The sequence below is a fragment of the Megalops cyprinoides genome, chromosome 24 (genome assembly GCF_013368585.1).
Source record: "Megalops cyprinoides isolate fMegCyp1 chromosome 24, fMegCyp1.pri, whole genome shotgun sequence".
NCBI lineage: Eukaryota > Metazoa > Chordata > Actinopteri > Elopiformes > Megalopidae > Megalops > Megalops cyprinoides.
The window spans coordinates 2,601,863-2,673,951 of NC_050606.1; the positions used below are offsets into that span (position 1 = coordinate 2,601,863).

General features: G+C 43.6%; 3 protein-coding genes across 3 annotated transcripts; all 3 read left to right on the forward strand.

Annotated features, from left to right (window-relative positions):
- The first annotated feature begins 12,941 nt into the window (after positions 1 to 12,941).
- LOC118771332 (forkhead box protein Q1-like) lies at positions 12,942 to 14,265 on the forward strand. Its single transcript, XM_036519294.1, has one exon. The coding sequence runs from the start codon at positions 13,164 to 13,166 to the stop codon at positions 14,145 to 14,147; it is 984 nt and encodes a 327-aa protein (XP_036375187.1). The 5' UTR covers positions 12,942 to 13,163; the 3' UTR covers positions 14,148 to 14,265.
- Positions 14,266 to 19,985: 5,720 nt separating this feature from the next.
- Positions 19,986 to 24,374, forward strand: LOC118771348 (forkhead box protein F2-like). Its single transcript, XM_036519313.1, has 2 exons — positions 19,986 to 21,316; positions 23,863 to 24,374. The coding sequence occupies exons 1-2, from the start codon at positions 20,344 to 20,346 to the stop codon at positions 24,036 to 24,038; spliced, it is 1,149 nt and encodes a 382-aa protein (XP_036375206.1). The 5' UTR covers positions 19,986 to 20,343; the 3' UTR covers positions 24,039 to 24,374.
- An 11,374-nt stretch (positions 24,375 to 35,748) lies between these two features.
- Positions 35,749 to 37,631, forward strand: LOC118771278 (forkhead box C1-A-like). The gene has a single exon (XM_036519228.1). The coding sequence runs from the start codon at positions 35,968 to 35,970 to the stop codon at positions 37,375 to 37,377; it is 1,410 nt and encodes a 469-aa protein (XP_036375121.1). The 5' UTR covers positions 35,749 to 35,967; the 3' UTR covers positions 37,378 to 37,631.
- The last annotated feature ends 34,458 nt before the right edge of the window (positions 37,632 to 72,089 follow it).

The following is a 72,089-nucleotide window of genomic DNA, read 5'->3' on the forward strand; positions in this document are numbered from 1 at the left end:
GACCGGTGGCATGCACCAGTGTACCGCCTTTGGAATGGCGCTGCTCTTCTTCAGGCACAGAATGACTCACTGCCATGCTGATGTGCATGTGTGTGTAATACTCACGTACATAAATATAATATGGACTACACGCATATAATGTTCACGTACACTTATGCTCCCATACGCACATTAAAATACACAAATAAACCATCAAAAAAACACCTATGCACACTTGCATATGAGAATAACAAAACTGCTATAATAACTCACTCAGGCAAGTGCAGGCACACACACACACACATACACACACACACGCACACGCACACGCACACGCACATGCACACGCACACACACACACACACACGCACACACACATACACAGATACGGTTACAACAACTCACACACACACACACACACGCACACACACACACACACACACACACGCACACACACAGATACGATTACAACAACTCACACACACAATTGCACTCGCTCTCAGACACACACAGTACACACAAATGTACCAAATTATGCTCACTCACACACATACTGTCTGTCACTCTCAAACACGCGCACACTCTCAGACCAGGTGCACAGACACGCGCTGCTATGCAGCCCTGAGATCCTTCTGTGTGTCCCCCGGGTCAGAAAGTTAGGTGTATTAATAAACACTCAGTTGACATCACTACATTCCAGGGTTTACAGCGGATCACACCCTCATCCTGGTCCCCCAACAGGGAGAAGAGGGGAGTGGGGCGGGGGGGGGGGGGGTGTTAGGGGAGCCCCCACAGTGCCCTGAAAGGGTAAGATCTCCTTCTAGGGCTATGCGTGAGAAGAGTGACTGGCTCATGGTTCGAAAACAGAAAACCGGGGGAAAATACTGATGCACAGCCAGGGAAACAGTGATCTTCAGGTTCACCTGAGGAGGGAGGGGTCAGGCTGGCCTTCTCCTGCTTTGCCTTTGCTGAGGTGTTTCTGCTAACATTAAAACCTTTGACCCCTCTTCCACACAGAGGGCACTAATGTGGACGCAGCTTCAGCAGCTGCCAGCGTTTATGACTCTTGCCTTCTTACTTTACGGTCTTGCTGAGCTCCATAACGTTCAATTACATTTGACTGCCATAACGCTGCCCTGCCGGCTGCACCTCCCCGGTGTAAAAAGCAATCCTCCCTCCACGCGATCTGCAGGTTAAGTAACTGTAAATGACTTTAATGACTGTGTGCTTCAAACTGCCTGCTGTTTAAAGATTATATTATCAATGTACATGACTCATTTAAACCCTGGGTTGTTTCTCTCTCTCATTCTCTCAGTGTAAAATGGGTCTCTTCTGTTTCAGTTGTGCCGTGAATGTTTTCTTTACCTGAACTTCAGTTCATCTGCCACATTTTATGAAGTATGTAACTCACTCTGTATAAGAGCGCTAATTGAATGCAATGCCATATGATGTAAAGAAACGTAATGTAATGTAACCTTTGGTAACCTCGTTCTTGAAGGAATGAGGATCTCCCAGAGAACCCCAAACTGTGCTTCAGTAAACAGCCTGTCATTGTGTCTTAGTTTTCATTTCAGAAAAAGCACTGGACTGAAAACTCGTTGTTCATGGCATTCTCGTTTGTCACTCGTTCCCGTGACAGCAGAAGCTGTTGCCATCCCATTGTTCTGCTGTCTGATTCATGCAGAGGTGTGATTTCGACATTACCCTGAAAGGCGTCGGTGCCGGCAAAACAACCCCCTCGTCCCTGATTTGCGTAATGTCCAGGTGATTCACGGGCTGAGAATAACGGGAGGTGACGCAGGTCACGCCACGCAGCAGTGGGGCTGGAAGCGGCCCCACTCTTGGAGCAAGCAGTGCCATCAAAGCACAGCCACGCTGTTCCACCCTGCTGCTCAGCGCGGCTACGGCTCATGTAATACGGTCTCCTCTACACTAATCAGGTGTTGCTAGCACCATCCTCCTGAATATCCTTTAACACCCGACCAAAGATATGAGGATTGACTTATGCTATAATTATTACTGTACTAATTTCTAGATAGATTTAGTTTTCAGTTTGTTTCCAGGAACTTTGATATGCATTTTTGATGTTTTCATTGTTTTCATTCTGTGCACAGAGACACACACAGACCCGCGTACACACACATGTGCAAATACACGCCCAAACGTGCACATTCTAAAGCACACAAAAATAAGCAAACAGTACCACGCACACACATACACACACATTCACACGTACCCACACTTACGCACCCAAAGCACACCCTGCACAAATGCACACAAAACCCAACACACACGCACGCAAACGAGCACAGCACTGCAGTTTTCCTGGCCACGCCCAGGCAAAGCCAGCCCCCTCTGGCGCATATTTATACATCGTACATGCGTGCCGTTCGCCGTCACCTGCAGGTAACCTTCTTCACTCATTATTTTAATTGATGGTGCTGATACATTTTTTCCACTTGTTTGGCAGACTGTGCGCTGTGCTGTACTGGTTAAGACTCAACAAACCCAAATTAGAAACACCTCGAAGCCAAAGACGGGTACATACATGTAAGGTCACAAGCTGGTTTCTGTATGCTAAATCAAGTGTTAACCACCAAGGAAACTACTTCAGATTTAATCGTATCCATTTGAAAATAATTAAAATACACATATAAATGCGTGAATGCCTCTAAGAATCACTGGTAAGGGACTTGTATGTGTAATGACCAAAAACTTTTTAAATCACAATTGCAATTGCAAACCCGTGAAAAATGTTTCCGTTATAAAAATCAGGACTCTTTAGGCCAGGATTAATCCAGAGGACCATGGGACCCCAGGGTTCCTTCTAACCCGAACACATAAGAACTTCACTCACCTAATTACTGAAAACCTGTTGACTGACCTCCTTCCTGGGCCATGGCTGAGGACCTATGGCTTTGTAGGATCGTCACAGCGGACAAACAGGATTCCCATGTGGGGTGTGCAAAGCATGTAAAAAGGGTCAGTCGCAGTGAGCTCCCCTCACAGTTTTCTGACCGTCATTACATTATGACCGTTCTCCTCATGCTATGACCATTCTCTGACTGTTCACACACTGTGACCGCTCTCCCCACATTATGACCGTTCTCCTCATGCTATGACCATTCTCTGACTGTTCACACACTGTGACCGCTCTCCCCACATTATGACCGTTCTCCTCATGCTATGACCATTCTCTGACTGTTCACACACTGTGACCGCTCTCCCCATTCTATGACCGTTCTCCACATGCTATGACCATCCTCGTACCATGACCACTCTCCCCACGCGATGACCATTCTCCTGCTATGACCACTCTCCCAATGCTATGACCATTCGCTGACTGTTCACACACTGTGACCGCTCTCCCCACATTATGACTGTTCTCCACATGCTATGACCATCCTCGTACCATGACCACTCTCCCAATGCGATGACCATTCTCCTGCTATGACCACTCTCCCAATGCTATGACCATTCTCTGACTGTTCACACACTGTGACCGCTCTCCCCATTCTATGACCACTCTCCCAATGCTATGACCATTCTCTGCATGATAACCATCATGTTGTCACCATTCTTAAACTGTGACTGATCCACAGCCTGATTGGCTGTCTGGCTGCCCAAGCAGGCTGACACTGGCATTTTGAAATGGACGTGAGCTTTTTTGTAGTGAGAGAAGAGAGATCAGTAGGAGTGAGACTTGAGAAGGCTTAAGGATGTGGGCCATGATATAACCTTCCTCAAGCTTTAAGCATTTTCCTCGCGCTGTGACTCGTGGAAGCTGTTTGCACGGTGACTGTTGGACTTGGCATACAGGGTGGGTGCTATCTGTCTACACAGTGCGCTCGTAAAATCAACTGAGGACTTTCTCACAGCAATGCACATCACAATTTTTACAATCCAGTTTTTTTTCTTTTCATCGTAAATACTTCAGCGCTATGATTAGGCTATATAGCGGTGACGCATTTTCTTTCGAAACTTCAAGCTAAAACTGGGCAGCGAGGCATGGAAAAGTGTTTAAAAGAGACGCATCCCTGGATAATGACCGTAATTACTGTCTGTGGGGGTGTAAGTCTAATGGAACGTATTCTACTGCATAGGTGAACGCAGCCTTCTTATTGTGAGTGACGCAAAAAAATGTCTGGTATTAGCGAGGAATGCCTGAGCCTTGTATTTCCAACGTTTGAGACAGTCCGCACTCCGCGGTCGGTGGAGCATGTCCATTATCAGGGTGTTTTCAAAGGCGAATTCTACGGCAGAAAATGCAAAACATCTGGGACGTTATCAGCGCGGCTCTACGCACGCATATTTTTGTGTTTATTTAGAGTGAGAGGGGTGCAGCTTTCCCTGCTTTTGAGTGACTAGCACCAACAGACTCTACGTCGCACACAGACACGCAGACATGCCGCTCGGCGCGTCACTCAACAGATCCGAAGGAGTCGATATTTTTAGAGAGCGCGGGCAATTAAATGCAACAGTTTACATTATTCAAATACTTCACAAGTCAACACGTATTTTTTCTCTCTATTTCTTTCTCCCTCTCTCCCGTTTCACAATAGGCATTTCTAGATTGAACCGTTTTGAAAAACAGAGAGAGAGAGAGAGAGAGAGAGAAAACGGTGCAAATTAAAATCCTGCAAGTGTTTGTCATCTTGTATTTCAGTCAACAAAGCATACTTCTGTCTTTATTCACTTTCTGAGAAAACACGCTTAATGGAGGGTAAACTCGCGTGGTTTATATTTCCATCTTTATCACCTTACACAGCAGTATATTCACCGAAGTAATTCAGGTTAAGCACAAGAGCAGTGCCCCTGGATCTGAACCTGCAAGTCTCACGTTACAAGTACCTTTGGCCAACTACTATTGTACGTCACACTTCAATAATAATTTCGAATAATAATAATAATTTCAAAGCAAACTATCATACTGCCCATTCCAGTTCATGCAAAATATTTGAAAGATGCTAATGAGAGAGGCTATAGCCTGATGCACTGTATATTGATGATTTTGGATTCTGTATGGGACTGCATATGGTATGAGGCTGAAAAACTCGCTCATACTTTGCCACAACAGGCTTTCCAGGCTGTCCTCATATCTGGGGCAGGGTGAGTGTGATGTGAACTACAGTACCCATGGGCCTGTGGGTCTGCACATCACAGCCAGTGTGGGGTGTGCTTGTGTGTGTGTGTGTGTGTGTGTGTGTGTCAGTGTCCCAGACAAAAAGGCAATACTGTGAGCCATGTACTTGATTCCCAAAAAATGTAAACACTTTTTCACTGTTTGCATTATTGCAGTGTATCTTTGTTTCAAGAAGACATGCAGATCTCGTGAAAGACACACTAAAGTTAAGATTAAAAAAACAGATCACACTTCTGTAAAAGATACAACATGCAATGCTTACATGACTGCTGCCGATATCATCTAACAGATATCCGTCCTTTAACCAGGAAAAAATGTACTGTCACTGGCAAGACAAATGAATTCCTTTGAAGACAATCGGCCCAAAAGAATGAAAGCATTCTGTTCAGATTATTCACTCCCAGTTCAGCGATTAAACCTTTTTTTTGGTGAACTTCCTTTTGTCGACTGTGCTGTTTCTTGAAGCTTTATAAGGATTATATTGACCAGGAAACTGAGTATGGTGTATCTTTAAATGAACTACCTTACTACTACCTTACTGGACCAAAGGGCAACACACATCAACACGTTTCCCATAGATAAATTGCCGCATACACTTCTCTATAGTCGACAGCTGCTTTGGTCTAAGTCACACATGCCAGGTACAGCTGTCCAGCACAAGTGCACCTGTGCGAAACCGGCCAGGTGCACATATGTTCAGGCTGATGCTGTCGCCTGTGAGAGACCGAAGCACTGCGTCAGCCGCATGTTCTCCCGTACATCACGGCGGCGCTGCATCGCAGAGAAATACTGAAAAACCCTTATCAGATTAGCTGGCTGAGAGAGCACCAGGCATTCGCAGAATGATAATCTCGCCAAGCGCCCCACAGACAGAGCCCGGTAGGCCTGCTGACGTCTGGGTGTGTCTGTGGGGGGGGGGTTGGACCTGAGCCATGTTACCTGTTTATGTAAAAGCACGGAGTCTGTTCCAGCCAGGCCCGTTTACACCACCCCTGGCTCATTCCGGCTGTCACCAAGGGAACACCGTGTATGAGCCAGGACTCGCGAGTCACAACATCACATCATCGCAAGCTCTGACTCCAGCCTCCAGCCTCCAGCCTCCAGCGTCCAGCCTCCAGCCTCCAGCGTCCAGCCTCCAGCCTCCAGCGTCCAGCCTCCAGCGTCCAGCCTCCAGCGTCGCTGCGGCCTGTCCTGATGGTTCAGCTCACCCTTGGAGCTCTTCACTCAAGAAACAACTTTTTCCTCCTACCTCATTAAAACACCCTTAAACAAGACTCGCAGAGTCACATTTCCAGCGGGTGATATTGTTATACTGTTATGGGGGGTGCGGGGACATCGAGTGTAATGATTTGCTCTTAACTTTAGGTCAACATTTGGGACCTCCCAGCCACCACAGCTGTTGGACTGAATGCCCTCCCCCCCCCACCTTTATTCTGTGTCACTTTACAGTGTAAGCATGTCATACGATATTTCATTAAACTGCCTTGGAACATAATATACCGTTACTTTAATTGACGTGGTTTACTTTATTAGCTAATTACTTCAATGAACAAAATCCTTCGGCGTACGTGTCGCCTGAAGGAGCCGCTGAAGTGAGACGTCAGGTATGGTTTTCGGCGCTACGTGATGTACCCTGGCTCCGCTGTTTGTCTCCCATGTGCGTGATCCTGCCTTCTCTCGTTAAGAAGGGGGCGCTCTGGGACTTTTGCCTGAGGCGTGGAGCAGAATGTAATCTAACGTCTCCATAAATCTCAGCTGCCGGGTACGGCACAGGCAGGGGACATCAGACTGCTGTTGTCTCATGGGAAAGAGGCTTGGCGCAGCCCATAGATCTGTTTTTATTGCCACTCAAAGGCTGGGTGAGGCTGCAAAGTGCCTGACAGCACTAGTGCTACGGCGACCTACACCGGTTGACCTTTGACCCCATTTCTGACAGCTCCTTCTCATGCACTGTTTTTTACTGATGAACACCATACATGTACACAAGTGCGCACATACATGTATGCATGTACACATACACAGGCAGGCACGCACACGTTGCACAGACACACGTTCCATCACAAGTGATGCTAAAGTACTCTCATCTGTTCAGAGAAACAAAACACAAATATGATATCGCACTGCTTAGCTGGAATAAACATGTAGGGGGTCTGTAAACTTCAACAGCTTTAAGCATTAAACAGCAGGGTGTACTTGTGTTGGTGGGCTGAGAAGCATCATTTAAAACTACATGGTGTATGTAACACAACAAAGATCTCCTTTATGAATATATATTTGTTTGTTAGTTTTTTTGTGAATATGCTTTCTACATTTTTTAGTTTCAAGCTGAACGAGTCTCTGAAAGAGCCTCTGGTTTGAGGCTTAAAACACTTCCTCGAAAAACCTGCGAAATCCCCTTTGGGAGGGGTGAAGCCGCAGGAGGGTGGGGGTTCACAGCCTCGCCCCTCTTACCACACAGAGAGCAGAGCCCAGCCTGCACGGAGACGTTACCCCACACCTCAACCTGCCGTGTCAGCAGAGAGAGCAACAACACGGCCCCGAGTGTCGACATCCACCGCACGCATACGCAGCCTGCAGAAACCTCTCTGCCCTCAGCCGAACACCCCGCTCAACCCCACTGAACCTTCCGGAAGGATCACTGCGGTCATTCTGCCTCTTACCAGAGTCTGAAATGAGGCTGTCAGAAAGTGTTAAATAATTTGGTATTGATACTTTTTTCCCCCATTTTTGGATTAATACAAAGAGTGACAACAGTCTTTCCTTTACCTGGGTTCTGTGAAAAAAAAAAAAAGATTTGCAATGAGACAGCTTCATGGATATTAGTGATTAGAACAACCTTTGACCTTAGAGTGGGCTTTATGTAGTGACATTTCTCCATGGGAGGGGGCTGTGACCTCACACTCCTGGTTTAAGCGCAAAAACTAACAGTTCTGGCCTGAGTCCCAACCAAAACACGGATGTGGACAGGAAATGACAGAAATGACATTCAGCAGGAAGGGGATATTTAGCAGGACTCAGGCAGGATAAGGATGCTACAGAGAGTGAATACCATCTAACAATACTGCCCTTCAACACTAGAGCATAATCAACACTGCAATAATTTGCACAGAATAAAATGAATGGAAAAAGAGTAATAAAATCATAACAGGCCTTATCTCAGTCCGAATTTTCCCACCCCACACAGGTCTTCATCCAAAATGTGAGGTCAAAACATAAACCGTCAGAACAAACACACGAGTGAAATAAATCGGATCTTCACGGACCCCCAACAGTAAATATGCCCGTTTAATTCAGAGATAGCGGAGATATACATATTTCATGCTACCAGAGTGCATACACCTGTTGCCACTTAAAATCTTTTTTTTTTTTTTACGAATTCTAATTAAGGGATCTGTGAAGATTATATGTAAAAAACGTTTGCATTAACAGACATAACCATATACATTTTATGGGAATGTCTCGTCCACATATGTTGCCCAGCACAGCAATAAAAAAAAAAAAAAAAAACACAAAGCAAACAATATTTCGCCTTAACACCTGCAGTGGCGGGGCTTCCAACAGGCCAGACGCGTGGGGTATTAACAGATCAGCACACACAAGCCCCCGCACGCAGGGCAAGGCAGTACACGAATCATTTAAGCCTTAGCCATTGTGGAGCGGCATTACAGGGGATCGTCAGTAAACAGAGAGCACTCCTCAACACTGACCTCACCTGCAAGCCAGCGTGTCATACGTGTAAACAGATTACAGCACACGTCAAAGAGCCCCGTCTGCCCAAACACAACCGGGCACGAGCGGGCCTGCGTCCCTGCCTCCGAAGAACAGAGACAGCGTATGACGCACGTCCATTTAATATGACAGAATTATGTTATATATTTTAATATAATAAGTTACAAAATCTACACTGGCAGCAGTATGGTGTGGTTGGAAAGGGGAGGGTTTCTAACTGAAAGGTCGCTGGTTCGATTCCCCTCTGAGGCACTGCTGTTGTACCCTTGGGCAAGGTATTTATCCCACAATTGCCTCAGTAAATATCCAGACGGATAAAGGGAGAAAGGTTTACTCTGGATAAGAGTACCTGCTAAATGACAATAATTTAATGTAATAATTCTACTCCTTCTTTGAGAATGTGGCCTGCTGTTCATAAAACAACAACATCGTTTTTTAAAGGGGACATGTACCTCGTGCATGGAAAAGGTCATCATTCCTGTGTTCTTGTGCCGTTGCCAATCTTGAGACTTTAAGGCGACCAAGAGGTGTGTTTACATAGAGGCATTAATTTTCATTATTGACGCGCAGGTACATGTTATGCACCATTATGCATCAATCCAGAGGGCAACAGTATGCAAGCAACACGCCAAAGCAAGCAGACGACGTTCGGCATGCGTCTCACGCCGAATCCACCGTGTGTTCACCGCTCTCGTCACCGTGGGAACCGAGCCTTCGGCGAAGCGCTCCTCGGTGAGCGGGCGCGCAGGTGGTCTCCGGCATTGCCGTCACAATCGCGGTGTTCCAGGAAACGCGACGCTCGGCCCGGGCCAAGCCCCGCCGGTGCCAAGGTGATAATTACTACGGTCATGTTTACTCGTGTGAGGGGCAGAGCGGAGCTCGGCTAACGCGAGGGAAAAAATGCCGCGGGCCCGAAGGTGGAATGCGGACTGCCTGCCCAGGGAGAGCAGGTGTTTGCCGTAACAATGGGGACCGAATTCCTCCTGCATTAATTACACCTCACAGTCAGAGGCCACCGCAAGGTCACCCCTCTCTCAGGGAACAGAGGAGCGTAGGTCAGCTTGGGGCACACCCTCTCCCTCACTTTCGAGTACACCGGTGAAACTGAACTCAATGAATCCTAAAGAACTGCACCGTACACGGCAGCAATAAAGAACTGCAGAGCACCATGAAAAAACATTTAAACCTACATGTACATCAGTCACGCTCATAAATGTAAGAATTTGCTTTGGGACACTAGGCCTGCTAGGCCTCTCAGACCTGTCACAGACATGAATGAGTGTGTAGTGACTGCCATGAGGGTAGACAGCAGGTATGAGCGGTTAGATAGACTGCAGGTATAAGTGGTTAGACAGAGAGGGTTATGTAGGTAGACAGCAAGTATGAGTGGTAATATACAGAGGGTTATGGGGACAGGTAGCAGGTATGAGTGGCTATATAAAGAGGGTTATGGGGACAGGTAGCAGGTATGAGTGGCTATATACAGAGGGTTATGGGGACAGGTAGCAGGTATGCGTGGTTATATACAGAGGGTTATGGGGACAGGTAGCAGGTACGCGTGGTTATATACAGAGGGTTATGGGGACAGGTAGCAGGTATGCGTGGTTATATACAGAGGGTTATGGGGACAGGTAGCAGTTACGCGTGGTTATATACAGAACGGCAGCGGGATGCAGTCACTTGCGGGGAACATCGTGTTTGCGTGCCTGTTCTGTGAACCCGGCAGCACATGGCAGATGGGAATATTTCAAATTCATGTGAAGTCAGCAGGGCCTGGAGGCTGTGCTTAGGCGTGGTGTGAACAGACAGGTTACCGATTACCATTAGCACCAGGAACGGCTTGTAACTCGCGACCTCTCAGACCTCTGGCTTCTCTTCTCTCTCTCTCTCTCTGTATGTGTGTGTGTGTGTGTGTGTGTGTCTTTCTGAGGAGGCAGAGAGGACCTGATAGAAACTGTGGAGTCCCCTTGTTAACTTCTTAAAACAAATACCATGTAAAGTACATGTAATTTATTCAACTTTATGGAATTATTGCATGTGATGTGCATGTTCACTAACACATATAAATATTATAATGTCATCAGACATCACACTTATTAATGACAAAAATAACACGAAGAGGAGGATTATTAAGAGGGATTATTAAGAAGTGTATTCCCTCTCATAACTAACCTCACTACGCATTCATGTGTTTCTCCTAAATTGCTTTGACAGGTGAAAGCTTTCAGCTGAGCTACATTCATGAATGTGGAGTCAGTTGGAAGGAAGAAAATAAAAAAGAAAAAAAAGAAAGACGATTCATTAGCAAAGCCCTCCACAGTTATGGGAATGCCCAAAGCACATTGGTGGCCTACCCAGCGTTTCTGAAAAACCAAAAAAAGATTGCTTAATATGAACATATCACCAGAGCAATAAGAGTTACACATTAAATTAAAAGGTGTTATGGAAAAACTGTATAAATATTTAAAAAAATAACCCAGGGGGGAGTATATACAATACATAGACATGCCAAGCACCCCGTGAGTCTACTGTACTTACAATGAAGATTTATACATGCTTGTCTGACCAGACACTCTCTGGAGTTTATTCACTATAGAACAGGGGCTGTAAAGACTGTCAGAGGAATCAGCATTAGCAAAACGCACACAGGCCGTTGCTTACATATCCCATAAGAAAAACGAGGACGGGAGACACTACACACTCATCCGAAAGCAACTGGCTTCAGAGGCAAGCAATCAAAAAGTGAGGCAGGTGTTTGAATTGAAAAGAAACATTTGAGTTATTGAGGGCCATACACAGAACATGCATCATTCTGTCAGATGTTTGTTTATACACAAACATTCCAGGGCTCGGAATCCACCCGTTAGTGATGGAATGAGCTCTGAACTGCGTGCAGCCTCTCCTGCGGTCTGTAGGTAAGCAGGTCTCACTCCAGGAACACGCTAACGCAGCTGAGAGATACTCAGCCTCAATCTAACCGCAAAGCACCTTGTCGTTTTGAGTACCGCTCACATAAAACTATGTTTTATTTATTACAGTTTATTTAAAACAGCGAATTCGACGGAGGCTGAAATTAACGTGTCGAGTAAGGACCGCAAAAATGTGACGCCTGCTTAAATTTATTACGCGAATTATGGAAATACGCGTTGCCTAAAGAGTGAACCTGGGATTCGGTCTGTGTTTAACACCATGTAAGTGATGCCCCACATCCTTTAGATCTAAACCCATAACAGGACTAAGGTAAAGACTTTCATTCCTGGCAGGACTTTGACAGTTAGCATTACAAGTGGATTGGGGTGCGTGATTTGCAGCGCAAATTTATTAGAATCAGATTAGAATTATTAGAGGCAGATTAGAATACAAACGTTAACACTGACAGCTAAACGATGTGACCAAATGTATGAGCACAGACAAGCTTTTTGTCCGGGTATGAAATAGACAGAGCTCTGGATGAAACGAAGCACACTCATTTTAAGAACATAAACTGTGTATAGTTTTGTAAATACGGCAAATGTTAATAATAATAATAATAATAATTTAAAATAGTGTTGTTATTATTATACCGATATCGTAAATGACATCAACACTTTAAATAATTTTACTCATTTTTTCCAACAGGTTGAAATGATTTGCTCTAGAACGAAATGAGTAAATGCAGAGTGTCACTGAAAAAGATGTTTTTGAAATCATTTGACAGCGTTATGTGGCGTGGACGCATCCGTGCCTAGTGAAAACGCGCCACCTGGTTGCCTTCAGCGGGTGGAGCGTCTATCCTGCTCCGGTGTCTCAGGTGAGACGGCTAGTTTTTACACAGGTGAGCGGAGAGCGACACGGGGAAAGTCATACGATAGCTGTAAGTGTTATGTAAATACAAAGCATTCCCAAGCACCTCACGACGGTGTTTTTTTTTTTTTTTTTTTTTTTGCTGCTTCTGCTGTTTAGTGATAAAAACAATCACGCAACCCGCCTGTTGCTTCAGCGAATTTGATACAGCTGGGAGGTGAAGTCCCGCCTCCGTGGGCAGGTCTTCCGAAGTGATGATATTTTAAAAGGGCTCCGGGCACTCTCGAAAGACAGTTTGGGAATTAGCTTCACCGTAGACGTGACTGCTCCGGCTGGATGCTCTGCAGGACTTAAAGCGCTCTCCGCTTGCGTCGGTCATTAACCTTGACAACGTTGCCCGGTTATTCTGGCCTTGTTCACAGGGAAAACAAATAATCGCGCAAAAGCTGTTCTAACGACTGGGCTGCAGGAGCAGGAACTCCAACATCCCTTGACTTTGAGCGGTGGAAAAAAATAAGACACCAAAAACATGAAACTGGAAGTATTCTGCGGGAGTCACTTTGCAGTTAAACCCCTCGAGGTGTGCAGCGACGGCGAGGGCAGCGTCCTTTCGCCGCTCTCGGGCGAGGATGAACTGGGCTCGGATGGAGACTGTGTGGCCAACAGTCCGGCACCTGCCACGCCGTTGTCTGACGGGAAAGGCAAACCCTACACCCGGAGACCAAAGCCACCGTACTCCTACATCGCCCTGATCGCCATGGCTATCCGTGACTCTCCAACGGGGCGGCTCACTTTAGCGGAGATCAATGACTACCTGATGAAAAAATTCCCCTTTTTTAGGGGCAGCTACACCGGCTGGAGGAACTCGGTGCGTCACAACCTGTCGCTGAATGACTGCTTTCTAAAAGTTCTGCGGGACCCGTCCAGACCGTGGGGGAAAGACAACTACTGGATGCTGAACCCTCACAGCGAGTACACTTTTGCCGACGGGGTGTTCCGTCGCCGGAGGAAGCGCATCATCAAAAAGGCTATCAAAGAGACCGACGCCCCAGAGCAGGTTGCCAGCAAGGATGCGCCGGCCTCGCTCACCTCCACGTCGCCCAAAGAAGACGGACAAAGCGCCAAGTTCTCCAGCTCGTTCGCCATTGACAGCATCCTCAGCAAACCATTCCTTAGAAACGAGGATGGCCAGCGCGAGGCGGACGGCATCCCCTCCGGTTACCGCGTGAGGTGGCCCGGCGTCACCCACGCGGTGCCTTACGCAATGCGGTATCCTCCTGCAGCGATGGCCTACTCACAGCCGGCTTTCCAGGGTTGTCCCGGCGGCACGCATTTGCTGCAAGCGTACACATGCGGCTACCCAGATCCGGTCCAAGCAGGGGGCGTTTTTACCGCTGTTCACCTGCCTTCAGAGAGTTCGCCAGCCTCTGGGACATTTTCTCCTGTTCAGGTGGCTACCACGACGAAAGGCGGCAGCTACCACCCGTTCAAAATAGACTATTTGCTTTCCTAACACAGGAGGCAAAGCGGGGTTGATTAATTTGTTATCGCAAGCACTTTTACATGCACTGTGTAAATATAAGAGCTAAATGCATCTCTCTGCATTGAGCTAGGAGTTGGCAACCAGTTGCTGCAGATGTATGCAGATATATGTTTCGTGGTATCGGAAACTACGTGGTACGACGATTATTATATTTTTGGTCAAAGACCAAAGACAAGAACAAGGAGTTGTAAAGAAAATAATAATTGCAATAATTTACTTATGTGTAAAATTATTCCTAGGTTACTTCTCGTGCAAACGATGGCATCCATGTGCCAAAAGTGGACACTTGTTGAAAATGTTCTTAGCATTTTTTTTTTTTTGGGAATGTTAAGGTGTCAAATGTTGACTGGTTTTGTTTGTGACAATGCTCGAATCGAGCTGTACCAGAAACTGAATTTACAGTTCACGAAATTGGAAGGCAGTAACTGCATATTTTCTTAAAAAACGTGGACAAATGCATGGATATTATTTTGTAATAAATAATGCTAAACTATAGGTATTGACTTGATTTCTTTAAATCACCTGCAAATGGTGAGCGTCAGAAGATGTTGCACATACAAATACGCACAGGCTGACGCCGTGGTTTCTTGCATATGATGTCACATTCCTTTCAATAATTAACTTCAATTTGTTTAAACTGTTTCCAAGTGTTTAAAGGGCACAGAATCCATTTCCTTGTTGGGATCGTATCAAATGGATTACATCTAATGACACTTACACGCCAATTATGTTTTACTCTTCCACACAAGCGTATACATTTACTAATTAGCTCAAAACAAGACCTCATGGGGATACAGTTAAATACATTTTGCATGGTTCTCAAGTTTGCCTTCAACACATGCGTGCATCAAAGTCTCTCTCTCTCTCTCTCTCTCTCTCTCTCTCTCTCTCTCTCTCTCTCTCTCTCTCACACACACACACACACACACACACACACCTTTAGGCATGCTTTAGGCAAATGTAAACGATAGATAGATAGGCAGGCAATCAGTACAGACACACGCTGTGTACATTCCGTGAAATTTCTTTCTTCCGTCACAAAGTTCCAGGAATTTGTTATGCAGGTGTTCACATTTATTACGGGTATTTCACCCATGAAGCCGGTTAATTTCAACACACTTCCATGAAAAGTATCACGGATTGCTAAACTTCTACCCCTCTCAGCAGCGTTTCAGTCTCACACATGATACGATTGCTGGGGGCGTTCTTTTGCACGCGTTCTAGCGGAAATCTGAGCTAGTAGGAACGCCCGATTCTCCCGGGGGGCGGCGGTAAAGCATGGTCAAGCGCTCTTATCTAAAACAATACCAGAGGGATCTATCACGCATTCACACTAAATGCCATACCTCTTTCATAGCAGCAGACTAAATAAGTCTGGAAATTAATACGCGGTTTCGTAGCAAAAATAACCACATTAAAATACACTGATATCAGTCTTGTTGACACACTTATTCTGATGTAATTTTCTGTGGTTTAATTAAGAACAATCATGATGCTAAAATATTTTTATCAGAATAACTGAAGCAAGAATATTTAAAAAATGTTTCTCACTTTAAGATTGCAAGTATTCAAACATAAAGTTTATAAAAACACAGTTTTTACTCAGATATTTTCACTGTGATAGGACGCGATATATACCACTATAGAATTCAGTTCAGGCAGACACACATGACCAGTTCAGTGTGTGCTGGAATTAAGAACGTCAAAGAACGTTGAATCTGTGCGAAGAACGGAATCTATCTGTTTGATGTATGACGAAACTGAAGTCAAGAAGTGTCGACCTCCAGCATTACTCAGAATTACCAGGAGGCAGAGCCCCGAACACAGTTCGAAGGAACAGTTCAATGTAACCGAAAACTGATTTGAACTTTCAGTTAACTGACGAATTTAAAGGAGGCACTTGTGCCTGCACAGAATTTGCATTCTGTGGTATTCTGAACAAGGCGCGAATATTATCTGTGTTTTGTTGAAAGGCTCGGAGAATTCAGTAACGGAACTGATGGATACCGCTGGACAGGGCCGTCCCGTAAAACCGAGATCCGAAAGGTACGCGCCACTGTACTGTATTGGGGCAATATTGGTTCAGCAATATCTCAAGCCCCAATAAGTCAACATACAACCAGCCTATCCTTAAAGCAGTCACTTTAAAAATAGGTCCTGGCAGGGAAAAAAGCGGTGCCACGAGCTGTCCACGGTCCTGAAGCGTAAGAGTCGACGACTTCAACGTAAGGGTAGCTCATCCTCACATTTTCTTATCGATTGCGATATATCACGCTAACGGAAGCAACGGATATGGGATGATTAGAATTATCAGCTCAAAGGTGAAGCGGAAGAAATCGGATGAAAGCGCAAACAGTACAGTAAATGGTTCACTTAGTACGGTTCACAACATCCGATTTAAAGTTCAGTTTGCTTTATGTGTTTCAAAAGAGTAGACAGGCTTGTTTTATTAACAGAATAGTAACCAAACGATGCAACGTGTATTCTTTCATTGAAATACAAGGAATAGTATTAGATAGATCAAAACTATTCTGTCAGATGTAAACGTCTGTATAATTAACAGCATCTATGAACACAAACATGCATAATTGCATTGGTTTATTTTTATGTCTTAATAATATTGTACTGATTCTAATTTCAGTCATATTTTAAAGTAACGGTGAACTTATTTTTAAGACCAAAACAAAGAAGCTGTCATTAGAATATCTCATTTGTGAACTGGACTTAATGACAGACTACATACACTCATAGAGGTGCTGTTGTAATACAATTAAATCAGGTGGACGGCTGGACATAGACAGTTTACAGCATGTCTTTAAAGCTGTTGAAACAGCTTTGAACGGTCACTTTCTTGCTATTGGAAATTTACTGCAATTCCAACCTGTTAAAATGCAATTCTTACCTAATGAGCGCATGATCAGTATCACTCGGTTCACCCAATAAATCGCATTTTCGATCAGAATTGTCATTCAAATCACTTAGATCAAGATATAACACTGCGTATATTTAAACAATGGCATTGGAACAAAAGGGAAATTCGGTGACACCTGTCCCCCAGTTCAGCGAGTTTTATGTATATGTTTAGAGGAAATCCTTGTTGGTTTTCTACCCCCATTCTCACCCGTTCCGCGCTCAGCTTAAATCTAATTACAGGTATTTTTAAAAATTTAAACCTCCCCGGGAAAATGCTTGGAAGAATATATTTACAACGCCACATGTTATAGGTGGCTGCGCCGCAGAATTCTCCCCAGGTAACAATGGAGGATGAGCGAGAAGGAAAAAAACCGAACGTGATTTCAGGTGGAATGCTGCGACCTGCAGGTCGAGCAACAGAATGGAGCTTGACACCGTTGGAAAACCTCCCTCGGGCGTCCAGACCTGTAAATAATTTTATAACGAAGCATCATAACATATAAAAGTTACACGCATCACCTGTGCTTGTCGTTATTTGACCCGTTTTTTGCAGAGAACTGAATTTTGAATAAACGCACTGAACACGAAGCGGACAAACGTCGTGGGAAGACCTGCTTATCTGTACTGAAAGCGCAGCAATAAGCCTACTGCCGTTTAAACATTCTAGAGAACCAAATTTCCCCAAAAGCGTAGGCCTACATCAGAAACAGTTTAAAATAGAACTGAATACAGAATACTGACAGTAGATATCAAATTAGACAGCAATTAACTGACAACAATAACAGTATTACTACTACTACTACTACCAATAATAATAATAATAATAATAATAAATGGTCAATGTAATGTCCTGATTTTGAGAATATACATAAAACGTTCCGCAACGGTTGAAAAAGTTATGCAACACACGTCTCTGTTGAGAAAAAAGAGATCCCGCGGTTACAGACGTTTCCCAGAACTCCCAGGTGCTGTTCTTAATATCAGGTCCTGTGATCCGCTTTCTAGCGAGCTAACAGAACTCCATGGTGTTAAAGAAACAAGTCTTGAACAATGCCTTTAAACAGTGACCTCTGCTCTTTAAAAAATATGGGATGTATAGATAAAAACAATTTCCCTGCGAATCAACAGAAGTCAAAGAACACAGAATCAGCCGCTGCGTGAGCTGTAACACCCCCCGCTGGGCGCAGGATGCAGCGCGAGCTGAAAGGAAACTTTGCTCTGGCCACAACACTTTGAAGTCCTGGAAGATATTAATACTGTTGCTTACAAAGACAGGAATCCTGCTTTAAAGCAATGCCCCGTAATCATACGAGCGGGGCTGATTCCATGGAACACACTAAAAACCAACACAATTCTCGCGGTTTTTCTCATCAGCGCAAAATCCGATCCGTAGCTGCACACAAGCAGCGCTGAGCTGTACATGAATTCCGCTCACTCGCCCAGTGCAAGCGAGGGCTCCGCCATTTCCAGTTACAAACACAGAATCCAAACAGCCCGCAGATTGCACATCTGCTTGAAGCGTGTTTCGTGGAAAAAGGTAAGAATAAACCAGTCTCTGCGGAAACGGATAAACAATGAAATTCCTGTGTAAAAACATTTGTTGTGAAGAGACGGTCCGGTTTCCAACGGTCAACGCGCAAACAATACCATTATTCAATACCGTTTTATTTATAACGACAATAAAGCAATTATTATTATTATTATTATTATTAGCAGTGCTAGTAGTTTCATCATTATCATGGTTTTGAAAGTTCTTTGGGTGCGGGCAGGGCAAAGTCTGATACTTGCTGATTAATGATTGTTCAGCAACCGTAAATAATATTGACGTGCTTAAGACAACTGTGATTTATATAATAATAATAATAATAATAATAATAATAATATTAACAGAAGTAGCAGCAGTAGTATAAATAGTAGCCGATGTTTCCGTTCTAGTTGTATCCCAATGATCATAATTGTCACGGTTATTTTTAAAGGCGAAGATATTACATCATCTTGACCGAATCTTAAGACATGTCCATTTTAAGGGGGGAGGGGTTGACCCCGCGCGCCACAGTTAGGTTTGCTTTCCCGCAGTTAATGTGGAGCTGAGGGAATAGGACCCATGCTCTCGGCGGTAAGCTGACACTGGCGCGCTGTGTGTGGCACGCAGGCAGCGCCGGATGGAAAAAGCCTGCTTACACTCACGTCAAATCCATTTCCCCAGAACAACCCCCTCCGTGCACGCGCCTGCATGCCGCCGAGCACATCTTTTGCACCGTCCCGTGCGTGAGCCATCCCATTGTGGACTAACGCGCTCTTCGGTCCCCGTTTTAAGATTGTTGAGAGACATTTTACTTCACAATATCTGAAGTATTTTATTACTTATACCCTCATTGTCCCGTTATTTTTCAAAGCCCGTGTACCCACGTACCCCCGCGTCTAAATTTATACACACCATTTGTATATCAGATTGTTTCGTCTGCATGCACGGTACGCCCATCCCTCTGTTTTCATTTGATTTCCATTTATGCATTAGATTGTAGAACGAAACCCTGGTCTATGACACCCGAGCAAAAAGTGGAAAGCTTTACCTTGCGGCCATGTGGCGGTGTTCGGAGGGGGTTTGATTAATGTTCGATTTAGCGCACTAGCGATGCCTGTGGAAGGAGCTGTGCTGCCGCGCGCACTGGGTAGGAAGATAACTGGACACGGGCCAGACGTGGGAGGGAGAAGCGGGCCCCCGGTTGCTGCTGATTTCTTGCAGGGATTTAAGAGTGGATCTGAGGGAAAGGAAGATTTACGAACTGATAGGTGGTCGCGTTTTGTTTGGCTGAGTGGTCGTTCGTAAAAAAAAAAAAAAAGTCGAGGAGCTCTGTGTTTCCTCTACTTAAAGGATTAGGGCGAGTGATGGCCACCAGGTGGGGGGCAGAGCACCAGTTCCAGCTACACAGACCCATTGTCTTGGAGTAAACTTCACGGAAAATCAAAAACCGGGCTGACACGTTTCTTTAGACGGCGCGCGCGCTGACATTTTCCTCTCTTTCCCATAAATCCATAGCCACATTATCTCAATTTGCCAAAAGGGGATCACACGGGACGTTTTTTCACCCCTCGGTGCTTTTAGTCCGGCGGCCGAGAGAAGCTGAACAAGGCGTTCCTCCGCTCCTTCCTTCAGGGACCGTGGCTGTGTCTGGGACCCCCGCACCGCGCATCCGTCCACGCAGCCTCCTTCGCTCGAGCTCAGCTGTGGGTGTGATTTCGCCCGCACGGGATGACGACTGAAACACCGCAACAGCAACTCGACCCGCCGCCGCCTTTAAGATCAAGTCCGGCACCCGGTGTCTTACACTCCGCCTTGATGAACACACCGGCCGCTGCAGAGACTGTGGCGACAGCAGTCGCTGCCAAAGGAAAAAAGGCGAACTCGGGTCTGAGGCGACCCGAAAAGCCGCCCTATTCATACATAGCCCTCATAGTGATGGCTATCCAGAGCTCCCCGACAAAGAGGCTGACGCTGAGCGAGATTTATCAGTTTCTGCAAGCCAGGTTCCCGTTCTTTAGAGGGTCTTATCAGGGATGGAAGAATTCAGTGCGACACAATTTGTCTCTGAACGAATGCTTCATCAAGCTACCCAAAGGCCTCGGAAGACCAGGCAAAGGCCATTACTGGACCATTGACCCGGACAGCGAGTTCATGTTTGAGGAAGGCTCGTTCCGTCGCAGACCTCGGGGATTCCGGAGAAAATGCCAAGCTCTGAAGCCCATGTACCGGATGATGAACGGAATTGGTTTCGGTACATCCATATTACCGCAGGGCTTTGATTTCCAATCACCCTCGGCGTCGCTGGCGTGCCACACCAATGCCTACAACCTGGACATTATGGCAAACTCCATACCAGGGGGCTACGACGGGCAAAGCGGCGGGCACCACGTCCCTCACTTGTCCCCTAGCACAGGGTCCACTTACATGGCCAGCTGTCCAGTGGCGTCGAACGGAGACTACGGGCCAGACAGCAGTAGCAGTCCAATGCCTTCTTCCCCGGTCATGGCGAGCGCCTTAGATCACTCTCCGTATTCCACAACCCCCGCGCACTGGCCGACTCCCGGAGGCTCTCCGTACATCAAACAGCAACCGCTGACATCTGCCAGCCCCACGTCCTCCGGCTTACAGTCCAGCATGTCGCCCTACTCTCTGGACCAGAGTTATCTTCATCAGAACGCCAGAGATACGGCTGATATTTCAGGTAGTTTTTTTTTCCTAAATTGAAATGGACAATTTTAGTGAATTTACAAAGCTAGCGTATTCTCTCTGACGTGTTTTTCTGTCTCTTCTACGTATATGTTTTGTGTCTGTAAATGGTGTAACTCCACGAACTTAGTTACAGTGCGTGTTTAAAAGCCCAGGAATTTTGAATTCGATTTCAATTCAGATGCGTATTATTATTATTATTATTATTATTATGCACATGGTGCGTTTCCGTTATATTCAAAAATCATTATGAAAATATATTAGATCTCAAATCACGCGCTGTAGTGGAAATATTATATGTGAGAAAAGTAAATACATAGTTTATACGGAAAAGTTGCTGCATACTGGGTCAATAAAATGTATTTTGAGAGTAATTTGCTTGCGTATAGGCCTATTGCATATGTTTTACAATCTGATATTAGATCACATTACACTTTGCATGACAAAACAACATTTGTGAGACAAAGCTATGGTTGGAATAAACTGTTTTAAATGTAGGCTTCCTGGAAATATATTATATATTATAGTTTAGATGTAGGTCACGTGCATCACCCAGACGCGCTTTAGAGGACTGGAGATGTTACAGGGAAGGTCTCTCAGCATAACCTTCCTAACTTTATATTTTGAAACCTGGGGCGCGGAGGTTAAGCAAACAAAGACCTTTTGAGCCGGTTCTGCGAGGATGGAAATCCGTGACTTGACCGCACTGAGGGGGATTTCAATCAATGGGCCCACAGGAGAGTTAGGCCTGGCTAAACTTTATGGGGATTTCGGCTATTTATAACACAGACAGTTATTTGTACTCACTAATTCTGTGCGCAATAAGAACTGTCAATCACTCAGAATGTTGGTTTTGAAAACTGGACAAGGTAAAGACCTTTTCAGGGTAAAAACAAAATATTCTGTACGTGGACTCATCACGTGTAGGATAACGACCCCACACATGGCGTTGTAACCCCGAAGAATATACACTTGGTTATTTCAAACCATTCATAAGACTGTAAACATACAGCCAAGGAAACGGCATTTGTAATTAATTCTCCAATAACAGGCCCACACAACTTAATACATATATATTTTTGAAAGGTAACGTGTATGCAGCAATTATTTAGAATATTTATAAGTTATGGTTGTTCAGAGATTGACCATTACACTTACGCGTCTCCTGAAAGGCGACCTTCGTTGCTTAGTTGCAGCATTTTAGTCCTAACAAATACTTGAATTCGCTTTTATATTTAACGAGCCTACTGCGCAATGTTTACCTCACGTTTAGATTCTGAGATGTACGAGTACTTAAACTTTACAGCACACGGGCGAATGACACCATTTTGTTTAGTCAAATTTTACATAATTCCTATCTTAAACATAAGATCTGTCAGTTCTGATGAAGATACAAAATACACACGCGCGTTCGCTCTCCTCTGTATTGTATTGTTATATGTCTGTGCGCCCGTAGAAATGCGGAGTGCGGGCATCTGGCTTATAGAGTCGACCTCCTTCATCACAAAATCGTGAAATGTCTTAATAAAAACTGAGGCTAGTTATCTGAATAACTTGCCATGTCATTTTAGAGATTTCAAACTTTATCATGGTTGCAATCAGATTTCTAATTTTTTGAGTCCTTCAGATACAAAGGGAGTTTTGGTTAGTGTCCTATTGCGGGGGAAAAAAAAATCAAATTCTAAAGACAGAGGAAAAGCACTATTGTGTCTACAAAAAGGTACAAACAAAGCATAAGAATGGTTTTCAGTGACGTCACTCCAGATAACTGAACCTCGCATATAATTCTCTCTCTCTCTCTCTCTATATATATATATATATACATACATACATATATATATATATACACACACACACACACACACACACATATATATATATATATATATATACATAGAGAGAGAGATGTGCTTTTTGTTAAAGATTTTTATTCATAATTTATTTATAAAGGCTATTATGTTATTTAAATTGTCTTAGAAGAGTGCACAGGAAAGAAAGGGACTTCATGAAAAATTTCCGTCACATTTATAAATATCCTGAAGCGGATTGTGCTCTCATGATTACAGAGCTGCCCGTTTAAAAAGGGCCCCACCAGCATCGCATTCCTTTGTGTCTAATGTGGGCGCTTCGTGCTAATTATAACAATCGGATCGGGTTGCATTGTATACTTTTCATGATATTAAGGGGATCGAAGATTTGTATTAATTTAAACCTTTTTATGTTTTGCGTTTTTTGTGAAGGGCTACGGCATCTACCACTACTAGGCTACTTTCTTCTTCGTCCTCTTATTATTATTATTACTATTAATATCATAATTACTGATCAGTTTATTATTTACCAATTTGTACTCAGCATAATAATCATAGTGATAACAATAATCCCTCGTTGACAGGTGATTCGGGTGAATCATGAGAAATGTTCAAAACAATAGGCTATAGGCTTTAAACAACAAAGTTATGAGGCAGGCTGTCTTTATGTTTTACTAACGGGTGGTCACTGGAATACAGGTGGTGATGTCTAACTGTAGCTTACCTTTTTCAGTGGGAATACCTCGGTACCAGAGCCATTCCGCCTCGGTGTGCGACAGGAAGGATTTTGTTCTGAACTTTAACGGTATCTCCTCCTTCCATCCCTCGGCAAATGGATCATACTATCACCACCAGCTGCATCACCATCATCACAGCGTCTGTCAGGACGTCAAACCGTGCGTGATGTGAGTCCTTCGGGCCGTTACGCGACGCACACGCCACGACCGTCAAAATGACGGGGAAAGTATTTTATCACTTTGAAAAGTTTGAAGACACAGACGAACTTGAAAACGAACGATGACTTTTTTTTTAAAGTAAGACTTGCAACACAGTTTAAGGTAAAAAGCTACACGGACACCCACACGATATAAATCAATGATATTCATACAGGGAATCAGGCGTCAAACGCCTCCGTGCCTACAAACCACTAAGCCTCGTCGGCTGACTAGTTTATTGTTCTAACCATGCACAGACGTTTTTCATACTCAAGCGATTCGGTGTGGAGTGTTCGCCGTCATAAACTGTCCGCCAATGTAATGCAATATATCTTGAAATGTATAAATGAAACGCACGTGTACTGTACACATTCACAAATGCTTTTCTGTAAACGACTGGCTTTGCACTTACTCTGTACCTTCCGAGTGCCTCTTTTGTGAAATATTTCAATAAAGCTGGTATATTTTAAATACCTGTGCTCCGTGTTAATATCAACAGATTTTACCTTTAGTTCATGGAATCTCCCTGAAACAGTGCGTCTCATCTTAACATTTCTATCTTTGGTTCTCCAAGCAAATTTCTCTCTTTACATTCGCGGCATCTTCAGAATGTAATTTTATTTTGTTATTGTGTTAAACAGACATACAAAGTTATGAAAAATCAACTGCTTAAATCAGGCATTGAATATTGATGCCAGTCATAGAGGTTATTTAAAGACGTGCCAGTGCTGAAGCGATACAGAATCGAACGTGCTTTTAAACCTAATGTGAAAAAAGTAGAAATTTACGAGTATATTTAGTCGAGCTAGAAATTTACCTTAAATCCAAATTTGATCTAGTAATATAACATCGTTGCTTCCAGTGTACAACATGACGCCGTCTGAATCTAAATACCAACAGTGTACACACTTTCATTTATGGTTTCAGTTCTCACATGCATAGTTTGTGTTAAGCTGCACGCAAAATGTCATCGTTTGAAGCAGAAACCGGATGTAAGCCAACCGGGGGACAAAGCTTTCCCTGACGGTTTTGCATCGCTGCAGGATATTTATTGCAGCACTTAAGCATTCACGCTGGTACAAGTTATCACAGCTCTGTGTGGTGGACTGACATTTGTTATGACGCGGTCTGTTGCGTTCTGTATGTAGGCCTACTGCTTTCCCTTCATATACATGTGTACATACGCAAACAAACACACGCGCAGACGCCCAAACACGGTTTCTGTCGAGCTATGCCTCACAATGTCTTACAAACTGTAAACTGTTTGCAACGGATTTTACATGGTGTGTGTGTGTGTGTGTTTCCCTGTGTGTGTAATTTCTTTATTATTTTATCACCTGTATAATTTTAGCCTAACACAAATGAAATTTCATAAATGAAATTAAGCACGTGTAACTTCCTCCTTTACCCAGCAGCAAGGGTTCCATTGTCACCCATTTTAAGGAAAAAAATGTTGAGTAAAAGTAAGTTTATTGTTTTTGGTCAAGGGTGGTGGCAATCCGCACAGAGGAGGGTTGAACAGTCCTACAGCCACTATGTGATCACTTTGAACATGCAGATCCAAGACTAAAGGAATCTCTCCAAGAAAACTCCAGGTGTTGGACGACGAATTGTGCTCCAGTCGAACTGAATTAGGGAATAAACGGAAATAGATTCCAAAATGATTCACTCCCCAAAGTCAATGCAAATGGGTGTGCGAAAGCGCAGCGTTACTGTCTCGCAAAAACGTATGAACTTCAGTGGACTGTTAATAAATACGTAACTCTGTGTACACTACGCGCATATTACATGTTTGTTTTTTACATTTTCGATTTATTTATTTACATTTATGTATTGTGTTCATCACCAGTGAATTTAAGGAGAATGGGAAACACCGCTCCACTGTTAACCTGAAACCGCACGTCTGCACACCGAAACCGCACGTCTGCACAATGAAACCATGTGGCAGGCTTTCAGCATTCTGTTTCAGAGATTATGAAATTAACTTAACATTAATATGAATTTAATATTTATTAGTGAAAGCCTTTAGATTTCAGAATTAACATGTTTTTGTTTTCCACTGAAAATGGTTAATTCAACGTGTTAAGTTTACTCTGATTAACTTGTATGACCATAGGAACCATAGCTTTGTCTAACATTTTAATGGTTTAATACTACTACCACTACTACTACTACTACTACTACTACTTATAATAATAATAATAATAATAATTACAGGGTTTTGATTATTGCTGTTTTATTTCATATTTGATTGTTTCCCCAGTCTTAATTTTGTATTTGGGAAACGCGGCACGTCATGCAAGGTAGACGAACGGTGCTTATGCTGTACAATTACTCCATCTAGCGGCCACGTAACACACACGTCTTTTTTCCCCCTTTTTCGATAGTAGTGCATAAATTGTTGCGGAATAGGACAGAACCAAAAATAAGCCACAATGTTACTCTGATTACTTCCCTTGCCTGGGGGCTTTGTTCTCTGACTCGGTGAGCTAACAGTCTCTACTGATGAACCCCGCAGATGGGGAGCGTCATGATCCAAAATGCTTCCTATAAACCTGTAACATTTCGGGCCAACAAATAACTGACATCTCTTCGTGACTCATTGCTATAACCAAAGCACGAACGCACGTAAATAAGTACAAACACGCACAGGCACTCGGCTCCTGAGCTGGTACAGCCCTGAGTACCATGAGAACATGCTCACCTGTATATATTTAGACCAGCTATTGGGCTCTGATTAAGGGATAGGTCCTGTTGGGACTAGGAAGATGACTACAATGATAGATCATAATAATGCTGTAAATATTAATGCTGTATATCGAGTCAGCAGGTTCACTGGCACACGATCGCCTAACCTGTTCCAGTCACTAGTCAGTCCGCTTGGTAATTCCTACCCGTCGTTAACGCTGTACCACCCCCTTTCCAGATAGTTCTGTAACCACCACAAAGGTACCATGAACGGGATGCCACAAACCAGAACCCCATTGACCTGCCAATCCAAACTAATGTGGACAACGCGATCTGTGTCGAGCGACGTCCATTAGCGTCTCCATCATACTGTTGTTCCAGTTGCCAGGCAACCAGATGACGACCAGAGGGAGCAGTTTCGCAGATCTCAGGTAGCCGGGCTCAGACATACACTATCGCGACAGCGGTTCACGCGTCGCTAGCTGCTCAACTCCACGCGTCCCGTTTCGGAATGGGCGCTTAACTGTAACAGCAAAGCTCCGCCGCTCCGACAAGGCTAACGACAAAAACTGACATAGCAATGTCTTTAAAAAAACGAAACGGAAAGGCGGAAGACATCCGCTGTCTGTTCTGGCCCCGGAGAGGTGTAACGCCCTTCCTGCAGCGGTCAGGACTGCAGATTCACCGGCCATCTCCTGCCCTGGACTGGGGACATACTTCTTTAGGTTACTTTCCTCCCCTGACTTACTGTGGTGTCCCCTTTTCGCATAGCACTCTGGGACTGCAATATGTCTGATACAAACATTTAAACAAGCTGTTTTTGATGTTTTGCTTATTGTGGCACTTAATCTATGTTTATTATGGCAGCAGGTAATACAGCAGTGTGTGACGCAGTTACACCGGCCCAGGTGTGGCCTGTCTGTGCTGTTGCTGATGTGGCATTATCAGGGGAATACTTTCCTCTTCTGGGTCTCTCTGGGTAAGAGCGTCTGCCAAGTGCCTGAATACAAATGTAAAAACAAGTCTAATTTGTTGAACTGGACCCTGCATTTTTCACATGAACTCAAGCAAACAAATATATTTTACTGAGGCATCACAGAAAAATGCGCATAGCTTTGAAATACAATACTGTTGCCGGACACATGTGGTGTCGGCATGGTGAGTCTAAGGAAACCAGGGCCAGAATTCGGGCTTGGCACAGTCAAACCAAGCCCATGTTCTCCCAATCAGTTCATCCTGTTGTACTTTAGAAAGACCCTTTTTTTCCCAGTTTAACTTCTCTTTGTTTCAGACCAGGAAAATGAAATCAGACGTGGCTTGATGTAATGAACAAATCAAACAAATTCAAGTCCACGGGTCTGGTCTGTGTGTTGCTACATGTAGAGCAGAAACAAATAATTTCACATTGCAACTCTGCATCTGTTCTCTATTCTCTGTTCTCTCACCACATGCGGTATACACGCATCATAAGCCCAGAGGAGAACATACAGGTATGAGAATGACACCCTATACGCCATGCTGTGCTTTCTGTGTGTTATTTGGTGTTTCGCTTACTAACTGCAGCTGAAAACAGAGCATGCTCAAACCATATTGAGTGTCTGCTGAACACAACCTGTTCAAACTGCGTTCAGTGTTTGCAGAATACAACGTGAGAGAACCTGCTTCAAACCGCGTTCAGTAAGTTGAGAACAATGTGACAGAACCTCAAACCGTGTTCAGTGTGTGGAGAACAATGTGACAGAACCTCAAACCGTGTTCAGTGTGTGGAGAACAATGTGACAGAACCTCAAACCGTGTTCAGTGTGTGGAGAACAATGTGACAGAACCTCAAACCGCGTTCAGTGTGTGGAGAACAATGTGACAGAACCTCAAACCGCGTTCAGTAAGTTGAGAACAATGTGACAGAACCTCAAACCGTGTTCAGTGTGTGGAGAAGCGTCAGCGCTGCAGGAGACTCCACTGCGGTGAGGTCCCCTCTTTGAGCAGTGCATCTCTAGCTGGGGTTGAGTGCGTTTGTTTCGACTTTGCACACATCTTTTTGGTAGATCAAAGTCACAATGCACCAGGCTCAGTTATCAACAGTCTGATGCAAAACCTATCCAGTGTCACCTATAGCTCCAAAACACTAAAAACATATTCCCATCACAACATAAAAACAGGGGTTGAAAGTCCAACTGAAATGCACTTTTCCGAAATCAAATCTTAGAAAACCTTCCCACAGTACACTCTCTTTCACTGCATTACACTGCAAGTCAGGTGATGCAGAAAGGAGCAAATAATATTGCACAAGAAATTAAAAGTTAAGTATGCTTAAATGTGCTTTAAGGACAAAACCTGCGTCAATGGCATTGCATCTGCGCATAACCACGTTCACATCTGCTCACACGCACCACTGCTGCCCTCTAGAGGACATTTCAGCGCCTAACCATGGAACTAGAGGTGATGGCCAATTTGACTGAGAATTTATCGGTGGCACTGTTAAACGGCCACAGTGAAAGTGCTCATTTCAAAATTTCAATTCCCGATTCATTTATCATGCTGAGAACTGTCTCTTGTGTTTTTGTAATTCATAGAGCTTTCCATCCACGTATTTATTTGCATGTGAAATCTGTTCATTTTTGGAGAGGTGATGGAATGACTACTCTGCCAAACAGACATTGCAGTTCTGGATTTTACATACTGTCCATTTATACTGCTGGATATTTACTGAGGCAATTCTGTGTTAGGCACCTTGCCCACTATGCTACACTGCTGCCCACAATGGAAATAATCAACGATAGGTAGAATAGATTATATGTTTTATTATTTTATTATATTTATGTAGCCTCCCTTTGGAAATGGAAATGTTGCTTTTTTATTCATACACACAAAGTGACAATTACATGTAGTGCAGTACAAGCCATAATCTCATCAGTAGGGTTATTGCTTTTCTGATCCACACTCCACACCAGTAGGTGGCAGTAGTGTATTTATTGAGTGAGCTTTAGTAGCAACAGCGGAGGAGCACCAGTTTCTTTCTCCATGCCAGCCAAGTGGTTACTATTACTATTTAGATTTTTCTTTCACTTGCTGAAACTTTCCTGTCATTTTCTGATTCCTTCTCAAAGCTAGAAAGATCGACTCTACCTATCCTTGACTATTTCCACGACTGTAAGTTTTATTCATACAGGGGCCTCCATGTTTATTCCTACCCCCGAATAACAACAAAAACATGACATAAAAGAAAAATGTACATATTATATATTTTATGCATAAAAATCTACGCTGTAATGGGCTTGCACAGAGCAAAGTGATATTGTTCATAAACAATATATCTATTGGTACATATATCCTCCTGCTGCCATTGTAGGTTGAGGTCATCTTCCTTGCTGAACTTATCTGATCTTCAAAGAACCATAGGCTGAAACAAAATGGATTAAAACCCGCAGCTCTCTGCTTTTCCTCTGCAGAGAATCATGATCATATCGCAGCCCAGAAAACAGGTACGACCGGGAATTTCAATCGTCGTTGTTAACATTAAAAAAAAAAAAAAAAACATTGTGTATCTGGAGACAGGGCGGGGTGCAGCGTGACGCGGGCGTGCGGACAGCGCAATTTACACGGCAATTACTGACAGGTAAATTACTTTTGATTATTACGAATACAGTTTGTAAACACACAAGCCTTCGCAAAAAGTTGTAAAACAGACATCCACCACATGAGGGTAGCAAAGTCCCATTATATGTTGGGTCCAACAGGTATGGCTTTCAAAAGATTTCCATGTCATTGAAAGACGGTTGGGGGTAGTAAATGCCCCGTGCGCAGAAGAACATAACATGAAGTAATATACTTTCTTCAGTTTGCTACAAATTTATATTTAAAAAAAAAAAAAAATATATATATATATATATATATATATATATATTTCTGAATATACTAGCCGTTCAATGCTGACCTCGTACATGCACGAGATGTAGGCTAAATTCAGCCCTCAGTTACATATAATGACATTCATATTAATACTGGTAAACAAAACAATGGTGTTATCAGCAGACGTAGCAGTAGCAGTATTGGTCGTAATACATTAATTCTCCAGTTCTTTCTTTTTGTGGCACTTTTTTGCACTTAAAAGACCATCGTAGCAAAACACATTTAGGATATATATAACAGACGCAAGAAAAGTACAAAGTGAAATGACATTTTTAAAGGGCTGTTTAAGCTGTGAATAATGAATGCGATTACGCTTCTGTAACATAGTTACATTACTGGCATTTTAGCAGACGCTTTTATCCAGAGCGACTTATATAGGTTACAGTTTTCGCATGTTACCCATTTATACAGCCGGATATGTTCTGCATTTTGGGATTTCTTTCAACCAATTCGTTTCCCTGTCGAAGAGACATATGAGTATTGTTAAAGAATGATCTATCAAATCACGTTATCTTTAATTTGTGGGTGATTAGTTATCGATATTTACTGTATGGACAATGGTTATTCGGGTAGCACATGAATGAACACCACTCGAGCGCGGTGTTTTCCTTGACATTGTCTTTCTTTTTCGAAACTATGGACGGAAAGAATTTCCTAGACTCAGACCATAAACTATGATGGTGTTGAGAAACAGACAAAATGAACCATTTAATTGACCGAATGTAATGTCGGCCATAGTCATTTATCCTACTTGTTCTTGTTTTTTTTTTCATTTAATTGTTATAATTTAAAAAAAAAACATTCTTCATTGTGTCCATAATTCTCCATTTAGGGATCTGTATTATTTTCAAAAGAACTGGTGAGGTCAATCCAATACAGATCAGAAACACAATACCGAAGGGAATGCCCCTCGTTAAATTACCTGCAGTTGCTTTATATGAGTTAACAGTGACGTTCTTTATGCTGGGAAATTAAAATGATATTGTTGTTGTAATTATCACCATCATTATAACAGTTTCAATCAAAATCAGTATAAATCTGCGCTCAAGACATTTTGCTTTGTATATTATATAATATACAAATTATATTATATATTATAAATAAAATATATAAAATATATTGTGTCTGCTTCTCACGATGCAAATGACAATTAATAGATTTTTTTTTTCATCGTTTCGGTAAATAAACATTCAGAATTCTTAAAAATGAACGCACGCTTACATAGAGTTTGTTCTTTCATTTAAAAGTCAGAGGAATAAATACTTTAGCAAACAGTTCATTTACGATTAAATTACGAAACTGTCTATACGAAATCCCCGACCAGGACTGACTGAAACTCGCTCTTAACGGTAACGAATGTACACCAATATCATGAATATGCACCTATTCTTGAGATAATTCTTCATATTTCTTCCGTTTTCGTTCTGCTCCCAGACCGTAACTTCTGACGCTGACAATGGCAGTTATTTTCAATCTCTTCCATCTTGGTCTGGTCTCAATACAGTCTTATTTTTAATTGCATAGGATTTTGCAAGGTGAAACTTCTTTGTGTGAGAGTGTGTGCGTGCGTGTGGTGTATGTGTGTGTGTGTGTGTGTGCGGGGGGTGGGGATGGTGGAGACATAGTTTAAGCATCTCGTCAGAGGAGGGCGCTACGTGCACGTAGGGAGGTTTGCTCTTTGGCAGGTGGAGGCGAGTTCAGCTCCGGGTTCCAGCACTAACAAGCCCAACTCCGCGTGAATATAACGCGAGCGTCCCTTCTCCATATTTTATCATATTTCAATCTTTCTTTCTCCAATATTTCCCAATTTTGACATGTGACTGGAAACACTATTTATATGCAGGGCTACTTATTTTTACAATTGCACAAGAACATTGTTACATAGCTGTAGTTATATCGGGAGTATAACATAATATGATACGATATTTTGATCGAACAAGGGAATACAAACTAGTCACGTTAAAGTTCCAAGAGCTTTTCAACAGTAGAACGGAATTTTATACGAGAGTGAAGTACAATCCATGCTGAAGCAATTCAAATCGCGTGAGCTGCTTGGAGTTCGTTGCGGTGATTTGACCATTATGTTGCCAGGAACACCGATTCGCAGCAGTTTGTTAATTATCCCGTTTTCCAATTTGGTGACGTGCACATGTTCGTGATAGCCTTCAGCTATTATACCGAAACAAACCGTCTGCGCTGTAATCATATAGCCCATAAACCTAGTTTTAGGCTTGAAAAGTCTTATAAACTCTTCGCGGAAATGACCACATGGTTGTGGATGCAGACACAGTAATGTTATACAGATAGTCTTACTGTGGTTGAAACATGCAAACAATTTATTCTTTTACGTTCCTATTTTCCCCAAATTTGAATCTAAGTAAACATAACTAATACATAAAAAATCCAATTGCACAGAAATAGCGTTTTCCTCGTTTTTTTTTTTTTTTTTTTTTTTACTGTAATTCCTTGTTTTTCTGCTGCGCGTAAGAGTGTAGTAGCTTTCTTTAAATACACGGGCTAGCCCTTGTACATGCGCAGAGCACAGCGGTCGTTATCTGCCCTGTTAAAAATGTTAATATCTTAGAAGACAAAGTCAAATTCCTATCGCAGCTTCTTTCATTCTCTACACTAAACAGTAATGTGTTTCTGTAAATATATGGGTTCCAAGCTCATATCGCTAGCATTCGCTTTGCTGAAATTCACATTTTATAAAATTCAATTCTATAACCACAGGTCAAATCTAGATTAAAGTTTTATAATTGGACAGTGTGCAGACACAATGGAATCTCGGTTAAAATATGGTCAGCTGTGATTCTTACAAGATGTAAAAATTTCTACAGGCACATCATACGTGCAAATTTAAAAATATCTAATGTTACATTCACGTAATTAGTTATTATCATTACTACTACTAGGCCTACTACTACTACTACTACTACTACTAATAATAATAATAATAATAATAATAATAATAATGGTACGTCTGTTTATTTTTATATCCACAATGTTATCGCAGAGTGAGTGATAACGGTGAAATGGTTATTGCGATGAACCGGGAAACTATGGCAAAGGCATAAGGTCAAATGAGAGTGGAGCTCGGAATTGTCTAAACAGCCCAAGGGCAGAGAGAAAGTTCACGCTCGGGTCTCCGAAAGGGGAAACTCGCGGAGGACAACTGGGGTCTGTGGCCTTTTAATTAGCTCGATCCTGTAGGGGATTGCGAAGATACTGTGACCAGGGCGCCGCTCCACAAGCGCAGCTCAGAAAGGAATTTTCGCGTTGTCTTCCTCACCTCCAAATCCATCGGAATGATGACTTCATAAAGGAGCAGAAAAGTCTATTAAGGAGGGCGTTATAAGGCCCCTGTGAAATCTCTCCATCTCAGACTGAAGCGGTTCCAACGGTTTCATGGCGCTTTGTCTCCGATTCTCCGTTTTTTTTTTTATCTTCCTCGTGAGTTACTTTTTTGTTTTATTTTCAACAAATCTCTATTTTTTCTTCAACGCTTCCTAAAGTCAGTTAAAAACAAAGACCTACACAGTTATATGAACCTTGGCTACAATGACCGGTTTTTAGCCCTCTCATTCTGTACTTCGCAAACCTATAACACACACACACAGATACAGCTTCAGAAAAAAAGTGCAAAGAAACTTGTGTGTATGAGTGCATTTCAAACATATTTAAAATTCCTAATTGAATTTCTTCATATTTCAATTTTACGTGGGACGAAATGGGTGTTTTGGCTTTAAACGCCAATTTAAACGGTGCATAACAATTTGTAATTGTTGGTTCACGACTTAAGGGAAAATTACAAAGACTGCAGAGCAAAATAAAAAAAAATGTTCGTCTGGATGTAATTACAATTTATATTTAAAAATGTGATGTTCAAATTTGTATCAAGATTAAGATAACTGACATGTTAAACTAGGTTCCCAATGTTAACACGTGAGATATTAGCACATACATTTATGCGCTACCGTGTTAAAATACAAATGTTGTCAAACATATTAAGCATAACTGCTTTCAAAGTGATCGATATTCTTATTCTCCCCCAAAAATTCTTAACATTTTGGTGACATTAAGCGCCTTTCCTGCAAAAAGAAGGACATATGTCAGGTGTTGGTGGGGACCGTTTGGCTCCTAAATGTAAATCTACTTCGCACGTCCATGCAACCTCTCTCGCTTCGTCCCCTTTTTGTGGAAAATGAGCTTAATTTCACAGTAATTAACTTGCTGATTCGGCTTACTTGAGCCAAGGTGAATTCCCCGCTGCGAGCTTTGATCTCACCCAAGTGTTGATTGGAACTTTTGAACGGGGGCTAGTGTAAATAAACCGTGCGTTAAGATTCGTAACTGCAGGAAGCAAACGCGTGCATTATTACCCTCCGGTCACTTTATTATCTGTTTGAAAGGAGAGAGAGTGAATGATTTCCAATGTGTCAAGTTTTATTTGCAATGAAATAAATGAACACACTAAACGCGTCTGCTTTGTCAAATTCACAAATAAAAAAATGCTTCATTGCTTTTCGATAATTCAATTGCCAAGTCCTCGTCGTTCATACGTTAGTACAGATCTCTACTTATCGATGTTGAAATTACTGTTTGAGAATGCCTTCTTTTTCAGCCTAGTACAAATTTAACCCTATAAATACTATTCATGATTCTTTAAAAAAACGTAGAAAATTTTAGAAGATTAACAGCTATTACAGATTTCACTGATTGACAGATTAATGACTCGTCTGTATTTGGAAAAAAAAAAGGTTTTACCAATTAGATATGTATTGGTCTAATTAATTTAAGTTTTTCATTAAGTTATAAATTGTGATGTGCTTGTATCTGCCAACGACGTGTTGTCTTTTTTGTGTGGCTGTGTTAGCTCCCTGAAGTGGACAGGAAGATAGCGACACCTCCTCTATTTTTTTTCTGAAGCGTGTGTGGCCAGCGGGGAAAAGCGCAGTCACAGCTTATCCAGAGAGCTAAGCCTCTGATTGGACGCCAGAATGCGTTTTGGGTGGAGCTTTTCAAGTAGCAAAAAGGAAAAAAGGGTAACTGCGTGAAAAGTTCTCTTGTGACGGGTACTCCAAGTTCATAAGTTTTCCAATGTTCGCCTCAGCAGACAGAGGCGGCAGCCGCTCGAATCTCATTAAGACCTGAGACTACGCTTCCCTGCCACAGTTTTTCAGTGTCAGAACAGGAGCCGTGGTTTGCACACAGAATTAAAAATCTGGGAAAACTGTGGAGCTGTACCTCTGCCGACTTTGGAAAGTTCGCTTTTCGGGGCCCGCGTGGAGCTGTGGAGCGGCGAAATGCAGGCGCGCTACTCCGTGTCGAGCCCGAACTCTCTGGGCGTCGTGCCCTACATAAGCAGCGAGCAGAGCTACTACCGAGCCGCCGGTGGAGGGTACGCCGGGATGCCGACCCCGATGAGCATGTATTCCCACGCACCCCACGACCAGTACCCCTCCAGCATGGCGCGCGCGTACGGACCGTACACCCCGCAACCTCAGCCGAAGGATATGGTCAAACCGCCGTACAGTTACATCGCCCTCATCACCATGGCCATCCAGAACTCGGCGGACAAGAAGGTGACCCTGAACGGGATCTATCAGTTTATCATGGAGAGGTTTCCCTTTTACAGGGACAACAAGCAAGGCTGGCAAAACAGTATTAGACACAACTTGTCGCTCAACGAGTGCTTTGTCAAAGTTCCCCGCGACGACAAAAAGCCAGGCAAGGGCAGCTACTGGACCCTGGACCCGGACTCCTACAACATGTTCGAGAACGGCAGCTTCCTGAGAAGGAGGCGGCGGTTCAAGAAGAAGGACGCCGTTAAGGAGAAGGAGGATCGGACGACTAAGGAGGCGCAGCCCCGGCAGCCCGGTCGCGAGCAGGAGCAGCAGCTCGTGCAGGGCTCGCAGCCGGTGAGGATCCAGGACATAAAGACGGAGAACGGCCCCGCGACGCCCCCGCAGGCCGTTTCCCCCACCCTCAGCACCGTGCCCAAAATCGAGAGCCCGGACAGCAGCAGCAGCATGTCCACCGGCAGCCCGCATAGCATCCCGTCCAACCGGTCGATCAGCCTGGACACCTCCGAGCATCACCACCACGGCCAGGCGTCTGGTCAGGGATTCAGTGTGGACAACATTATGACTTCCCTCCGGGGGTCTCCTCAGAGCGCCACGGAGCTCAGCTCAACCCTCGTGGCCTCCTCCAGGACAGGTATAACGCCCTCTTTGTCGCTCAACTATTCAAACCAAAATTCCGTCTACAGCTCGCCCTGTAACCAAAACGCCATTTCCACTAGCTCGAACGCGACGTACCATTGTAACATGCAAGCCATGAGTTTGTACGCCGGGGATCGGTCCGGCCATCCGACAACTACAGTGGACGAAACTTTGCCCGATTACTCCATCACGACCACCACGTCCTCGCTGAGCCATGGCAATCTAAGCACCGGCCAGGACGGGCATCACGCACCACAGGGCCGGCTCGCTTCATGGTACCTAAACCAGACTGGGGATTTGAGCCATCTCGGTGCTTCGTACCCCGCGCAACAGCAGAACTTCCACTCGGTCCGAGAAATGTTTGAATCCCAGAGAATTGGCTTGAATAATTCTCCTGTCAACGGGAATAACAGCTGTCAAATGTCTTTTCCCTCGAGCCAGTCCATCTACCGCACATCCGGGGCTTTCGTGTACGACTGCAGCAAGTTCTGACCAAACCATTTTCATTTGTCCATCGTTTTTATTTTTTTTCACATTTTTTTACATATTGCCCCTCAAAGGACTCAAAACACTACCGAGAGACAGAAATCCTAATCTTGGTATTAAAGGGTTACTCCCAGTGTTACTCCAGATAACACGTAAGTTTCCTCTCGATTATGTTAACATAGACATGTCAGGATTTCTTGGACTTGTTGTTACGTGTAAATTGCATATAGTAATTTATTTGAAATGTGTAGTTGGATTTTGAGGACCAAACACCAAAAAAGTGTTTCTAAATTTGTTCAGAAATGTTCCACTATAAACAGGGAACCTGTATATCTCCGTATAAATGTTCTTCTTTTGTTGAAAATATTCTGAAGGCATTTTTTTTGTTTAATAAATTCCCATTCTATTTCAGCTAAATCAACATGCCTGATTTCTTAGAATATTGTCAACACAGAATAAATGTGGTAAAATGGCAGTGAGACAATATGGCATAGCAAGAAGAACGTGGAAATATGTGGGGTTATTTAGCAAATATTGTTCCTCTGACTAAATGATAAATGCCAAAATATATTTGTGATAAATGAAACTACTAAACAATATAACAACAACAACAATAATAATAATAATAATAATAATAGTAGTAGTAGTAGTAGTAATAGTGGTAGTGGTAGTAGTAGTAACACATTAAGTGCTTCATGCCCGTTCTACTTCATGCCCGTTCTACTTTTTAGCAAAATGTTTTCTTTTTCTTTCCTTCTTAAATTAACCATTTTAATACTAACATTTTAATATATGACGCTAAATGTTGTTGATTTCTAGACTGGAAAGTAAAAACTGTTCTATAGTAATGGCCTGAAAAGAAAAATACCTCAATATTTAATTTTAGTCCCACTCAGAAATATTACTGGTAAAGATGATAAAGACGTGGTGATAATTCTCAATTTCCTTTCGATTGTGAGATGCTTGTTTTATTAAAATTATCCAACATCACTCAGGAAGTGAACGGTGAACAGTCTAAAAATGGATAGAACAGGCCTATGTAGATCTTTGCCATTAGAATTATGTAGTAATTTGAAACTATAAATAGAAATTGTGGTGAACTTTAATGTGCATTTCCAAATGGAGTTACGTGCGTAATTTCATGTTTCCAAAGAATGCGTAGTTGTTAACCTTACATTTTACCAGTGCCCTGTGAAATGGTCTTTATAAGGGGATAATTTAATCCAACAACCCAGCAAACGTAAAGCTTTAGCGATGCTTTAAAAATAGCGCATTTAATGTTTTTTTTTTCTTTTTTTCAAGTTACTTAAACAATCTTTGATATTTTTTCAGTTGAGTTAGACATTGAGTTCTCTCCAATTGAAGCCCAGGTCTCAACGATGAAATGGTTAACTTTCAGTTTAGCTCGCGGGTAACGTACCATATAATTTGATTTTACTTTCAAAAATATAAACGAAATCTGCCTCTCGTAACTATACGAGGCCGACTTCTACAAGAAGGATATCAGTTTACTTGGCCTCGAACTCAGTGTTAGTTCTCCGCAAATGGAGCAAATTGGTTGACTAAAATTTCCAACCACGCATTTAACTAACACATAACCAATCGAACTGTGTCACTTTTGCGACAGGTCCTGCGAATAGCGCAGCACTGAATTTGGTTAACATTTGTTCTTGTTTTTTGTGTAGCCCAGTGCTGGCCTCGCGGATCCTCTCTCGCACCCTCTCAGAAATGGCCGGCCTGTCATCGTCTTGACCTAAAGGCCTTCTTGACATTTTAACTGTCCCTCGGTCTATTGAAACTCGCCTTTGAATGCCCATGTATGTTTGAAGGCACGCTCCGTTGCTTAGTTTATATGATATCATGCATGCAAAATATCTTCGCGTGCCCGGGGACGTAAAGCGTTTCAGATAATTACTTAAAGGGGCAATTACAAGATGAAAAACAAGACAACGCGCCGCGCGTGCAGCACAAGCAGACGCGCACTCGAGCTGTAGTAGTAGAAGAGTAGTTGATTTTCATTATTATTATTATTATTATTATTATTATTATTATTATTACCTTGCATGCTGTGTTCAACCAAAACTAGAGAGAACAAGGCCAACACGTTAAACTCACAGATATGGATGAGAAGGTCTACTTACTGGCAGGCATTATAAGCCACAAAGGGATGTCATTTATAATCCTTTATGAGCCAAAACAAAAAGCTATAGCAAACGCAAACACATCCTACAAATTGAAGGTTCATAACAGGTTGTGTCTGTTTTTCTCAGCTGTTGCTAAAATGGATATGTCTGCTGTCACGAGAGATACAACTGCATTTGACAAAAAAGCGTTTTTCTGTAAAGCGTTTCTTTACTAACTGTAAACAGTTAGTAAAGAACTGTGGACTGTTTTAGGCTTTATTTTAAGCATCACCTGTTGGTATTCCTATATATATATATATATATATATATATATATATATATATATATAAATAACAGTATATATATATATATATAAATAACAGTATATATATATATATATATATATATATATAAATAACAGTTACAAATTTAGTTGTTGGAAGTTTCGTCAGTTGCAAGAAAAAACAAATTTTTATTTAATATAGCATAAAGGATATCTGAGCAAATAAAGAAGCTCTCATATAAAAAATACGACGCGCTCCACAACTGCTTCAAAATAGCATTATCTACCAGATGTCATTATATTCATATAAGAAAAATCTCTGATTATGTAAAGTTATACATCTCAATACAAGAAATAAATGAGGTTAAACAAGTATTATGGCATATTAGTTTAGACATATATTAACCCCAAATTTTATGCCTTGGTCTTTTGGATAATCTGATTTTCTTGTGCGGGTCCGCTTGTGTGCTAACATTCTTGAGATATTTAACTGTCTTCGTATGAGGGAGTGGTTTGTAGTAATTGGTGGTTAATTCAGTTGTTAATTGAGTGGAAATGGTTAGAGCATTTCTAACATGATTATTATATCAATAATGAAGTGTGAGTTAGTGTTTTTTTGACGAAAAGTCAAAAAACCTTTCACGTGAATTATACGTATATAATGCAGCGATGTGAATCGATTTGTTTTTGTATGTTTTTTATTCTATTTTTATGGGTACCTGCTAAAGGTTTTGGTGTGACTTCGGGGAACTTCTGAGAGGATGACTTCTGTATAGAACTGATGCTGCAGTGCAAATGACGGCGTATTATTAGTAATTGGCGAACTAACCTTTTAGCGATATATTTAACAAAGCAGTCGAGCAGGAATTCTGAAGAAACGAATTTCAGAAGCAAATTTTAACGTTTTTTTTTTAATTTTCGCACGTAATACAACAACTTATTGATTCGCCGCCAACGGTACAGTGTTTTGTAAGAACTGGAAAAGAACGTTGCATAGTTAATTTATCAGAGTTAAGTAATTTGGAAGCGCATTGCAACTTGATTGAATCTCGGCCTGACCTTAAGAATGGGCGCGTGGGGGTAGTTTATGTCATATGTATTCCCTAAAAAGAGAAACTGCGGTGTAAAGTTGTTTTCTAACAAATCAATATTTTAATGAACATCGGTAATAGGATTATATCAAGTATTACAATTAAAACTACATTAACAACAGTGCGACTACTAGTACTAAGACTAGTATCAGGTCACAGGTGCTACCACAACTACAGCTACTTTTGACAACAACAAGAGCTATCATAACAGACACTGAACTCATTGTATCACTCTCGGATTTTTTTTTTTAACATTTGCGCAGTTAATTGCGCCGTCTAAAATTTACAAAGAGGTATGCAGATTGCTACAGGCCCATTCGCACACGAGGACGCATAATCAGGCTCATAAAAGCCATTATACTCTTTCCCAAGTAATAAACAAACGTCGTGTTAGGCCAAGATTAATGACGCTCTCAAGAGCGGGCCAGGTCAGGAAGGAATAAAATTCAATCAGAGCGTGCAATCATTTTTCAGGAGACGGAAAAGGCCGAGCAGGAGATGAAGGTCAGTGGGTAGAACGTCAGGGGAAAGGCGAAGAGAACCCACCGCCGGCTCCAACAGACGCTGCTCTGGCGTGCGGTTCTGTGAGGAACTGTAGCGATCATAAGCACGAACAAAAAGGAGCATTGTTATCTTAACATGAGGCGAGCACAAAGAGAATATAAACGACAGGTCTCGGGTTGAAGAGGCACCTACCTACGTGAAGTAGATTATGTCCTTTGTCTATTAATTTGCTACTAAATCATATCCCGATTGTATGTAATCATATAAATATGATTATGACGATTTTTTCCAAATGTCTTTCCAAAAATCAACAGCAACCTATGCCGACCAATACCGTTTTGGTGCAAACTGAAAATTCAGAATTTTATTTAGTCATTATTTTTCCTTACCTGAATTTGGTGCTCTGTAGAACAAATGCCTGTAAAATTGTGAAATATTTTGTCCTAAATGTCTTCAACCACTTCATAAATTTTTCTTCTTCTTCTTCATCTTATTATTATATTGCAGAATTTTTCTAAGTCATAGAACAACACAGCTATTCATACTTAGGGAGTACTGACTGAAATGTAATAGACCTAAAAATTTATACTCATCTGTAATACATGCCAATAGATCAGGCCACTAACGACGTCCTGACAATGGATAATGATAATAGTTCTTTTACTTATTATTATTACTATCGTTATTATTATGGTATAGAGAACGTTCGCACGTGGTTGTTTAAGCTTTAAGTTGCATAAGGCAAATATTAGTAAGCAAATTCAGTAAATTAGATTATTTAGTTTACAACTGCACATGCTGTTTTTGATATATACTGTGCTTATTCTACACTGAGACGGCTAATGGGAATATCTGAATGAATCCATGTCCAGCCCTTTCATTGCAAGCTACAGGTTTCTAATATGTACATATCATACACCTCGAGCTCACCTGCGTGCTCGCGTGTGCGTGTGCGTGCCACGCACACATTTACAGAATTAAGCCGTATTTCGTTTCCGATCATTCGAACTGAAACAAGACAGATTCCAGTTGTGGGACACTTTAAAATGAAATAGTATGCCTGTCCCTGGAGATACTGACGTTATTAAAGTGTCTGAATATTGTTTGTAATATCTTCATTGTTTTGCTTAGTGTTAACCCTCTCCCTGCCGCATCGTATTATACAATAGCTGTTCAGTTTATTCGTTTAATGGATAAATAATTCGGACGGAATGGTGAGAGGGTGGTAATGTTATTGAGACTGATGTTCATTTTCCACCAAAATACACCCTCGACAGAGAGCACGGTTTTAGGACTAGGTTCCAAGCCCACTCTAATTTAGGAACCTAATTCAAGTTTAAGTCTTCGGCCGAATTTTACGTGATTCCTTCTCGGGTCTGGCGACTCAGCATTTAATATTTTTTATTCTAATAACATACAAAAGTAATCATCAGTATTCACCCAAACTGTCTCTGGCTTTCGCGCACGAATAATAGACACGTATTTATTTGATATTTAGATCGCTTAATCAACATAGTTTCAGTAACTGTTTTGAGTACCCAGACAGTAGGATAAGTTTCCGATTTAATTTATATTACCTGCATACACAAATCATCAAGTCTGGAAGCGCCTGCTCAGTTGAATTATGTGCTGCAATACAGGACTATAAAAAGAATCAAATTCACTTTTTTTTTTACCTTGCATGGAATTAGCTTCCTGTCAGTCACAAATGGACCGATCTCGCTCGAGATCCTCTGTGCTGTTTAATGGCGATCAGTGTTATGGAAATGACATTCTCACAGGTTTTAATAACACATGTTTCAATTCAAGTCAAAACTATTCAAAATATGGTAAGGAGTAATTCACTGCAATCTCAAGAGTTAAAACAATTCCAGCACATGTTCAATCTATCAAGAAGATGGAAAGAGTTAAAGGTCAGAGTTTATCAAACGGATCTGTCAGTCAACAACAGCGTAACTGCCTTGACCCGAAAATGTATTTTAGATACAGTCCCGAGAATGCGTATTTTTCAGCCTGAAACGCCCTTGACGGGACAAACACAAGACAAATATCTCCCCCACCATGGGAATACGTCCTCTCAACTCCTGCTGATAATTACACCTTTCTATTTCAATATAAAGCCGACAAAGACAAACGTCTGCAAGTCACGTGGTTGCATTTTCGTGGATATACGCAACAAACCGCGCTATTTAAGTAACATAGCATTCGCTACGTGTTTAATTTGCTTTGCTAATTATGGCAAGTTATGTATGTATGCGTGTATATACAGGTGTATGTCTTAAAAGATATGCATGTTTGTGTGCATGTATGTAGGCCTATGACTGCATGTTTTTACATATCCAGCAATGTTACCCAAATAGGCCGCCAATATTAATATTTTTACTACTACCATTAATAGGAAAAGTACTGTTACTACCACTACTACTACTACTACTAATACTACTACTACTACTACTACTAATAATAATAATAATAATAATAATAACAATAACAATAACTTTTCTTTCTGAATCAAAGACCAAAGCAATTAACAGCTAAGGCAGCGGAGTGCTGAGGCGCCCGGGATGCAGCAGTATGCACGTCCGGCTCCATGCAGATCCTCAGCGAGGCCCTGCAATATCCCCATTATCAAAACCTAATATCTCCTCACTATGAGCCGAACGCTGGAGAAAAGAGGGAAACCACAGAGCCAGGAGCATGCCGGGAAAACGTTCAGCAGCGAGCGCTCAGCTGTGTCCCACAGCCAGCAATTTGCTGGGTTATTTGCATTGTTTTTCATCCGCTTTGTTCACAGATTTACCCGCAAATATATTGCACTGCTCTGCTCTGTAGACACAAAGGCTTTATATTTAAGATAATAATTAGAACAATGTAACTATATGAGAGAAACACTACAATAAAATAAATTAGAAAAAGCAGGCTATAATCACGTCACTTTTAGAATAACCTCGCATCAGCGCCAAAACGCAAATGTGCGGAGAAATGCATAGTGTTAAGCCCAAACATTTTAACATGTTGCGTGCTGGCACGGACCATTAGCATAATGTGGTACCTGCGACTCTTGCGTCAGGGTCACGGGACTATCAAACAGTGAATTCCGTCATATGAAGTTCATTGCAAAGACCCAAAACAAGATTTATTTTAGCACGTGGAGGAGATAATTAATTAGCTTAATTTAGCATTTCGCTGAATTGCGTTTAATTTATTTATCTAAGGTCACTCAGATCACAGTCGTGGGCTTCAAATACTGAAACGCTATTGATAGACCGATTGTAAGTCCAATTTCCTTTACAATTCCTTGAAATGTTTATTTTTTTCCTGTACAGCAGGAGTTCCGGTATTTCTAAACTGTACACTTCCACTTCCGTTCAATCATGCGTGGAGTATTTTCACTCTCAGTTTTAGTTTTTCCTCATTTCATTTTTTTATCTTTGATAGAGTATTGGCATTCGTTATCTTTCACTGAGAGCGATTAATTAGTCTGATAATTCAAAGAGAATTTATTTTAATTTGCATGGTCAAGCTACATACACACAGTCGGCCTACGCATTTAATATTTGCGATTTTGGACGAATGGTATTTGTAATAATGCACACGGACAACATTTTTATTAGGTGGAAAAAAAACATACGGATGCAAAAATAGTCTAACCGCCATAGCACGTTGTTGTTAACTTACAACGTTGTCTAACACGTTGTCTTAAACGTTTCACATACTATTGTAACACATAAAGAATATATATTTTATTTTATTACATTTGTATGTGTCTAACACATCCGGGGGCATGCGATGGTCACTGAAATAGACGAAACATTTGGGACCAGAATAATTAAAGCTTATTCTTAAACGTGTCACTCAAAGTGAAGTACAGCGCGCATTTGACAGTGAGTTGAGGTGCGGGCAGCGCGTGTTTGCGCAGTGAATATCCGCTGTGCAGTTCGTCAGTGTTGGAGAAACGATGCAGTCTACTGTGGGCAAAGTCGTTTTACGGATGTATTTCCATTCAGCAAACCTTTGTGTTTCTATAACATCTAAGAGGAACAGCCCTTATGACTTTCTATAACATATAACAATAAAATAACAATAAAAGAACCCTGGCTGAATGTTGATTGGTGTATGAAAGTTGAGAGCGAACAGCAGAAAGAGCGGGGTGAATGGCATGTCGTGCACCTGCATGGCACGGAAAACAGCACAGTGGAAACTGCCGTGCCTTTCGCTGAGCTTCGGTTCCAGGGCAACCTCAAAGCGCCATCTGCTTCCAATCAGACTGCACAGAGAGACACACGCCGTTTCCGACGGTCAGACTGCTAGTTCGATTCCCTAGGTGTTGTCTTTGAGAAAACGCTAACCCACCCCGTCCTCCTGTCCTTCAAACCACTTTGAAATCCGCAGTTTTATATTTCAGTAAAATGTCAAACGTGTTTTCATAGAGAGGATGCTCTGCAGTTGTTCACAGAATTGATGGGACGTCCATGTCATTACAAATGTTTTTTTATTTACTTATTTTTAAAGATTACCCCTAAACCAATCTTAATTTTGCTATCAATTCATTTCCATTGCCAAACATACGGTTAATATTTGTAGTCAATGATAAGCAAGGGAGACTTTTTTAACAAATCTGTTAATTTATATTAAATATTTACATCAAATATTTACTGACGCGTCCGCAGTATACGTGTAAGGCGCCTGTTTAACGTGAGTCGGAACCTGCTTATTTAAGGGTTTGCTTACCAGTGACACTATACCGCTGATCAAAACCCCAAATACCTGGGGTTTCAAAATCCAGACAAAGGCCGTGGAATTGGGCGATTCCGTTAGTACAGGCGCCTGCATTTTCAAACCTGAGGAGAGATTTGGCATCTCCATTTCGAGCACCTCCCAGTGGATTCCAGCACCTTGGGATACGGTGTTCCAGCGGAATAAAGGGGACAGTGTGATCGCAGGGCGGACCGTGCAGACCGGGGGGGGGAAGCCAAAGCTGGGCGACCTTTGGATAACCTGGGAACGATGGCACGAAACCCTGAAATAACACCGCCTCGCCTCCAAGCTCTCACTTAAAACTAGCTGTTATAACATTCGCCCATAGGTGGAAAGTCTAATTATGGCCAATTTACACAGTGTTGTCTCGGAATGTCTTCTTTCTCCGTGTTAGACTCGAAAGATAAACAGAGGCTGTATTTGACACAAGATGGAAATGTAAGTACCAAATATTACCGTTTTTCAATTTTACTTTAACTAACCTATATTGACTACTTTGTTCATTACTCTATCTCGACGCAAGAATGATTACGCAGAAATCAGTGGCTGTACACATGTACATATAATAGACTATATATTTTAATCGTATTCTGTTTGATTTGATTTGTTTAATTTGCACGAGGAACCATAAAAATGAATTTATTTTAGCTATACATGCGTGATTCAGTCATTAGTTTCGCAAATTCCACTCACAGACTTACACAAAACGCTTGTGCGTTATGAATTAATTAGTTTGTTCATTTAATATTTAAAACCAAACTTCAAACCCATTTCAAAAACGCATCATAGAAAATAACAATTAAATGTAGTTTAGTTTCTACACGTGACAATACACAAATTCAGCATAGGAATCGTTAGTAAAATGCTGCAGGATAATAATACGCATCTTTGTACTGTGATTGTCAAAGCTCGTAAAAGACAGTCCTCGCCATTGCGTATGCATGAAGGCACTTTAAAACATACATACGAAATATATATATATAATCAAGAACCTGCCAAAGTTAAGACCTGGTGTCTTGCTTATAAAGCAGTGTAACTGTGGCGGTCTGATACGTTTTTGTATATTTTTCGATTTTCACATACAAAAATAGAGATTTTAATTAGCACAGAACTCTCGAGAATAACTGAAGAACAACCCACAACCCGTTTGCACCAAACAAAAAAAATCTGTATGGCAATAAGTTATGTTTTTTTTTTTACGTTTTACAAAAAGGGAAATGCTGCGTCCAAGAAGTGCAATTTGACTAACAAAGGCAATACACGTTTGAAACCCTATATTGAACATAGCCGCTCTGGCTACTGTTCGCGGACCCCTGTGTTCGCCTAAGATAGCAGTGGGTCTCCTCTGCAATAACAAGAACCTTTGGAACATCAAAGCGCCTACGGACCAGCATGCAGCGCACGCACTGCTATTGAAGCCAGGATTCCAGTAGCCAGCAGTGTCTTTGGCTGCTCTTCTGCCGTGTTTTGGTGTCACTAAGCAACGGACACACACACACACACACACACACACACACAGGCTACTGTACAGCACATAAGACTGGATCAAGAGGACACTGGTTGTGTGTGTGTGTGTGTGTATGTGTGTGCTTGCCTGTTGGGTTTGGGATTGGGGGTTCAATCAAAGCTGAAAGAGGTTGAGGCTTTCAATTACGAATTTAAACTGGTGTTACTCTGACGCCTCACTGGTGCTTTGACCTGGGCCCAATTTAAATTAAACAAGCGTATGCTTAAAACACGAGAAAAGGTTGCATCGCCTCGAATTTTTAAATTCTTCAGTTTTTTTTAAAGTTGCAAGACAACCGGATGATCGGCAGTCGCTTGGAAGCTTTCAGACGGTCCTAAGATTAATATGGTTTCCTCAATAACGATGTGTCACACATTTGAGGGAATCTGACTTTCCCACACAGGTAAGCAGAAGTCATCGGTTAAGAAACAGTAAAGTGCTCAGCTGATTTGGATATCAGTTTTCCCCAACCAGACAACGAAATAGCCGACGATTTGTTAATTATCTTTAACAAATAGTCTGATTTCGCTTCGCTATAAGGGTTATCCCGTGCCAGACCAACAACAGTGGGGCAATTTCCCAGAGAATTAATCTGGCAAATATGCGCAAACGCGTCCAATAGAAATGGTGGGCTCTGGTATTTGCGAACTCTGCACATGATATCAATTTTTTTTTCACGTTCCAGTTCTGTTCCATTTCCTCTGTTTAAACCACAGCAAAAGAGGCATATGTTTTACATACCAGGTATTCATGAGGCTGAATTATCTGAATAAAGACATTATTATTATTATTATTCATAGGCGTCATTTACGCTGGGGACGCTGGGGACATGTCCCCACCACTTTCTGTCAAGGCCCATTTCGTCCCCACCACTCAAAAAGGTGTGAACACGTCGAACCCGTCGTTGTCCCCAGCACTTTTCAAAACAAACTGATGCCCATATTATTATTATTATTATTATTATGGTGCCCTTATGAAATGAATTACAGAGCAAGAGCAAAGTAGACCGAAAAGAACCAAATGCAGAAGACATTCTCAAGTAGCTTACTGTAAACATCAGCGCATTTTACGGCTACTGAATCACATTTTTACATGTAGACATTTACACGCAGCTAATACTCAGTCGTATTGCTGTGGCTCGCTGAGAAATTAATTTTAAGCAAGTGTTGCATTTTTTTCCTGTTTTGTATGGACTACACATTTGGCAGCCGGAAGAATGAGCCAGAGGTGGGCCGTTCTGGAGAGACGTACGGTGGTCCATACCACGCCTCTGAGGTCATTCCGAGGTTGTTACGCCCTGTTTAAGGAAGGGGAACAGTGGGCTGCACAAATTCAAATCAGGGTTTGAGGCTTCACGATCCCCGAACTGGGTGGAGCTATCAAAAGTTAGCAGTGACTCATTAAACTGCTAAAAAACACACACACACACACACACACACAGTGCTTTTTTCATGGAGTGCAACGTCTTTTCATTGGTTCACACAAGCAAGGGAACAGACAGCATGGGTTACTTCTACCCATACTGGTGTTCATGAAGCCTCAACTCTTCCAACACTGAGAGCGAGAACATCCACGCCCTTTGGACGCCAATCGCAGACTGGAGACCAACACAAACCATAAACCAACACCCATACCTGTGGGTGAGTATTCTTTTTCTCCCCTCTGTTTTGCTCTCCTTTTTAGATGACCACAAACATTGAGGCCGTGTCCTTAAAAAGTCCTTCCAGAATGTAACAGAATATTTGTGGGGCCCCGTGTAGCCCCCGTGTAGCTGCTTGCTGGAAGGCAGCGGAGGGAGAGAACAGTATTTTGGGCCAGCGCTGGATGTGACAGAGCGGACCTTCCCGAACCTCAGGAGGGTTCGGGGGGGTCAGAGGGGTCTCCATGGCCCGCCCGCTGCTGCCAGAATATGATGAAACGGCCGGACTTTTTGGAGCACATTTTGTTCCTGTTGTGTTTTTTTGGCTCAGTGGACAGGTCCGCTGAGGGTTACCCGAGGAGACCACTGAGAATGCTCTGATGGCGGGGGGGGGGGGGGGGGGGGGGGTACTCACACTCACCCATAGGGGGAGCACTCCTGTTTCACAATTTCCAACACCATTTGCCATCTTACACTACCTAACACACAGCACATCGTTACCCTTCAAAGGCAATCATCTGCTTTCCGCCAAAACACAATTTAAATATTTCAGGAATGTGATGCTATCATGAATTATATAAAGTATATATTTAGTTCCCGGTAAAGCCCCTGATCCAAGCCCTGTAAATATATTTTACTCTAAGTGCTGTATCAAAAACCACAGTGAAGCCGGGAGCTGTCCTCATTTTCACTGAGGGATTGAGTGCAGAAAACATGCTGGCTTCCAGGGAGGAAGTGCTTGAAAATGTCTTGCTGTTTATTTTAATACCAGGAATAATAACAATTCCAGTGCCCCAGTGCTAAACCCTCATACTGAATAAAAAAAAAAAAAAAAAACCTATTTTCCTCTTCATTGGCAGAGTGGAGACCCATATCCTGTAGCTCCGCGGGTTTCTTTTGCAGTGCTGTTTCACCAGCCATGGGGGAATCTATCCCCGCGCAGAAAAATAAAGCACATAACGCTCTTCCTTTTCAGGTACACAAAGTTTTACGGCAGGAAACGTTCTCCACGGAGTGTGTCGCCAAGCCCTCGAGGAGATTTACAGGGAGTCGGCCTTAAGCTACTTGTACACAGTAATGGCAATAATATTTCACAGTATGATTAAGTATCATAACTGTGGCAGATAGTAATGAATGCAGGCAGGTTACACAGAACTGAAGATTTCAGCTGAACTATTAAAAGGAAACTCGGATTGCTAATGATGAGTGTACACGTATGTATATATGTGCATCACGTGAATAAGGCTGGTTATGAGCTATTCTTTAATGAGAGGTTCTAGTCCAGTTATCCAGCCATGTTCTCAAAACTGCAGACTGTAGTTGGACCTTGAAAAGGAAACTGCTGCCAGTCAACTGTTAGCATAACAACACGACGACTGGCCACGGTTTAGTGATGCATGTTAGGATGTTAACACAGACAGATAGAAAAACAGGAATACACGCACACAGCCCAAAAAACACTCTTTCTCCCTCCTACACACTCCAGTTTGTTAGCTGTGCTGTTATAGCTCAACCACGGACGGCACTACTGAGAGCTGACCGTGAGTGCTCACAGCAGTAGTGTGACCTGTTACATCTGACTCTATAACTCCTTACATCCTAATGAACCAGAGGCATATCAGCAGCCCTAATACATGAAAAGGGTCTTTTTTTAGTGTGTTGGATTTTCAAGGCTGGCATTGCTTTTACAGGATTAAACTGGTTTCAAATAGCTTGTGAAATCCAGGTACAGACACCAACTATACCACACGCTAGTGTGTGTGTGTGTGCGTGCATGTGTGTGTATGCATAATTGTGTGGCTGCTCCACGCGGTGGTATGTGCGTGCGCGTATGCGTGAATGTGTGTGTGTGTGATTGTGTGCTTGGTTAAAATGTCTGTGCATGCGAGAGTTTGTGTGTGAGTGTGTGAGTGTGTGAGTGCGTATGTGTATGTGCGTTGTTGAGTGAGTACATATGTGTGTCTGTGTGTGTGTGTGTGCGTGTGTGTGTGTGTGTGTGTGTGTGTATGTATGTGTGTTGGGTGGAAATGTTATGTTTGTGCATGTGTGAGTGTGTTTGTGTGTGTGTGTGTGTGTGTGTGCGTGTGCGTGTATGTATGTGTGTGCGTGTGTGCGTGTGTGTGCGCGCGCTGTGGAGTGAGATGTGTATCAATGCATGCACACTCGGGCACACTGTACATTTCCACAGACTGCGACCAGCTCCAGCTCCCTGTCACCAGAACAGGAGGAAGCAGGAATACACTTCTCACAGCTACAGCCTGAGACACGCGCACATTTCTCCCTGTAGGATCTGACAGGACCGAACTGCGGCGTTTCACAGGCTGTGTGAAACAGCAGGAGCCGAGGGCCGGGAGGTGAAGCACACAGAGGAACATTACCTGCTGCACGCAGACACAACCACTAAACCCCACAACTACAATAATATTACATGGAGGGAGAAATGGTGCGTGAAATGGTGCATGTTTGAAATAATTCGAGGAGAATTCCGAACAGATGGGAGCAAATGCAATCAGCACATGGATCCTATTTGAATTTTACCGGTAACTTAAACTTTTGGGATATCCTGTTCTATCAAAGTAATCTGCAAATGTTTTAAATATGTAGCAATCTTTTTTTTTGTTTGAGGGATACCAAGGCGGGGAGGGAAAAAAAAAAAAAAACAATTTGGCAGCAATATGACAAATCGTAGAGTTTTATTAGCGCATCTGGAATGCATGCATGCTTTAAAATGAAAATGATATGGCAGATAAGCCGGGACACGTTCCCTAATCATAAACTATCCAGCTCTCTCTAGGTCATGTAAAAAAAGTCGCCCCATGCCAATGGTGCTGATCCGAGCGCTAGATAATATAACTGGTACCACTGCTGCGTACGGCTTCCAAGAAAACAAAAAAAGTGCTGAGTGTGAATTTTTGGGTTTTTAGCTGGTGTGTCAGTCCTCACTTTCTTTAGCAGTGTCCTTTTCCTTCCCTCGTGTTGTTGGCTTTAATTGCGTCAGAACAGGTCGCCAGGATTTTTTTTTTTTTTTTTTGAGGGGGGTGTGGGGGGGTGACCACAGGCACTTGAAAACGTACGCTGCTTTGTGTTTGTTTTCACGTCACATTGTTTCGATCTGGAGACAGCTCTCACCTTTCCCCTCGGCCTGCCAAAGAAATAGCAACGGCAGGCCATAAATCACCTCTCTCCGCCGGAGGCAAACAGTGGCAGCACCAACGCCAATATATTATTACCCGTCTGAAAAGTTGCGAGACACGGCTCAACGTCTCTGTTATCTGTGCCGCGGAAAGTGTCTGCAGCTACCTTACGTTTAATCACTGTAGTTGAATACACATAAATGAGTGTTCCAGCGGATAATGTTTGCCACAGTGGTAATCAAAAGATCATTAAAAGTCCTCATACACCTTGCATTCCCCAAATACGGCACTTAACACAGAAGAAATCTCTTACGTCCTTGGCTGCTTCCAGAGACCTTTGACCTTTGACCTATCATAGCAGCAATGCTACTGTGGCTTTCCTCACACCCATCATGACACAGCCCCAGCAATCTGTTCACCAGTCTGTGTCCTTCTGTGTTTGATGACACATTCGTAGATTTCATATCATTTTAACTTTTATTTTCATAAGAGCAATACAGTGGAAAGAAGACAAGAGGTCTCAATCATCACAAAATGTGATATGAAAGGGAAACCACACACACACACACACACACACAGCTCTCCTCCATGTTATTTGAAAGTTTGACGGCAACTGAATAACCTAACAAATAGAGCCGATCAGTTATTGAAAGTATAAACATATGCACTCTAGCCGGCATGTCACCCTCTCAGCAGCGAGGTCAAGACTTCTTTGTGACTCAGCTTTCAGTCCATTATCCATCAGCCAAACTCTGTGCAAGTCATTTGACAGCATCCACACAGCCATGTCCACTCCTCCCCAGAAGAAGGCCTTAAACTTTGGACAGAGCCACCACAAACACATTAACAAAACCATCTACAAATCTCCAAAGGAGCATTACACACGGAAACGGCTCTAATGTGCTTCAAAAGGGCCGTTAAAGCGAGCTTCTGGAATTTCAATAGGGCAGCGATTACAGGCATAAACCAGACAGAGGGAGATGCACCCCTGGAGGGCCAGAGAGCAGAGCTGGATGACCCGAAAAAGCAGGCTGAGGTACCGCCACACGGCCAGGTCACTGTGCGGACGCTTGGCGTGCCAGCGGGAGACGGGCGCAGTGACACACGCAATCGGGTGGCACATTCACTTAGCAGACGCTCTTATCCAGAGGGGCTTCCAGCACAAAAGGACAGAAGCGTCTCCGTCCGAGTGGAATGAGCAACACTGTCAGACCAGGCTAAAAACACTCCATGGCCAATGAGTGTGAGCAGTGTTACTCAAGCCCTACCGCAAGTTAACATGTGCAATCTGATTAGACAAGGGCAGCCAAGTGTACTATCAATACCCCCGGATCAGTGAGTGTGAGCATAACACTATTCAGGTCCTACCACATATTAGGGCTTGAATAGTGTTGATGCTCACGCTCACTGGTCTGGAAGTGTTGTTAGCCTGCTCTGACACTGTTGCTCAGAGACCTTTGACATTGACACCGACACTGATTCCTCAATACCTGAAACCCCCCCCAGCTCAGAAAGGCACTAAGTAGTTGGGCATTTTTGGGGTGAAATTGTAAAAAGAGAGATTAAAGAGAATCTCCTAGTGTGAAATGATGTGTGCCTCATCCACTGTCCTGGGGACTGAACAGACCGGGCCTTTCTGGCTCCCACTGCCTGCTCCACACTCAAAAGGCCAAAACAAAATGAATCTGGAAGAACCAGCACTGATGTCTGATGTCTAACGCTGCAGATGTTTAACAATGGTAGCGATAATCATGCATCCTCTGTAATACGCTGCGACGTTCCTCTGTGCACTGAGATCAAAGCAAAGCCTAACCTTTTTCCTATTTGAATCAGCCTTTCTCTTGCCTCCCCATATTCTTCGGCCACAGGAAAAAAAAAAAGCCTCCTCAGACTTCAAACAGATGGGGAAAGTCATCTCTTCTTATCTAAATTGACAGGCAATTTAAATAATGACCTTACACATTGGGACTGCAAACCGCGAGTCTGCCTGCAACTGGAAGGCCTTTGGGCTCCGATTCAGACCAGTGCTTTCCTGCAATCTCCACCAGCTCCAAAATACGTCAGATGCAGCTGATTAATGATGACATAATGTTCTATTTACTTTATGCTCGGAGGAGAGAATGAAGCCCGTGCAGCAGACCTAACGAAGAAGAAGGAAAAAAAAAAAACGCTAGGTTCTGAACTAGAAAGGCTTTCCGCCGATCGAATCTCCCACAGAGCTGGAGGATTATCGTCGGTGGAAAAAAGAGAGGAAAATAAACAGCGTAATCTTGCAGCCACCAGCCACAGCAATGCTACATGCATGCTGAATGCGGAAAGTGTCGCGTGATCGCAGATCTCCGTACTGTGCACCACAGCTGGAACTGCCTGGCTCGGCTGCATACTGCTACTAACAGAAATAAGGGTAGGCCTATCATAAGCTGCTGCTCCACACAATGGTGTGTGTGCGTGAGTGCGTGCATGTATGTGTGTGTATGCATAAGTGTGTGGCTGCTCCACATGGTGGTGTGAGTGTATGTAATTTTGTGTGTGTGTGTGTGTGTGTGTGTGTGTGTGTGGCTGCTCCACACGGTGGTGTGAGTGAGTGTGTCTGTGTGTGTGTGTGTGTGTGTGTGCCATGATTATGTGGGGGACTACATCCACCAGCTTGTAACAACAACAATCCATCTATGAATTATGAATTCCCTTGACCCACATTAAGGGCTGTGTTCTGCCACAGACTGCTTTTTGGGAAATTTGCCATTAATTTTTTTAGGAGCGGGCGTACTACTGACTATCAAAATATCAGCTGTATTTGTTTTCAGACTTACAGTGCCACCCCATCTGCACCCCCCCATCCCCCCCATGCACACACACCTCTTTTTATTTCTTTTTCTCACGACATGACAAATATTTTGGCAGAGAATCGACTGCCGGAGGAAGGTGAGGGCTTGCAACCACCAAGAAGGCACGGGCCCTCATCCCTGCCAGCACTGTTACCCAGCACGCTCTCTGACTCCATGCGGGCCAATCAGAGCGCGAGTCCTCCACACGTTCACTCGGCCCCCGAGGCCGACCGGGTTCAGTGAGCACACTCTCACGTATGACTTCACCGCTCGCCCAACGACCCGCTAGGCGGTACAAGTAAGACCGCAGCATGGGAGAGAAGCCCTGCCATTAAATACAGCACTCCAGCACTACGGATTTTTCCTAAATTTCTAACCCATCTGCTGAAGGGAATAAGACCCTCTCCCCTCCTGCTAGTAACCTACCTGACCTGCCGCAGCTGAGAGGTTCTGACTCACTGCTGCCCGGGGCGTTACTCTCAGAGCCAGTGGCCCGGAGAGGACCGGCGAAGATAGATGACCCCCAGGGTCAAACCTGACATCCTCTCTGTCCCAGCAGCCTGACTGCCTTCCTGTCCCAGCCTTCCAGAGCTCTCCAACCACCACCAGGTGAATGGTCAAAGGACCACATGGGTATAGGTTCAGTTCCCTCGCAGCACACTCCTGTTGTGACCTTGGGCAAGGTACTACGCAGCACCAGCACAAAAAAGATTTGGAAAAAAAAAGCATTAGAAAAAGATTTGGGAAAAAAAGCATAAAAAGATAAAAAACAAATGAATATGCTTAAGGACCTCTGAAACATTTTTTTAAATTATTTATTATTTATGTAGCTATATTATGTTCAGACAGAGGCGATTCCAGTGCTATAAAGTGCATGGTTAGAAGAGAACTGAACTGACTGGAATCAAACAGGTAGTGCCACCTTCAAAAGAGTATAAAAAAATATGTGCAGTCAAACCACCATGAGTACATTAGCACTCGCCCAGAGGCGGGCGATCAGGAAATCTATTGCTCCTGAAAACATTTCCTGACACTTTTCTGTGTCCCCTGGAGCCAGGCCTCTGTCAGGGCTGTGTCACGCAGACACTGCAGCTGCTGCTGCTGCCGGCGGAGCGTGGACACGGTGCAGTGTACACCCCTCTCTACAGCACAATTAAGCAGAATTACACTCCTGCCTCATCTCAGGGGGCAGTCTGGACTTAAATCTCTTTGGTCATAGATATGTTAAGACCAAAAAGGAAACAGTTACAAAAGAACAACAAAAAAAAAATCAGCATTTTGTGGTCCGATTTCCCCATATACACACAGAGAGACACAGACACACACACGTGCACACACACACATACACACACAGAGACACAGACACACACACGTGCACACACACACATACACACACAGAGACACAGACACACACACGTGCACATACACACATACACACACAGAGACACACACACACACACGTGCACATACACACACACACACACACACACACACACACACACACACACACAGAAATACTCTCTCTCTCACACATACACACACACACACACACATGCACATATGCACACATGCACACACGCACACACACAGACACACAGACACACACGCACACGCACACAGAAATGCTCTTTCTCACACAGACACACACATGCACACACACACGCACACACACAGACAGACAGACACACACACACTCTCTCTGTCTCTCTTTCTCACACACACACACGCACCCACACAGACAGACAGACAGACACACACACACTCTCTCTGTCTCTCTTTCTCACACACACACACACGCACACACACAGACAGTCAGACACACACACTCTCTCTGTCTCTCTTTCTCACACACATGCACACACACAGACAGACAGACAGACACACACACTCTCTCTGTCTCTCTTTCTCACACACACACACGCACACACACAGACAGACAGACAGACACACACACTCTCTCTGTCTCTCTTTCTCACACACACACACACACGCACACACACAGACAGACAGACAGACACACACACTCTCTCTGTCTCTCTTTCTCACACACACTCTCCATCCCCTGCCTCCTGGAACAGCAGTACTGGAGCAGGCTGAGTGTCGGGGAGTGCAGGAATGCCGGTGATCTTCCCACACGGTGTGGACGGTCTCTGCGGTGGCGTGAGTGGGCTCCCCAGCCCTGTGTTACCGTGCCTTCCCATTGGCCTTGCTGGGCTCCGCCCACATGAGGGCAAAGCCAGAAAGAAAAGAAGAAAAAAAAAAAGCCCTCTTTCCATTCAAAATCTCAAATCTACAGTAAAAGTCCAATCAGATATCCCTCTCCCTCTCCCACCAGCGTTCCGTAGAGGTGGCTGCAACATTCTTATGCTATCACCCAAAACAATCTGCCGTTCTGCCGAGCCTGAGTAGGATTGGGGGGGGGTGTGAGAGAAAGAAAGTGTTGCTTCAGTCCTCGGCCCCCTTTTCCTACAGCTGTATATCAGCACAGGGTGATAGCAGGACCCTCTCGGTGACACACTGCGATAACACGGCTCGGGGGAGGGTTCGGGGGGGGGGGAGTGAACGGCACAGGAAGTGGAGAGTCAGCGTTGTTGTCTGTCAGTGGGGCCTGGGGAGATTCCAGCGGAGGCCAAACAATATCAAAGCCTGGGGTTTCGGGGGAAACTGAGTCAGTCAGCGGCAGGCCTTCATGGCACCACCAACATGGGAGACAAGGGGGTAGAAACCGGCCAATTCCGCTGGAGAGGAGGTTGCACCCAAACGTGCCGAAGCCCGGCAGCAGTGCATGCTGGGACAGAATCACTGCCGCCATCCACGTGTACGACACCACGCCCGTTTACAACCGATCAGGGTGAACCAGCAGCAGATGAGAACTCAAGGCAGTGTGACAGAGAGAGGCCGGGAAAGACAGAAAAACAGACAGACAGAGACAATAAATGAAGTCACAGCACATCCAGACAGTCAAGGGAGATAGCCACAGTCAAGGATCTCATTTCTCAATAAATATAATCAGACAAAGAAACAGGTCAAAACAGTCCATTAAGGAGGTGAGGTCACAATTAACCCTATCGCCGCCCCACCTCCCCACTGTTGCCGTGGAAACAGGGCTGCCGTTGGCCCAGCTTTGCCCCCCGCAGTTGCCATGAGAGCCTGTGCCAAAGAAATTCAGCACTGACACCCTGCCCCTCGTTAGAGGGCATCACGACCCCAGCAATCGCACAGCTTAAAGCCAGTAACAGGACGCTAATCTACACGCTCATACAGCAGCTACCGTATGCATTAAACTCAGCTACAGGACACTAATCTACACGCTCATACAGCAGCTACCGTATGCATTAAACTCAGCTACAGGACACTAATCTACACGCTCATACAGCAGCTACCGTACGCATTAAACCCTAGGACACTGTGCCCTCTCCACAAGCATGGCTTCACGATGAAATAGAACGAATGGAAACTTTATTTATTTATTTATTTATTTATTTGACAACTAAATTTCATGCTGCACGTTTGTAAAGCTGACAGTGGAATCATAATTTCAGGATTTGTCCTTAAAACCGATCAGTGACATTTACACATTTGGACACAAACATGCCAAAACTGTTAAACTTGAGCACGTATTGAGACATTACTACTTCACCCGAGTTACCGAGTGGCTTTCTTTCATATACTCGTGTTTCATAACCCCTTCACCACTGATATTCCCACCACACCCCTAATCATAAAGCCTTGTTTGTTTGCTTTGTGTGAGAGGCAGCTGAAAGGAGGCACACTGCATGCTGCTCCCACGGGGAGGTGATCCAACCCGTCCCATTTATGTCCAGGTACGGAGTACCTGCCCCGCACGCCCCACCAGCACGGTGCAGCCGACACATTCCTGCAAGCACTCACATTACAGAGCAGGACACCCAACCCCAACGAGCATGCAGAGAGAGAGAGAGAGAGAGAGTGAGAGAGAGAGAGAGAGAGAGAGAGAGAGAGAGAGAGACAGAGAGAGAGAGAGGCAGAGAGAGAGAGAGAGAGAGGAGAGAGAGGGTGAGGAGAGGAGAGAGAGAGAGAGAGGAGAGGAGAGAGAGAGGGAGGGAGAGAGGGAGAAAGGGAGGAAAAGAGAGAGAGGGAGAGAGAGAGAGGGAGGCAAAGAGAGGGAGAGAGAGGGAGGCAGAGAGAGAGAGAGAGAGAGAGAGAGAGAGAGAGAGAGGGTGGCAGAGAGAGAGTGAGGGCGAGGAGAGGAGAGAGAGAGGGAGGGAGAGAGGGAGAGAGGGAGAGGAGAGGAGAGAGAGAGGGAGGGCGAGGAGAGGAGCGGAGAGAGAGAGAGAGAGAGAGAGAGAGGGTGAGAGAGAGAGAGAGAGAGAGAGAGAGAGAGAGAGAGAGAGAGAGAGGGTGAGAGAGACAGAGAGAGAGAGAGAGAGAGGGAGAGAGAGAGAGGAAGGCAAAGAGAGGGAGAGAGAGGGAGACAGAGAGGCAGAGAGAGAGAGAGGGAGGGAGAGAGAGAGAGATAGAGGGGAAATAGCCAGAGTGCAGCAGCATGCTAATTTAATGCAGCTGCATTAAATTAGAAAAAACCACAGTGTGCAAAATTTTTTTAAAAAAGTCATTCTATACATTTTTTGTGGAAAATGGCAATAACATTGGAAATTAACATCTTTATTGGACATGTAGTGGAGTACTCATCTCGATACCTGAGAGGTCCGGACAGGTCCCTAATACCAATCTTCCATAAAAAAGAGGTGTGCCGATGATTACGGGCGTGTTCACACATCATTTGCTGCATTATGGCTGTATTTTCCTACTGCTATTTTCAGAAAAGTCATGAGCGGCATGCGGTTCAAGGGGCTGCATGTAATCTTAAGAATGAACTGATTAGACAACTTCAAAAAAATGCTGTTTTTTTTTTTTAAGAATGAAAGTTTTGATTCTGCAACTCCTGAGTTCCATAAGGTGTACAGCATGTATGATATCACAGTAGAGTGTTCTACGGGTCAAATAAGAACAGAAACTATTCTGAAGATTGGCACTAGCATGCCTTCTGTGATGTCATAATGAGGAACACTATTGTTCCCTGAGGAGATCTGTAGTGCGTAAGAGCAATCTGTCCATCCTGTCTCAGGGAACGGGATCTGGCTATTACTTAAGAAGAGGTGAAAAGGTGAAAGCCTTTCTCTCATTGTATCGGCTTCCCCTGTTCACACCCCAGGCCACCTGCATTAAGTGGAGCGTGGTGAGAGGTGTCAGAGAGAACAATGGGGCGGGGGTACTCTCGTCCCCTTCCTGAGGGTCGCCCCCACCCTCCCCGAACGCCGCGGCTCGCGGGTCAGCGCGTGTGGCTGGCGGCGGACTCCGTGGGTCGCAGGAGAAGGGCCACCTCACCGAGCCCTTCCTCTCCGCAGACAGGAAATCCCCTCGGGGAGGGGCACAGTCAGAGAGAAGAGACCTCTCTTCCCCTCCCGGCCATCGCGGGGAGAGCGTTTGGGAGAGAGCTGCTGAGGAACAGGGTGTAGGACAAGGGGGCGGGCGTGTCCCTCTGTGGATAGCTCATGCTACTTGCTGCAAAACAGACCTGCCATGCTGTTTCAGACAGCCTCAGAAAACGACATTATTATTATATGGAAATAACGATGCATTCCAGAAATTCCCCAGGCCATTCTCAGAGAAGCACATGAGTATCACCAATTTTTCCCTAAGATTTTTCTTTTATCTTTATTTTTTTTTCCAAAAACTGCAGGTTTTCTACATGTTCTTTGCAGATCTCTCTGCTGTAATCCTTCTTTTGGTAATTACATGGCTTCTAGGGATTATGATTCAAATTTTATACGCATATATCTTAGAATATACATCTTAGTATTCATTTTCTTCATTCCTGATCAATGTATTTGTTTCTCCATGATACTGTTATAAAATACTAAAAAACAAACTACTGAGTATTTTTTTTAACATAAGCATTATGAGCATTACATGACTATGAGAAAAATGCACAAATGCTCAGAAACCTATTTATTGCACTTTACAACACCTGGCTTGCTCTCATCTTTGGTTTTATGGCACTATTTACACAATGTTTAAGGAGCACATGTCATTAAATCATAAATCACTGTGAAGCAAAATGTCACAGCCATAACCCTTCAGTTCCTGGTTCATCCCCGCTGAGAGATGTGAATATCATGAATGCTTCTGCTGTCATTTAATCAGGGAGGCAGCGTCACGAAGCGGATGCTTTGCATTCGAGGTCTATCAGAAACATCCCACAAACCCAGAAACAAAACAGGTCAGAGTGGTGTGATGGGTGCAATGAGGTAGGCTGTGGACTTTGACTTCCGCTTTCCAAAATAAAATGTGCCCTGTGTGTTACCCAGACCACACATGCAGGCAGCACAAGGTTTACCTTCAAACATGCAAAGCATGCAAAGTAGCTTACCGTACAAGCCCACCCCCCCCCCCCCCCCCCCCCCACACACACACACACACACACACACACACACACACAAATACAGGAATGATGTATCTGTATTTTAACACAGAGCTGAAATGTTACGTGTTCTGTTACAGGTTAGCGGTGCCGCAGGGGTACACTGTACACACACTCTGTGTTCACATCATTTTGGCTTTGAGTAGCCCACAACTCCGGGAGATCTCTTCCTCCAGAACCTCCACGTTCCACATCTTGGACTGTCTGGGAGCCCTGCAGAGTCTCGTCACGGCGTTGAGGCTGAATTCAGAGTCTTTAAAGGAGCAGCACCCATTGAAGCAGAAGAATAGGGGGGAAGCGACCGCACTCCCAAAAAAACAGGGATCACACCTTTAAGAAGAGAAGGCTAAGTCTGCTGGGGACGGAAGGGGACTTACTGAGCAGTAGCACACTCTGGCTCTGCAGGTAAACAGCCCAAACATTGTCTCGGGATCCACCTGTGTTGCCATACCATTAATGCGCAAGAGCCATTATTATAGCTTATCATAACAAGATACGCTGGCTCTCACACCCATACAAAAACAACCCACAGGCACATCCCCAAAGCCCTGACACATATCTGGCATCCGTCCCCTCAGAGTCCACAGTCTGGCATTACCACTTCAGCACAGAAAATGATTTGCTCTGCCCAGCTGAAATCTGCTGCCGTATACTTTCTCTGTTGTATAAACATTACATTGGGATAATGCTCTCTTTGTGATCATGTAGCCTCCCAGCTGATGTGCTAACGTGCTAACGTGCTAACATGCCAGTGTGCCGGGGGAAGTTTACAACCCTGCCGATTTTAAAGCTTGTGTGTGCTGTCGTGCATCGATATCGCTGCATCTTCACTGGACGGTGTCAGGTCCTCACCCGAGGGCGTGACAGAAGAGTGCACCCGGGGATCTGAACCCACAACCATCAGGATCCAATGCACGGACGGCCCCTAACACAGCGCGAGCATACTTACTGCTCCCAAACCGAAGAGAGAAACACGGCCAACGCAGTACATAGTTTACAAATATGTTACATATCTAAAGCCATTCCAAACGATAAGAAACACTGCAGAAATATTTTTTTCTTGCCTTGTCCAGGGTTATATATTAAAAGATAAAATGTGACTGTGGAAAAAAGTTATTCATTAATGTCTTCTTCTTCTAAGGAAAAACGTCCAACTCCAAAACTCCAGACCAAAAAACTCAATTTTTACATTGCACCATCAGTGCTCCAAAATGTCTACATTACACCACTGCCACTCTGAAACATGTCCACTACAATGTCAGTATTTCTACAAGCTGTGCATTACAATGTCAGTATTTCTACAAGCTGTGCATTACACTGTCAGTACTCCACAAACTGTGCATTACACTGTCAGTACTCCACAAGCTGTGCATTACACTGTCAGTACTCCACAAGCTGTGCATTACACTACTACTGCTACACTAAAACGGAATTGCTGGTGCTTACATTAGTAATTATTATTACTGTTTTAAGAACACAAAAGATCAGTTTCCAACACTGACGAGCAGCCAAGCCAATTTACTGCTCAAGTTTGTTAGGATCTGTTATACTACCACATACACGGCAGTTACCTCTGAGCTCACACCCAAGTAAAGATGGCAAGAAACACAGACTCTTGTGGTATGTCTCTCTGCACAGATATAACATAATACAATAGTTAATTTTATTTTTTAATTACAGGTCTGTGTCCTTCTTCAGGAAAGGAGGGTACTGTTCTGTTCAGTGCTTACCCACCATACAGGGCCTGGGAGGAGTCACACCATGAAACCACTTCACATCTCTGATGACAGACTGCCATTCTCTTCCCACTGTAACCAAAGAGGGCATCGTTATAAATAAGTATTATCATTATTATGTGATCAAATTATGGTTAATTGACACTCGTGTATTCATTTATTGGGAGGATCTTCTTATCCAGAGCAACTTACAATATTAGAAGCAATATTAAATAAGTGAACGTCAAACTAACAAGGCAGGAGAAACATCAAACAAACACCAAAGCGGAATAATTTTGCTAAAATAAAAGCAATAACAACAGGAACAGTTTTGGCATCAATTCTACTTAAAAGAAACAAACTTACATCAGAATGATAAAAATACAAATGTGTAAAGAGAGAGGTGAATGTATACAATTCTATTCTGAACCTGCAGTAGCTGTCATGCGCGCGTAATACAGATTTTCACTGAACATCACAGACGTTTTATGGGTCCAGAGATGTATATGAAGCTATCATCTACTCCGCTGACACGGAAGTATTTAAGTCATGAACGACCACGAATGGCGTACAGCTCTATCAAGATCAAAATGCGCCGTGTCCCAAAACATATGTGGGGTTAGACGAATGACTTGGGGAACGAGCTGTCCACACCACACACTGTGTCAGTCCAGACATTATGAGAAGCTGGGTGGGTTCAGTTTACTGAATCAAAACAAGTTGCAGTGCCCGCACTCCGAATTAACTTGGCCATTACAGCTCATCTCATTTTACATGAAGGAAAGTGACCTCTAAACCACCCGATCTCACAAAAAACCCCTAATTCTGTTGCCAGAGATAAAGTATTCTCACCCCAGTCGGAGAACTCCGTTGCCGCAAAAATGCGCAGTGCAACGGTGTTTTCATCTCATTCCAACTCCCGGGTCAGCTGAAGGCCGCCGCTAAAGCCTCCAACCTGCTGCCGCCCCAGTCTGCACGGCACGCCGCCGCATCCGCCCCGCATCCATAAAAATGATTTAACCGGCTTCCGCTGATAAGTACACGCTGTCCGCGAAAATATGACGCCTCCAGCAGCGCGGCGGAGACGAGTCGCCGTCGGGATATTTCAGCGCACACCTCATTTCGGCGGACGAGAAAGGACGGTAAATAATATTTAGGAATCCCTATCACCGGGGGGGCTGGAGCTAGCTGGCGTTCTGCGCGTTCCGATGCGCGGCCCGATTGCCCGAGTGCAGACTGAAAAATTTGGTGCTTAAATTTCACCTCTTCACCACCTTATCCATTTTGGCTATGCTCTCTCTAGTTATGCTTCTGAATGTCATTTCGTCTTGGAAACCGTCTCTGATATCTCTCTGTTCATTCATTCAAGTTTGGCCATGACAGGCAAGAAAAGTGGGACTACTTTTTTCTGTCAGAAAGAACCATAAATCTTCTTTATGCTTCTCTTCCCTTTTTGTTTCCTAAAGCACTGGCTTCCTTTCACCTTTTATTTTAACTGCTAATAAAACTACATAAATTTAGTGTCCAAAACAATTTGACTTGGGAGTTAGGGTCCAGAAATATGTGTTTTTGTCCTCTGTCTGTTACAATAGAAATTGGTCTAAATCAAAGTCTATGGACTTGATGTGTCCCTCTTCACCTCTGTTTCTTGGTGGCTATCCCTTCAATGAAATGCCCTTTAAAACATTTTCTGATCCAGCATTCACATCAGAGGAGAAATATATCGTAAAACTATAACTGTATAACTATATATAACTATAAGTTAAAACGCAGAAATCTACTCTATGACACACTTTTATGACCCACTTCTCCGTAATGCAAACGAGGGTCAGATCTGAGGGCATAATTGTTAATGGCTGCAAAATTAACAGTGTGTTGGATGGGACAAAAACCTATCTAGCCAACCACAGAGCACTTTCAGGGCTTGGATATTCATGGTGGAGTCTTACAGGTTACTCAGAAATGTCCGACAAGAATATTTGGGGAGACCATGCCATTGTTTCATAGAGAACCAAATACTTAGTTAATTTTTTCTAACAGTAAGTACGCTGTTCCCGAGTACCTGAACAGGTTGTAAACAAAGAATCTCAAGTTAGTAAAAAAAGGCACTATCCTAATAAAGAAGTGAACTTTCCTTCTCTCGTCTGAGGGCTCCATTACCATTTTTCTGTTATCATTTTTGATATTGTTCCCTTTTTCTGGAAGGCTTAATCTTTCAGGCAGTGAAGTTGCTCTGTAACCTGCTCGGGTAATTATAAGAAGTGTATTATAAGCAGCTTATTATATGCCCCCCACTTTTTAAGAAGAAAAATAAACAGGCACCAGTTGCAATTCATCTGGAATTCATGCTGAAATCGCTCGTTTTAATCAGCCCGACATTCAGCCCTACCTGGGTCGGGAGGGGTGTTTCTTTTTTTTCGGATGTGAGAGACCTGATGTGGGCAGAACCCCTCTGAGTCTGGCAGAGGATCGCCTCTGGACACTCCAGCTCCTGAAAGCACTCCACTGTCCTCACTGCAAGAGCTGCAGGCTGGAAAATTACACACGCTCCTGTTTCTTTTGGAGGCCAGGATGTGGCCTGTGCAGGTGTTAGGAAAACACCTTTTTAATTGTGTGGGTGAGGGCTTGGAGTGCGGGGATGGGCCATCTGTAGAATATGATGTAGACATGGAAAAGCCATGCTTTGGATTATACCCGCTTCCACTCTGTAAGAACGCAGTTTAAAGTTAAAGGTCACTGAGAGACACAGAGAGGTAGTAGTGTGAACACCCTTATAGGGATGTTTTTTTATATTCAGAATCCAGGGAGCATAAAATGAAAATATAATATTTAATGGAATAATGTTACTTTCCAGATCCCAAGTCCTTCAGTACAAACAGTCTTGCTTTTGTTAACAGGGACACAGACAGTGTAGTGGTACCTGTTTTTCTGCAGTGATTAGTATGGGGTTCAGGTTCAGTTCCCTGGATCTGTGAGAAAATAAAAAGCAAGGCCAGGCATGTACATCATGACACTTTTAAATATTTTGAACTGTGAATTCAGCACATTTTGTCTTTCTCTTATGTTCTGTGTCTCTGTGACAAGAAGTTGTAAAACATTAAATAAAAATATACAAGACTGATGTTGTTAATAGCCATAGCTCTTGGTTATCATCACTCAAAACCACAAAATTAGCGTAACTGGTGACACATATTTCATGTGAACCATGTCAGCCTAACTGGTGATACCATTTCATGTGAACCATGTCAGTTGTGGGAAAAGTACCTTACATTCCAAGGCCATTCCTGTTGTGTTTAGTTATTTAAGGCCCCTCAGTTGCCTGGCAACATGAATACATATTTGATGGTGTTGCATAGCTAGGGTGAAGTATTCCTGTTCCAGAAACATGTTTTCCATTCCGACTTGTTAAACCTGTCTGCTGTCCCATTACGAGCACAACATTTATCAGGTAATTTATTTTATTATTTTTTGCACTATTGGCACAGTGCAGCCCATTATACAGACAGGACTGACCTTGGATCAGTATCCACCTCCTCCAGGGAATGCTTGCAGTTAGGATAAGGGGGACTGTGTTGATCCTAGATCATCTGTTGGGGCACAGTGCCCAAAGCTAATCATCAGTAGGCAATACTTCTACCTGTGGAGTCTTTTGCTCGATCATCTTCTTACCTGGTGCCAGTCATGTCATGCCAGTCATGACATGTCTAAATTGTCTGTACTGAAAGCCATTAGTGGTAAAACGAGATGACAGGGTAAGAATGGAAGGGACAGGGCTTCTGCATAACCCTCGTGAATGCAGTTTTAGTAGCTTTGGGTAAGAGTGTCTGCCACTTGAATTAAATGATTTAACTGTATGCACCCAGCCACCACCACACTAACACGATTTTGCACTTTCATTATAAAAGCTTGCAGTTTTCCAGCAATACCCTATGGAGGAGATTGCTTTTTGGGTTTGAGGCTCCATATTAGTGTGGAGGCAGTTGGGGAGCAGGTCTTCTTAATGTATTCCTATGGTCTGGAAGTGGGGGTGGGGACGTCAGGTTGACACACCTCTTCTTTTAGTGGGTGATACCGCTGGAGTGACCCTCCAGAAGAAAGTGGGCAGCAGACCGGCCATTAAAATGCCTCTCTGGCAATCAACCATAGGAAATGTCCAGAGACCGAGTGAGAGACAGAGAGACAGAAAGACTGAGAGAAAAGAAACGTCTCTCCTCCGCTCCCCGGGAGCCCGGAGCAAGGCCTGGCCATGCACCTGTCAGTCAGCAGACAGCAGTTTGTACCTCTGAGTAACCTGTGAACCTGCAGGCGTGTCCGCCTCGCTGCGGCAGAGACAGCTTTAGCCCTGTCCGCAGGTGTGTTCCGGAGCTCTCCTGATGGACCTTAATTACAAGCAGGAAAAACGAGTGTTCCAGTGGGCGGGACTTTGTGGAACAATCCCAGTGAACCTGTGTCACTGGGGCTGGAGCCTTCTTCAGGTTGTCTGTTGTGGACATTTGTCTGCTGTCCAAGGCCTTTGGTCTGGATTTGCACCCTGGCCTCAGATGGAAGAATAAGCCATGTAAACATCTGCCAAATAGATGAGTGCGGTCCGGCTCCTTCACAGTTTTCAAAATCGAAATCACTCTTGCATCCATTTTGAAACACCTTGTTCTGTTTTTGTAGTTTGCCCCCTGCCCTTGTGCCCAGACATACAGCATTAGTATCAAAAGCACTGGTGAAATCCTTGAGAGACCAAAGTCACCCGCAGACAGCCAACACAAGCACAAGCCCTGTCTGCTTTGCCTGAGGACTTCAGTTAAATGAAGTCTGCGCAGAACTACAGGGTGAAGAGTGATGGCTTTATCGTAGCAATGACTGTAAAAGACAACAATCCATCAGGAGCTTAGAGGGAGCGCACAGACCGTTCCTGCAGTAGTCAGTCTGCTGCTCAGAGACTCTTCCCAAACTCACTGTAAGCCGGTTCATCTGTGCACGCGTTCAGCAATGCCTGCGTAACAAAATGCACAGACTGTATGCAGAAAAATATGCATTTTCTATACTAAATCTTTAATGGTTGTCATTGATGATATAATAAAGTTGCTGAATTGAATATTTTATTTTTAAATATATCAAATGAGATGAGTCCACCAAGTAAATCGCCCTCTTCTGGACAGAACAGAACATGCACAGACAATCCCTGGACTCGGAGCGAGTTGCTTTACAAATCTGGTGGTGTTGAGCAGACGCTGTGCAGATTCTCTGATCACTGTGGCATGCGGATGGGCCTATACAAAAGGCACAGTGAATAGAGACAATCATATTCACGGCATAAGGTTTGCGAATTTGCACAGCTCAATGCACAAAACACATACATATCAAGACCGACACTGATGTATTAGAAAACATACAATCAAAACATAGTTCTGGCACTATCCTTGTAAGTAAATAATGATAAAAATGACAGAAAACGGATAACACAAAGAAATAATTGCATTAGCTTAGCCCTAATACATTTAAGAACGTTGGTCAGCTTAATAGGCCAAATTCAGTTGATACATTCAAGTTATTATACTATATAATGAGAATGCTAACTTAATTCTCCTAATTAGTAATTCTCAATGTTTATTGACTTTATTTTTTGCTAATACTTGCATCTGTGTAATAATCACTGCAGAGAGGCGCTTTGAAACTAGTATTCTTTTTAAGTGAAGTATATGTAACGTGACACATATTTACAGCTTTATGCATTAAAGCATTGTTAACACACATATACATGCACACAAATGCGCGCGCACACACACACTTTCATTTGAATGGGACTCTATGAGGTGGGGGGGGGGGGTTATTTGAGAGAGGCTAATATGAACAATGTGCTGAAATAAATTTGTCAGCCTCTCCCAGAGGGTTTGGAACTTCAGGCACCTTCGCACTAATTTAATTCATCTGCTATTCTGTATCACCGGTGCACCTCCATGCTTTGAGTTGTGTCACACCCCCCCCCCCCCCCCCCCCCCCCCCCCGCCCCCCATGCACCCCCAGAATGGCAGCGCGGTGAGGAGCCTGCCAGGGGAATCCAGCCTATGACACCGGGAGCGGCCCGCAGGTGTCTGTGGAAAGTTAAAGTTCGAGGTGTAATCCGCAGCAGGTTGGCCGCCTCTCCATTCGGCAGCTGCGGGCCTCGCCGAGTCGGTCCCCGTTAGCAGATCAGTGGCGGCACAGCTGGGGGCCCCGCCCGGCCCCCCCCGCCCCCCCCCCCCCCCCCGCAGATGTTACACAGCTCTCCTGTGTGTGGCCCAGAAACATCTGCCCGTGATTACGGACAGACAGACAGCCCAGCCTCATCTGCCTTCCTTTCCACCGTTACAGTGTGAAAAAGCCCCGCCTCTCCTCACAGCGACCACTGGGCCGTCGCAGAGAACATCGAGATCCGAAAAGTGAAAGATGATGTCCTAAAATGATAGATTATTTTTTTTTTTTTTCTTTTCCAAGTGTCTTTGCCTGTCTGTCCCTCGGAGGCAGCGATAAATCTGAGCGTGTCAGACAGACAGACTGGCAGCTGTGGTGATATACTGCAGGAGCGCCGACAGAGGCCCCAGGGAGTTTTGGCATCCGTCTCTCAGGTGCTGTTTGTGTCTCTGAGAGTGAAATCCCCAACACTGCAGGTGAGAGGTTCACTGATGGGAAACTGACCTACTGGATTTACTGTGTGTGTGCGTGCGCGCGTGTGTGCTTGTATGTGCGTGTGCTTGTGCGTGTATTCGTGTGTATGCGTGTGCGTGTGTGTGTGCGCACATGGAGCACAGCATGTTTGACTTCTTTTGTAGTATCACCATTAACATTGTCACAAAAATGAACCAAGGCAAAAAGTGAAGTTACCAGTTGTAAAAAAAAAAAAAACCCAAAACATAAATGTGTAAAGTGACAATAATTCCACATTGTTATAGACCACTAAAAACATCTTAGTATTCTATCTTTAATTCCCGTTTCCCTTTTAATAAGGTGAAACGTGGCACACATGCACAAAAACTCAGGGTGTCCCGGAGCTGGGCGTTGGGGGAGTAATTCCTGCACACACTGGGATTATTCAATACAGTTTCATTATTTTCCCAGGACGCTCCCAGCTGGTGAAATCCCATTGGTGCTCTGAGTGTCGGAGCTGCGTGGTTACGCCCGGGTATCTCCAAACTCCACACACACTGGAGGAGGCCTAGGTGGAACTCCACAAATCCTTTCCAGCTTCTCCCGAGCACAGAAAGGAATTCACAGTAATACGAAAACCTTTAGCGGCTGGTGCTCCTGTCCAGACCATAGCCCTTACCCTGTCACGAAAAGCAGCCCAGGACCACGTCCCAACAGCCAATGGGCCTCCTTCACAGGTCAGGGAAGTCCGCTCTTTCCAGGAAGAATTGTCACTTATCTTTGAATTATCGTCGAATTTGTCTGCGTAATTACAGCATGAACATAATCCCATGTCTCTCCCTTTCTCAGGCTCACTCACTTTGTCATGTGTTGGGTTCCAGTTCAAAAATAAAATCACTTTCTCTTTGTTGCTAGACTTTTACCAGACAGCCCACATCCATCACCTGAGTTCTGTACTGAGAGATGCGACCACTGCCCCTAGCCAACTCCTTTTACAAAAAAAGGTTTAAAAGTTTTATAAGTTAAATAAAAATAGATGAATAAAATTGCCATAAATCATTTGTTTAATTTATCTGTAAGTCAATCACAGGTACTGGCTCACTAAATCTCACTGTGTGTCATTGCAGTGAATGAAATCCATCAGGAGAGAACACATAACTAAGCATGCCCGCATTAGACCAAGTCTCCACACTTACTGGGTATTGTGCCACATTGCTTTGAGAAGGACCTCTCTTTATAACACATGCTGTTATAACGTCAGCATTGTCCTCCTGAGTCAAACCGGCGGGTCAAAGCCAGGAACACAGGACACAAGGATAGGAGGGGTGTGGTTGGGGAATGTTGAAGTCGCTGTGCATGTTTGATGAGTAGTAGCAAAGGGGTTGCCGGATTTAGGGAAGGTGATAGAGTGTGAGAGGGCCTGTTTGGAGGTCTGAGAGCTATGAGAGATTATCCGTCAGTGTCTCCAACAGAGAGGCAGTAAGCAGTTCAGCCCCCAGGAAGCAGAGTGTGGGTAACACCAGCGCCCCTGCCTCTTCCCACTTAGGTCCACACATACCACAGAGCACAAATTTGGAGGCGGTAAAAAGTAAGCGTTTGCCGCCATTTGCCTGCGTTGCAGCTGGACTTCGGCAAGCAGCTGATGGGGGTCACAGCAAGTGTCATAATTGGCTGGGGAGGAAGTGGGTGGAGCCAGTTGCCTGAGGTTTTGACCGTAAATAAAGAGATGTTAACATCCAGAAAGCCACCAAAAGCTGTAGGTTCAAACACCAACAGGGACCCAATGCATGGATGAGAACTACTTCGGAAAATATAAAGATAAATATGGATAATATGTACAAAGTAAAATAAAAGGAACATGTGTCAAAGGGGTGGCAGTGTAGCACAGTGGTAAGGAGCAGGCCTTGTAACCGAAAGATTGCTTGTTTGATTCCCTGCTGGGACACTGCTGTTGTACCCTTGGGCAAGTTCTTAACCCAGAATTGCCTTAGTAAATATCCAGCTGTATAAATGGGTAAAGTTGTAAATTGCGCTAGAGAACAGCATCTGCTAAATGCC

Bases quoted from the DNA above. Each gene is read 5' to 3' on its own strand.
- LOC118771332 (XM_036519294.1), top strand. From the start codon at position 13,164: ATGAAACTGGAAGTATTCTGCGGGAGTCACTTTGCAGTTAAACCCCTC.
- LOC118771348 (XM_036519313.1), top strand. From the start codon at position 20,344: ATGACGACTGAAACACCGCAACAGCAACTCGACCCGCCGCCGCCTTTA. The intron at 21,317-23,862 runs GTAGTTTTTTTT...TACCTTTTTCAG, and splicing joins AGATACGGCTGATATTTCAG to TGGGAATACCTCGGTACCAG.
- LOC118771278 (XM_036519228.1), top strand. From the start codon at position 35,968: ATGCAGGCGCGCTACTCCGTGTCGAGCCCGAACTCTCTGGGCGTCGTG.